General features: G+C 56.0%; 1 protein-coding gene across 3 annotated transcripts; it reads left to right on the forward strand.

Moving 5' to 3' along the window:
• Positions 1 to 4,910: 4,910 nt before the first annotated feature.
• KIAA0232 (KIAA0232 ortholog) lies at positions 4,911 to 49,379 on the forward strand. 3 transcript variants are annotated; one of them, XM_090267102.1, is made up of 8 exons: positions 4,911 to 5,387; positions 19,595 to 19,732; positions 28,142 to 28,208; positions 29,211 to 29,292; positions 31,311 to 34,575; positions 40,429 to 40,537; positions 45,306 to 45,403; positions 47,024 to 49,379. In XM_090267102.1, the coding sequence occupies exons 1-8, from the start codon at positions 5,160 to 5,162 to the stop codon at positions 47,201 to 47,203; spliced, it is 4,167 nt and encodes a 1,388-aa protein (XP_090123228.1). In that variant the 5' UTR covers positions 4,911 to 5,159; the 3' UTR covers positions 47,204 to 49,379. The 3 variants fall into 3 exon arrangements, with proteins under 3 accessions (XP_090123228.1, XP_090123229.1, XP_090123231.1); XM_090267103.1 differs by lacking the exon at positions 19,595 to 19,732; XM_090267105.1 differs by lacking the exon at positions 45,306 to 45,403 and having other exon boundaries at positions 47,024 to 47,112.
• The last annotated feature ends 9,818 nt before the right edge of the window (positions 49,380 to 59,197 follow it).

Raw genomic sequence — 59,197 nt, forward strand, 5'->3', positions numbered from 1 at the left:
ATAATCTGTCATAAACGGCGCAAGGCCCCGGGTGGCACGGGGTTTCCTGGGCAGTGTCTGGGGGAGCGGGGCTTGAGGCCGTTTCGGGCAGCCCCCCGCCTTCACTCCAGGCTCGCAGCCGTGTTGGGCCCCGGGGCTGGGCTTGACCCCCAGCGGCTTAGAGTGGCCCAGTCTTTGGGGGCGTTTCCACTCACCGCCAGGGCTACTTTTACTCCCGGAGTCCTTAAAAAGGCTCGGAACTGGGCCCCGGGGGCGGGCACAACCGGGGTCCCAGGGGCGCCCCGCGCCCAGCCTGCCCGCAGAGGCGCACACGCGCAGGGCCGCCAGCAGAGGGCGCGCGTCGCCTTGGAGCCGCTCCCCGCACGTGGCCCCCGAGCCCCGTGCAGCGTCACGGGTGGAATCGGTAGCGAGAACTAAAATGCGGCCTGCCATGCGCCGGGACCGGGACTGGGCTACTGCGGGTGAAGGCAGTTTTAGAGTGTTTTTAAAAAGGATAGCAAGGAAATCAGTCATTTTTTCTAAAGCCAGTGTATTTTACGTATTTTTTTCCCCACATAATCATATTAGTGAAGGAACCTGCAAGATTAAGCAAATGTGAAACATTTGGGTGGGTAGTTTATACTGATACCTTCCATGGGGGTGATGTCTTGTGAAATGCAAAGGCCACCAAACACGGAGATCATTTCTCATCTGCGCGTTGCAGCGGCCGTGTGAGTGGCTGGGAGAGCGAGCCGTGGGGGGTGGGGGGTGGGCAGTGGTTACTGTCTCATTGTCCCGGTGAGAAAACGAAGGCCCCAGGCAGGGACGGGCACAAAACCCCGCTGTTAAGCAGCAGCGGTGGGGCCGACCACAAAACCTAGGCGCTGTGCCTGTTAGACAGGTGCACCTTCCACGCCCCCACCCGCCCTTCGCGAAGGAAAGAAGGCGCAAGTGATAGGTACACTTCCATGGGCGTTCAGTTAGCGAGCTGCAGATTTATAGAGACACGCACGTATCTGCAGCTTTGATAAAACCATTTACAATTGGAAGTAAAAAATTCAAAGAAATTCTAAAATAGATGTATTATTTATTGTGAGACTTAGAAGTTACCACTTATACAGCCCAGTCTTCAGGATGAGTTAGGTTAACTTTGCGTGAGAGAAAGATGCCCAGGATGAGTTAAAAGTTCTTTTCTCTCAGTGTAAATAAAACCTTTGGAGAAGGGAGTGTTGAAAAAATGAAACAAAACAAAAACCTTAGGGTGTATACCGTGGTGCTTTTCCTTTAATACTGTTTTTAGACAATGTAAGTAAACTAAAATGAAATCTAACTTCGTCCTGAGCACATTTCATATCGAGAATGAGTATAAAGAGGAATGGACAGAGTTTGAAATTTGGGCATTTTTCATCTGCGTCCTTGAACTTGGCCAGGTAGATGTTAAATGGGGTTTTCCTATGCTTGTCGGGTCCCCCGCCCCACCCTGTTTTAGCCACGTGGTGCATTGCACCTGAAATAAGTTTTAATTAAACAGCCATAAGCCAGCACCCCCTGGAGTCGCTTCCTTTCAGTTTAGAACTGGAAATGAAGAGCCGCTCGTTTGTCTAGTGTTTACCCGCCTGCCAAAGGCTCGCTGCTGACAGAGGAAGCTTCGTTATGACCCAGTTTTCTTTTTTCTGTAAGATTTTATTTTATTATTTTGTTTAGAGAGAGGGGAAGGGAGGGAGAAAGAGAGGGAGGGAAACATCGATGGGTTGGTTGCCTCTCACACGCCCCTACCTGGGGACCCGGCCTGCAACCCAGGCCTGTGCCCTGCCTGGGAATCGAACCCTCGACACTTCTGTTTGTGGAAGGATGCCCAACCCACTGAGCCACACCGGTCAGGCCCCGATTTTCTATCCCTGGGTCATCTGCTGACGGTTCGAGGTTCAAAGTAAGGAGGATGGGCACTCTAGCTCCGAGTGGCTGTGCGGCTCCTGTCTCAGACTCTGCTGTTAGTGTGCACTCAGAGTGCGTGGGAGTCTGAGACCTCCCCACGGACCAGTCCCGACTCCCTTTTCCCTGGTCGCCTGCAGTCTGTGCTAGGTAGAGAGTAAAGACAAATCGTAGCCCCTAGCGACTGCGGGGATAGGGCCAGTCATTTAACAATAGTATGGAATTAGCCGTTGACGTTCTAGGAGGAGCTCTGTTTGGGGTAACAATGCAAGGGAACGTTTTAACCAGCTTTGTGACGAGGTCACGGGAGTCCGTGTGCTCTGTTTCATTTTGCTCTTTTATGCCAATTTTTCTCACCTACTTCTTAAACCCTTCCTAACGAAACATGGAATTCAACGTGCATAAATGACTCATGGACATGGACGACGGGGAGGGATACAATTGTGGGAGAAGGGGTGGGCTGGGGGCGGGGAGCAATGGGGGAAAAATGGGACAACTGTAATTGAAAAACCAAAAAATAAAAAAATAAAAAAAAAGAAAAAAGAAACATGGAATTCCGCAAGGACAACAGAGAGAGTCCTGAGGTGGATACCATGCTCTGACGTGCCCAGAATAAAAACCTAAAGCATCACTTCTACTGTCAGTCTTTATGGTGAGCTCAGTCTGTCATGGTGGGAATTTTTAAGGCATTTGTGCATGTAAGTAATGAAAAAAGCCTTCCACTAAGCTGTTTTACAGTAAAATTAGTATTTTAGGGGTCCCATGGCAAAGACAATTATATTAGAGTACGTATCCCTGAACTCCCAGGGTCCGATGTATATTGTTGGATTCAATTTCCTAAATTTTGTTTAGGAATTGTACATGTGTGTTTGTGAGGAGGATCAGTCTGTGGTCTCCTTGAAATATCTTTGTCAGGTTCTGATGTTGGGGTAATGCTGGTCTCATAACAAGATTTGGGAAGTATTCTCTGGAATTTTTTAGAAGAGTTTGTATGGAATTGGCGTTATGTTTTCCTTAAATACAGCATTTGGTAGGGTGCAACTTTAAAGCCGTTTGCGCCGGGAGATTCTTTGTAGGAAAGTTTTAAACTGTGACTTGCGTTCCTTTCCGTAGGTACAGGGCTGCTCGCTGCGTTTCTTTCTGAGGGAACTTGGTAACGTGCGTTTCCAAGGGGTCTGTCGTTTAGTCTCAGCTGGTTAAGCCCCTAGGGCCACATTTCCCCTTCTGTGCCTGCAGGAGCTGTCGGGGGTCTGCGCTCCCCCGGCCCGGGGGGCCAGTTTCCCCTCCTTCCTGTGCAGTGTGTTGTCCCAAGGCTGCATGGTGTCCTTGTGTCTCTGTCTTCTGTCCTCGGTTTCACAGGCAGGAGGGCGGCGCTGCTGCACCAGAAGGCGCCATTGGTGGGGCCCTTGCCAATCGTGACCTTCGTATCCAGTCGGGGTCTGTTGTCATCAATTTCCTTTTCTCTTCAGTTCCGCTCCCTGGGTCTCTGCTCCCCTGCGCGCAGGCCCGTTTCTGGTCGAACGCCACACGCTGTTAGTGTTACCGTCGCGGGTGCTGGGTTTGCTCGGCAGGCCCCGGGCAGAGCAGGGCGCTCTTCTCCGCGCCCGAGCGTGGCCCTGCTGGGGCCTCGGCCCCGTGACCCATGGTGGCGTGGTTCCGAGGCTGGCTGGTGGGGGGCGGGCGCTGGCCCTGCGTGCGGAGGGCGACCCTGGCTGGCCCCGTGTGCCCCCTGTGCGGCGCTCCTCTCCGCCCCTTGGCCCGTGACCCCCGGCCGTCTTCAGCTGGGGCTTCAGGCCCCTCGCCGGCTTGGCTGGTCTTCCCTGAACGGGCGCCCGCGCGCCAGCTTGCTTCAGTGGTCTCTTCGGCGTCCTGAGATGCGTAAAGAGTTCGTGGTTTTAACTGTGAGAGTCGGCCGGAAAATTTCAGCAGATGAGAACGACAGGAAATCTTTAATTTTTCTACTTTTTACAATTCAGGAAAGAGAGCACGGTGGAGACAATTTTAGAAAGTAGCAAAATATGCATTAGTGATAAAGTGATCTGGTAACGGCCCTATTGTGGCTTTAAACTTAAAAAAATAAATTTGATGTATGTAAAAATTACTTTGTAGTTATAGATGAAATGCAAGAAACTGAGTCTGAAACCTTCGAGGAAGAGTCTGTCTCTCTGATTTGATGCTTTTACTGTGGCTTTCATTATCTGCTCCATCATGCGAACGCTGAGCTGATGAGCTTTCCCTGTCCCTTTGTTTTCATTTTCTAGTGACGTTACTTAGTCAGAACTCTAACATGAAGGATATCACAATCTACAAAGGCCATTGTTTGGTTAGTTTGACAGATTGGAAGTGTTAATGTGGGGGAAACCCTAGCAGACAGGCCTCTGTCACACGTCGTCAGAAAGCCAGCCGAGGTCCGTAAGGAGGGGAGTGACAGCGGCCGTGAGGGCACAGCTGGCTGGCGCGGCTCTAAGGCGGGCCCGCCCCTCGCTGTGACTTCTGTGGAGCAGGTGGGAGCAAGCCCAGCCCTTGCAGCCACCAGAGCCAGTGGGGGTGACGGTAAAGCTAAACCGAAAGGGCGGTTGTCTTTATTACCCGTATTTCAGGAGGTTGCCCTTCAGCTGCTTGTTTTCTGATACACTTACAGGTGACTGGTGACTTGTTCCCAAGTAGATCCTTTCCGCTTTGCAGACGACAGGATTTTACTAGTTCCATCTCTTGAGATAGCAAAATAAACTTGAGTATAAGGGAGCACAAGCGCAAGAATATCAATTTCTGAATTTTTCCTTCTTTGAAAAAATAGGAAACTTTTTAAAGGTCAGAATGTCACTTAGCTTAAAATGTCAAAGATTACAGCCAAACACACACACCAAAAAGCGGTGTTCTGAGGTACCAAAGGCATTCTAATAAAGAGAAACAGCTCATCGGGATATTTTCCCACAGCGTCAGTGGCTTACTTTATATCTGCATGTACCACATACCTCTGTCCCTCTCGTGTTTGCAGGTTCTGCCGGAGACTGACGTCTGGCCTCATGTGAAGTTAAGGTAGAGAGTGGCCCCTGCGTGTGTGCCGCTGCCGGGATGCTGAAGAGGGAAGCGCCACGCTAGACGGCTGACGGCCAGCAGACGCCAGCGCTCGTCCTCGATGTCAAGCCTCTCTCCCACTCGCTGGAGTGACAGCCCCCTCCAGACGCCGGCAGAACACCCGCTCCAGAACATGCTTCGCGCGCTAAGGATGCCGGCCACCTAAGTTCATGCGCCCCCTCTGTGCGGCTGTGGATGGTTTACCATCTGAAGGCCCCTCCAGCTCTGACCCAGGCCCTGCCTCTGTCTCGGAAATGTCTCTGCTTCACGCGCTGGGCCCAGTGCAGACCTGGCTGGGACAGGAGCTGGAGAAATGTGGCATCGATGCCATGATTTATACCCGCTACGTCCTCAGCCTGCTGCTGCATGACAGCTATGACTACGACCTGCAGGAACAGGTGCGTGCCTCCTCGCCGTGTCCCGTGAGAAGTCACGATTGTCTCTGCCCGCTCGCACTGGTCTTCAGAGAGCGCGCTCGCCCTCTGGACCGGGCCGCAGAGGGCCGTGGCCCCAGACCGTCACCCGCCGGTGCCCGGTGACGAGCCGTGTCACAGAGCACGCAGCTGAGCCCCTCACTTCCACTTCCTCAGTGTTGGCTGCGTGCTGGCGCAGACTGGCTTGTCACAGGCAGGTGGCGGTCTGAGGGTGGCTTCTGCTCTTTAGGACCATCCCGTCTTACGACCAGACATTTTGATCATTGTGCCAGTTATGCTTTTGAACACTTAAAGTTTAGTATTTCATTTTATCAGAAAGAATGGCGTTCAGCTGCTTATTAATCGAAGTGTGTGTTCCAGATCAGCAGACCTAAAGGTTTGGTAAAACATAACTTTCCCATAAGTCCCTGTGCAGCGCCTGGTAAACCGGCCGTTACGTCTTATTTGCCTTACGCACTGAGTTTAAGGCGAGAAAGCAGCCAGACCCAGGCTCCTGAATGGAAACCTCAGCGTCCGCGTCCCTCTCCGAGAGGGGCTCCTGGAAGTAAGGTCGGCCAGAAGGGAAGTGGGGTCTTCCCCGGCAGACAGACGGGCCCTGGGTGACTTCTGTGTACACGTGTCACGTAAAAGGGAGTGCGCTGTGGGCAGTTGTTGTTGTTAAAGTGCCGTTACTAGCACTGAAAGCAGAGACAAAGCTTCAGAAGGTGGCCTTGCCCCTCCAAAGCGCAAGGGAGCCTCAGAGCCCTTACAGGCACGGCAGGTTCCGCCGGGGCACCTGACCGCGCCACAAGCGTGTTTTCTCACGGCCGAGGGCCTCCTCTGCAGCGGAGCACACGCGTCGCCCTGCAGCCAGGCTGCTCGCTGCCTCAGTGGGTGAGGATTAGGTCCAGTGAGACTTTCGGGGGGTTGACTTATAACCTAGTAATTAGAAATATGATATATTGGTCAGTATCACGTGTAATTTCCTTACTGAGGCTCTATTATTTTCCATTGTCTTTCCAGTAGATGTAAAATATACTTCTTTAGGGGCAAGTAAAAGTTAAGTCTATAAACACAGGAGAATTTTTATTTCCAGAAATGAGGAAGCTGTTTCTTGTAACTCAGAAATCATGTACTCTTCGAATTGTATAGTGACGGTATCAGCCTGAGATACTTAATCAACACCAGTGAGTGTGTTAGCACAGAGCGCGTCCATGCGAGGCGTTACAGGGCGTGGAGAAGCGCACAGACAGCCTCGTACTCAGGTGACAGTTGAGCGGTCTCACGGGAGACGTGCTGGTGAACCCCCAGGTGTCTGAGTCAGAAGCTGGGGCAGCTCTCGGTGCCCAGCTGTGTTTGGCCCTCCCTCCAGAGTTCTGGTCCATCTTTAGGGAACAGGACAGACCAAGATTTGTGAAGCAAGAGCATGTCTCCAGTTCCAAGGAGAATCCACGGGAAAATAAAAAGCCTTCAAAACACTCTTCACCTTAGCCCAGGCAGGAGTGCCAAGTCCCATGCTGATGGGGAAGGTCAAATGAAAAGCATCCTTGTTTTAATGAGGTGACCTAAGGGTCAGTTAGCACCTCCATTAGTGTTTTTAAAATTATATTTTATTGATTATGTTATTACAGTTGTCCTGAATCTTCCCCCATTGCTCCCCTCTGCCCAGCACCCCCACTTCCTCGGGCAGTCCCCACACCATTCATTGTTCCTGTCCATGGTCATGTGTGTAGGTTGTTTGGCTGCTCCATTTCCTGTGTTGTACTTTCCAGCCCCCTGGCTGTTCTGTCCCTGCCTGTTTGTACTTCCGAGTCCCTCACCTCCTCACCCATCCTCCGCACCTCGTCCCATCTGGCAACGGTCCAAACGCTCTCCTCATCCGAGATTCTGTCTGTTCTTGTTGGCTTAGTTTGTTTTTTAGATTCAACTGTTGATAGATATGTATTTTTTTCCCTTTTATTGTTCATAGTTTTGATCTTCTTTTTCTTGTTTTTTAAGTGTATTTTATTGATTACACTATTACAGTTGTCCAAGGACTTTTTTCCCTTTGCCACCCTCCTCTAGGTACCCCCCTCCCCTCCAGCAATCCCACCCCCTTAGTTCACGTCCATGGGTCGTGCATGCAAGTTCTTTGGCTTCACCCTTTCCTATATTATTCTTAACATCCCCCTGTTTGTTTTGTACCAACCAATTTTGCTCCTTAGTCCCTGCACCATTTCCCCATTTCTCCCCCCTCCCCTCCCAGCTGATAACCCTCCAAATGACCCCCATACCTATGATTCTGTTCCTGTTCTGGTTTGCTTAGTTGGATTTTGTTTTTATTTTTTAGATTCAGCGTTGATAGTTGTGAGTTTGTTGTCATTTTACTGTTCGTTGTTGTGATCTTCTTTTTCTTAAATGTGTCCCTTTGACATTTCATATAATAATGGCTTGGTGATGATGAACTCCTTTAGCTTCACCTTGTCTGGGAAGCACTTTATCTGCCCTTCCATCTGAATGATAGCTCTGCTGGGTAGAGTGATCTTGGTTATAGGTCCTTGCTTTTCATCACCTTGAATACTGCTTGTCAGTCCCTTCTTGCCTGCAAAGTTTCTTTTGAGAAATGAGCTGACAGTCTTATAGGCACCCCTTTGTAGGGAACTCTCTGCTTTTCTCTTGCTGCTTTTAGGATTCTCTTTATCTTTCACCTTTGGCATTTTAGTTATGCTGTGTCTTGGTGTGGTCCTCTTTAGGTCTAGCTTGTTTGGGACTCTCTGTGCTTCCTGGACGTGTATGTCTATTTCCTTCACCAATTTAGAGAAGTTTTCTTGCACTGATTTTTCAAGTAGGTCTCCACTTTCTTGCTCTTTTCTCTTCTCCTTCTGGCACCCCTATGATGTGAATGTTGGACATCTTGAAGTTGTCCCAGAGGCTGCTAATACTATCCTGGATTTTTTGGATTATTTTTTTCTCCTTGCTGTTCTGATTGGTTGTTTTTTTCTTATGTTCCAAATCATTGACTTGATTCTGGGCTTCATCCACTCTCCTGTTGCTTCCCTGTAAATTGTTCTTTATTTCAGTTAGTTTATGCTTCGTTTCTGACCGGATCTTTTTTATGCTGCTGAGGTAGGTGCTCACTGAGTTCCCTGAGCGTCCGTATAACCAGTGTTTTGAACTCCGAGTCTGATCGTTTGCTCGTCTCCGTTTTGTTTAGCCCTTTGTCTGGAGTTTTGATCTGTCCTTTCATTTGGGCCAGGTTTCTTTGTCTCCATGCTTTGGCAGCCTCCCTGTGTGTGTTCCTGTGTATTGGGTAGAGCAGCTTTGACTCTGCTTCTTGGTTGTGTGGCCTGATGTAGTGGGTGTCCTTAGGGCCCAGTGGCACAGCCTCCCTTATTGCCCAAGCTGGGTGCTCATGTGGGCTGAGTACACCCACCTTGTGTAGTTGGGCCTAGGTTGCTGTTGGAAGGTCAGTGGGAGGGATTTACCCAGGCCAATCAGCTGCAGGGACTGGCTGTGACCATTGACCCCTGACCTCTGCCCTCCGTGGAGGATCAGTTGTGCGGGGACAGGGTGCTGGTGCTCCAGCGTGGTCTGTAGCCGTCCACTGGGTGTGCTGGCCCTGGGATTTACTGAGGGGTGCAGGCCAAGGTCAGCCCCCACCCGTAATTTGCCTGGGGCACCCTGCCTGAGCTGTAAACCCATCTGAGAAGGCTGCTGCTTGTGCTGGGTGTGGAGATTCCCAGGTGAAGCCAAGCTGTGAATCTAGGCTGGCTGCTGCCAGTGCGGGGCCTGGGGCTCAGAGGCCAGCTGTTGCCTGTTTGAGAGGATTTAGGACGTTGTGCAGCCTGAGCCATGGCCAGCCATCCTTGTGGAAAAGCAGCCTGGGTGGGCCCGTGAGTTGGGTGGGGTGGAATCTCTGGGGATCTCCAAGGCGGGTCAAACAATGTGAGCCAGGTTGATGGAGTCTCAGAGACGGCACCAGTCTGCCGGCTCTCTGGGGGGAGACAGTGGCCTGTGCTTGCCTCGATGCCACTTCAGTTCCTCCCTGTGTCCCGCTGGGGCCTTTCAAGCTGCTGCCCCAGTGCTGGAGCTCAGAGGGAGGGAGTCTGAGCAGGTGAGTCCGCGTGCGGGCTCTTTAAGGGGAACTGCTCGGGGCTCCAGCAGTTTCTTCCACCGACTCAGTCCCCGCTGGTTTTTCAGCCAGAACTTGTGGGGACGTATCTTCCTGGCACTGGAACGCTGGGCTGGGGGGCCTGGTGTGGGGCTGGGACTCCTCACTCCCGAGAGATCCCTCCTGAATCTTTGTCCACCTCACGTGGGAGTGGGACCAGCCTGTTCCACGTCTGCCCCTCCTACCTGGGTGGCTGTGGTTCCTTTAATTCCGTAGTTGCCAGACTTCCATTAAACTCGATTTCTGCTGGTTCTGAGTGATGGCTCTGTATTCTAGTTGTAATTTTGATGTGGCTGTGAGAAGAGGCGGGCCGTGTCTGCCTGCGCCGCCGTCTTGACCGGAAGGGTGATGATCTTGTGTTCTCGCTGATGAGTGATTAAGAGTTCTTCGTATCCTTTGGTTTGCAGACTTTTCTCCCGGCCGTAGCTTGGCTCTTACCCGCTTGTGCATGGAGCAGTTGGTACTTTAGTGAAGTTAAGCTTATTCCGTTTTTTTCTTGATGGGTCACCCACCGGTCACTCTGTGGGGGGGGGGTATTCGTTTGCTCACCTGTTTTGCCTGTCTTACCCTCGGCCTTCCCCGGAGCCCCGGGTTTAGGACAGAAGGCTTGCAGTTTCCGTTCTCTCTCCTGCTCTGTTTTTCCTGCAGCTGCACCCCGGCCTGCCCTTCCGAGAGGCCCCTGCATGTGCCCCCTGACCCCCAGTCCTCTGCACTGTGGGAGAGCCCACGAGGCACAAAGCGCACCGCCTCGGCCATCTGTAAGTGGTGCTGAATCCTTTTCTAAGTGTGGTGTGGCCGCCACCATCCCCAGCCCCGGAACCCTTCCTTCCTGTGAGATGGAAACTCTGCTCTTCCCAGGCCCCCAGCGCCACCGTGAGCCCTTCTGTCTTTCTGCTCGGGGCGGCCCTTGCGTACGTCTGTCAGGGGCGTTGTGTAGGGTTTGCTTTCTGTGGCTGGTTTGTTTCACTGAGCGCGATGCCCTCAGGGTTCATCTGTGTTGTAAATGTGCCAGAGTTTCCTTTCTCTTTAAGGCGGAATAATATTCCATCATATGGGTGCCTCACATTTTGTCCGTCCGTCCGTCCAAGGACACTTGCGTTTCTGCTGCGTGTCAGATGTTGTGGACATGGTGCACAGATGTCTCTGAGCCCGTTTCTAGTTTGGGGGGCAGATACTAGAGTAGGGTTGCTAGGGCGCACGGTAGTTCTGCCCGGAGGTTCCGAGGGCCGACCAGCAGCAGCAGCGCTTCACGCTTTCGCCGCCCATGCGCAGGCCCCGCGCCCTCCGTCCCCTGCCGGCGCTCGGCGTTCCTGCTGTGTTCAGTGTCCCTTCTCGTTGGTGTGAGGTGGGGTTTCTCCGCAGTTCTGCCTTTTCCCTGATGATCAGCGGTGTTGGGCATCTTTTCATGCGTTTATTGGCCTTTGTGTGTCTTCTTTGGAAAAATGTCTGTTTAAATCCTTTGCCCTCTCTGAGGCTGGTGGTTTCTGTTCTTCTGCTGTTGCTGAGTTTGGGGCGTTCTCTCCACATTCCGGACACTGACCCCTTATCAGGGGTGGTGTGCAGCTCTTTTCTCCCACTTCGTGGCTGCCTTTTTGCTATTTATAGTGGCTTCTAATGCCTACAATTGCTACGTTTTTATGAAGCCCCGTTTGGCTCCTTTTCCTTTTGTTGCGTGGGCCTCTGGGGTCACGTTCAGAAGACCGTTGCTAAGTCCCATGTCATGAAGCTTTGCCCTGTGTCTCTTCCAAGAGTTCTGTAATTTGAGCTCTTCCACATAAACACTTGATTCGCTTTGAGTTAATTTGTGTGTGTGGTGCAAAGCAGAGGTCCAGCCTTGTTCTTCTGTGTGTGGGTGCTCGTTTCCCCGGCACTGTTTCTTGCAAAGACTGCCCTTTCCCCACTGACCGGTGCCGTTGTCAGAAATCACCTGACCACGCGTGCGAGGGTCTGTTCCGGGCTTGCTGTTCTTCCGCGGGGCTGCGTGTCTGTCTCTGCGCCGTCGCCACACTGTTTTGATGACTACTTTGTTGTAGTTTCTTCTACGTCCCCTAATTGTATCTTTTAGCTCAGAGTCCCTCATTCTGGGACTGTGGCTGGATTAGTACATTTCCTGTCCTTGTCCACCCGTAAGTGAGGTCCCGGCACTGATGGCGACGTGAGGCTGGGCACTCGTGGGCGTCGGCTCCCTGTGCCCCTCATTTCAGACTCCCATCCCCATCAGCGTAGCGTTTCCCTGCCGGGAAGAGCCAGCATCTGCAGCGCTTTCCTTTCACAGGTACAGCCCCCAGGCCTGACCCGCCCTGCACCCCTCAGGCATCGCACTCACGGCTGGACAGCCCTGTTTCAGCAGCCACGCCCGGACGTCATCTATGTTAACTTTACACGTAAGGAACATGAGAACAAGTCCCAAGTAGGAGGTAGTGCTTCCTAATGATGGGCCGCGCAAGTTCATGTCCACAGACTCCCCAAGATACTATAATAAAATGGGGGGGTTTTGCAAAATCTTTTCATGAAATAGAAACGTTTTGAGTAAATACTATACTTAATGCACATTTTTGCCTTTTTACTCACCACACGAACGCCCATGACATATGCCAGACATGTGGTGGGTGCCAGGGACAGACACGGCTGCGGATGGTCCCCGAGAGACAGCTGTCTGTGCGGAGCACGGGGCCCTGTGCGTGGCGGCCGTGGCAGTGGGGGTAACAGGATCACACTCGAGCCACCTTGCAGGACGAGGAGCAAGAGTGCGTGCAGGGGCGCAGACACAGGAGGGGCCCGGATGTGGGGGCCAGCAGGGTCCGGGCGCTGGGCAGCGGGGGCAGGGCCGGCTGGGGCACGCTGCCAGGAGCCGAGCGCCGTGCTGGGGGCACGGGTCTCAGTGCCGGCGCCGTGGGAGGCCAGCGGTGCAGAGGGCGCGTGGTGCTGGGTGCAGCGGTCCCAGCGAGCAAGCTGTCGCTGTTGGCAGAGGGCCTGGGCGGGAAAATGGACGTAGTTAACCTGATAACCTGAAATGATGCTTGGTTAACAGCAGCCACGCGTGTTTTTAGAGGCAGATGGCAGTTCTGTGGAGCAGTGAGAGGTAGATTTGTTCCTGAGGCCCCCTCCTCGAGTCCTAGCTGTATCTTTCATGGACAGGCAGCCACAGCTGCCTAAGTTGCGGGGGGTCTCCTGTAAGTGAGGTTCCGAAGGAGGCGGGCCCGCCGCAGCCTGGCTCTCCGAAGCTCGCAGTGAGCCGTTGGGCGTGCGCGGCCCGCCCGCCTCCCTCTGCGGCTCCGCGTTGCAGCCGGCCGCCCGGGGTAGAGGGCAAACGGCGGGGAGCCCGACACACGTTTTCTCACACTCCGTCCGGAGGATGTGTTCCCTGCATTCCCGGCTAACAGCTCCCTTTCCCCCCTCATTTTTGGTGGGTCACGTGCCTCTGTCTGAGCCGGTCTTGGGTCAGAGGGATGAAACACTGATCTGTGTGAAGCCGGCAGGGCCCAAAGGTGGCACGGTGTTAGTCCCGTTCCGGCACATCGTGCTTTTTCAGGGCACTTAGCAGGAAGGCGTGGGAGGCAGGGGCGGGGGCCGAGCTGCGCACAGCGGACGTCACCGATGCCGCTGCAGTTCAGAATGTCGTGTTCTTTTTCTTCCTCCAGTTCCCAGTCTCCTTTTTGATGGAAGACAGCAGGGGAAAGCGAATAAAAACTGTTGCCTTATGTTACCTGACAGCTGTGTCGGAAGAGCCTGGCAGGTCCTCGTGCTGCGGAGCCCGCAGCCACGTCCTCTCTCGGTGCTGCCAGCTGGGCTCTGCCTTCAGGATTCTGACACTGAAACGTCAGGCTTGATTCTGCTGCGTTTCCTGAGTGACCGTTTGGCACATGTCTGACGTTTTATGTTCATGTCTACGTGGCTTTTAACCAGTACAGCATAGGAGACTGAAAACAGTAAAGTAGAAATACCTTGAACCTTGAAAAAAAAAATGTCCTTTTAAGAGCTGATTACTAGTTCAGTTAACCCTGGCTGGTTTGGCTCAGTGGATTGAGCGTCGGCCTGCGAGCTAAGTGTCGCTGGTTCGATCTTCCAGTCAGGGCACATCAGAGAAGGAAAACTCTGACTCCAAAAAACCTCCGCTGCCTTGCGGCATACCTCTTCAGGGGAAAGGCTAAGGGAGTAAACCCCGACAGAAAATCCGGAGCCGGAGTCCCTAAGGCGGTTTGACGTTGTAGTCAACACCGGCAACTCCTGCGGCGCACCTGAAGCCAAGCTGTATTGACTCCGTCTTTCCCTTGGATCCTTCAGCTGCGAAGAGAGGGGGGGTCTGCTGCATGGGCAACAGCAGACCCTCCATATCACCCTGCCCAGGCTCTGTAGCTTCAGCTTCACTGGAGAGGACACTCCAGCGTCATCGCAAGATGTCGATTCAACACGGGAGGAGACAGATACCGTGTCACTCCCGAGTCGGACTGCACAACCGTTCTCGGCGGTGCAGATAGACTCTTAAGAAGCTACACCATCGTCTCTCGAGACGGACGGCTGCCGACGACTAGTTCAGTGCTGTTGGTTAATAAGTCATAATATAGTCTCATAGGACATGAAGCCAGAAAAATAGAATAAAGGAGTTCTCACCTGTCATACGTGGAAAGAGCAGAAGGCAGAGACGTGTATGTATTTTTCATGTAGCTTTTGCTGTGGACTTGATGTTTCTTAAGTCAATTCAAAGTTATACGGTAAAGTAGCACTTACACAAAATTTATGACGTAGTGAAGTCATTCTCACAGCTGACATTGCTCGAGTCTCAGACAGTGTCTAGTGATATTACACGTTTTTATTCTGTCAGAAGTTAAACCAAGAGGCCGAGTCCGCATCCGCACAGATGTGCAGCAGGTGAGTTGCGCAGGCGTGAGCTGCACGTTCCATCTCCTGTCCTCCCCTCGGCCTGGCGCGGAGGCCCGTCTGTGTCCCCAGCGCTAGATGGCTTTTCAGGGGAGACGCTTCCACCTAACTTCCGCTGGGGAGTGATGCGTCTGTGATGTAATGGCGTACTAGAGGGCAGATGTCAGTACGAGGCTCCAGCAGAACTTTATAAATGCTTTTTAAGAATTAGTATGTTCAGTTCAACTCATGCCTGAGGGTTAATATCAGTATTTGGCAGTATCTTTATTCGAAGACATTTTCAAAGATGAAATACAATACATAAAATCTTATTATAAATCAGCATTCGGAGGGCAGCTAGGTAAGAAAAAGCATAAAAGACATCCAGATTGGGAAGGAAGGACTAAAAATACATCTGTTGACATAGGACCTGGTCCTATACAGAGAAAATCCTGAGAAATGAAATGAAGAAATTTCCATTTACAATGTCAGAAAGAACGTTAAAATACTTCGGAATAAATTTAACAAAAGAAGTTTAAGCCTTGTACACTAAAAATATAAAATGTCACTGAAAGTAATCAAGGAAGACCCAAAAGGTGGAGAGACATCCCATGTTCACGACCAGAAGATTTAATTACGACACCAGTTCTCTCCCAGCCGATCTACAGGTTCAGCACGACCCGTCACAATTTCAGCTGCCTTTGCTGCAGAAGTTGGCGGGCTGACCCTAAAATTCATATGGAAATCTAAGGGATCCAGAATAGCAAAAAAATCTTGAAAAAGAACAAAACTGGGGTACTCACATTTCCCAACTTCAAAACTTACTACAAAGCTCCAGCGCTCAGACATTCTGGTACGGAGAGTCTAGAAATAAACCTTTATATTTGTGGTGAGTTGAGTTCCAACAAGACCATTCACTGGGGAAAGGACAGTCTTTGCAACGCAAGGTGCTGGGACAGCGGAGAAGCCATCGTGCGGACAGCGGCGTTGGCCCGCTGCTTCCTGCTGCGGGCAGGTACCAGCTCAGGTGGTTGCAGACCTCAGTGTGGGACCCAAATGGTACAGCTGAGAAGACACGGGCACGGAGCCTCGCGGTTGGGGTCAGGCAGTGGTTTCTCAGGTATGGCCCAAAGCACAAGCAGGCAAAGAAGCCATCAATAAATTAGACTTGATCACAGTGGCAGACGTCTGTGCTTCAAAGGACGTCATCAGGAAAGTGAAAAGACAACCCACAGAACTGGAGAAAATGTTTGCAAAGCACATAGCTGATGCAACATGTATTCAGGATAAATAATTTTAAATGGGCAAAAGATTTGACTAGACAGGTTTCCAAAGGGCCGATAAGGCCGTGGAAAGATGCTCGACATCATCAGTCATTAGGGGAGTCGAAACCACAGCGAAGCAGCACCTCACACCCACGCGGATGCCTGGGATGAGAACACGGGCAGCAGCAGGTGGCGGTGAGAACATGGGGAGAGTGGAGCCTTCATACCTTGCAGGTGGAATTGTGAGATGGTACAGCTGCTTTGAAAAATAGCCTGGCAGTTCCTCCAAAGGTTAAACGTAGTTACCATGCAACCCAGCACTGCCACCGGGTGTGTGACAAGAGAATTGAAAAAATGTTCATACAAAAACTCGTGTGGAGATGTTTATAGCAGCGTTATCCGTAATAGCCACAAGGAGGAAACAACCCAGTGTCCATCAGGGTGATGGATGAACAAAATGAGGTGCGTCTGTGCAGCGGAATCCTATTCAGTCATGAAAGGAAGCGGAGTGCTCATACATACAACACGGACGAGCCTGCAAAACCTCACGCTGAGCGAAAGAAGCCAGACACGGAAGACAGCTGTTGTACACGAGTGTGAAACGCCCACAGTAGGCTGACCCGCAGACACAGCCTGCGAGCAGTCACCAGGGACTTGGGAGAGGACTGGGCGGTCACTGCTGGTGGCACAGGGTTTCCTTCCGGGGTGATGAGAGTGTTTGAAAATTAGATCGTGGTGACTGTCGCGTAACCCTGTAAGTTATTCTAAAACCACTGAGTGGTACGCTTTAAAAGAGCAGATTTTATCGTATGTGAATTATGTCAATAAAGCTATTATTTTGAAAAATGAGCATTAACGATGAACATTTGTAATTGATTTTGATGATAGAGAACCCAACTTTGAGTCCTGATTAAGCAAATGTTATCTCAGCCCCCTCAGAATTTCTCTTTTCGCATCAGTAGACCTGTGTTACAGAAAATTTTACGGAACTCTATTTTGAATTCCATCAGTAAATCATTGTGAAATTTTATTTATCCGGTCAAAGCACCTCCATTATACCCCTGATGTGTCCCCTTGATGTCCTATTTTCCCTTATGGAAAAGGTTTGCTGTTACTCGCTTCAGCTCACTGGTTCTGCCTGCTGTCCCCTCTCTCCAGCCCAGACATCTGTTCTCTCGGTCAGACTGTGCCTCAGTGACCCTTCCTTCTGAAGGAAGCCTTTACTTAGCAGCCAGGCCAAGGCCAAGGGATGCCCTCGCGTGTCTCCTGAGTGCTTCCTACAGCCTTTGTGACAGCAGCAGACCCGCCGCAGCCGTCGCTCCCGGGCCTTCATCCCGCACTGGGCTGGGGGCGTCCGGCCGGCAGGCGCTGCCTCGCGCTCCCTCTTGGAAGCCCTGGTGCTCCCGACAAGATGCTGGGGGGAATGCTGGGTGGGCCCATGAGTCCATGTGTAAACAAGGCATGCCAGACGGGGGACAGAGCGCCGATGCCAGTCTCCTGTGCTGGTGACGGCCTCCAGGGACGCTGCTCGTTCCTTGTCTTGACTCAGAAGTTTCCCATTAAAAACAAACAAGCCCTGGCTGGTGGCTCTGTGGGTTAGAGCATCATCCTGCTCACCGACAGGTTGCAGGTTTGTTCTCCCGGCAGGGCACGTGCCTGTGTTGTGGGTTCGAGCCCCAGTTGGGGCACCTGTGGGAAGCAGCTGATCCATGTTGCTCGCTCCGATCAGTGTTCCTCTCTCTCTCCCTCTCCCTCTCTCTCGGGGCCCCTTCCTCTCTCTCTCAAATCAATAAACATATCCTTGGTGAGGACTGAAAAACAAAAAAACAAAAACTTTTGACTGTTAAAGGAGTGTGACCTAATTACAAGAAGAATCAGAGCGCCTTACTCCTACTCACCACGAAACCTTCTCAGTAGGCTCTTGCAGTTTCCTTGGGCCTTCAGATGCCCAGGAGGGGGTGTGTGTGTGCGTGTGCGCGCTGACCAAACGTGAGATTATGCTCTTGTGTAACATACTTTGCTGATACATGTTGTCGATAGCTTTCCATGTCGATAACTATGTTTATAATCTCTTTAATGGTTATATCTTATCACCCGGATGGAATCGTGACTTATTTAACCAAGTCCTCTGTATCTGACATTTAGGTTGTTCCCTCATGTTTGCTATCACTGTAGCTAAATTTGTGCACACCCGAGTGGTTATTTACTTAGGATAAACTCCCAGAAGTAGAATTATTGGATTGAAAGTACGTGGACGTGTTTAAGATGTTCGCTATGTATTGTCAGACTGCCCTCCTGAAGGACTGACTGTCTGTCCCGTGCATTTGGAAGTCCTTTGTATGTAACAAAGCTTGATGGGGGCTGGGAGTGTCACCCCTTCGGAGCTGTGAGTCAGTAGAGAAGCATGTTCGTTCCGTTCGGTGCGGTGAGAGCCGGCCTCAGCAGCTCAGGCAGGAGGGGCCCTGTTCTCAGTAATTGCGCAGCTAACTTTTCTACCTCGTTTCGTACGCTGTGAACAGGAGGGGAAATGGCGACATTTTCCTCTGCCTCCAGGAGCTGTGACTCCACGCTGTGCTCTGTCTTCTGGTCCGTGGAGGGCAGGCCCTGTCTCCAGAAGGGATCATTGATAAGGAGTGTCAAGTTTCAGGTGCCGTCCAGCCGAACACGTTAGAGAGGTGGAAATATACTGATAGTTCTTACTTGGCCATCGGACACATTTTCCCTTGGAAACTGGAATTGACACCACTCAGCCAGAAAATATGTTTTTCAGGTTCACTAGGTCTGCAAACATCCTGAGAAATTAAGTAAGAAGTATGCTAATTATGGTGAGCGTAGGGGGAGGCTGGGCCCTCCTTGCACTCTTATCTGGTGGCATAAAACGCAATTTCTGTATATTGGAGTAGAGTAAGAATTGCGTTAGGTGATACATGATTTGATCTGAAAAGTCTTTTGCAGTAGTTACTATTGTGCTTTTTCCCTTCTTTATCTCATCTCATTCGTCCATATCTGTTTCCTGAGGGCCCACTGGAGGCCAGGTACCCTTCAAAGTAATGCTCTTAGTTTTGCCATTGTCTGTCTAATCATTTCCCCCCTTGTTCACTGGTCTTAATCATAGTTTACAAAATAAAGGCTTTTTAAATAACAAAAGAAACTAGCAAAGTGATTGAAAATACTAAATTTAAAAAGTCCCGAGCTAGGGAAGTAGCAAAATAAATCTCACATCTTGGATTATTATGTAGCCAAAGAACTGGTAGTAACATGCGGCTAATGTTCACAATATAATGAGTGAAATCAATACAGAATGTATACAAATAGTGTGAATGCAGCTGTGTGTTTTAAAATAGAAGAGAAAGACCACGTTGTCCTAGGTTTCATTGGGTGGCACTGTTATGGATGACTTGCATGTTTTCTTTCTACTTTTCAAATTTTCTTCAGATTTTTATAATGGATATATAAAATCAAGGGGAAAATAAACTTTAAATACTTACACAAAATATTTTTTTATATATATTTTTTAGACTGCAAGATATAGAGATGGAGGTTTAATCATTGAATTGTTAAATCCTGGGAAGCATGGAAGAGAGGACACTTAATTGTGTATATAGTTTTGGACTCATACTGAAATTTAATACTTGAGTTTACATACAAATGTCTGAGTTGTTTATTAGCATTTGCTATAAATATAGGTGGGCCAGACTTATTAAGACAATAAATAATCCGTAACCTCAGTAATAGGGTCCAAACGAATGGATTATCCTGAAGTACTCCGACGGACCGTGTCCTGCGCCCTCTTAATGTGTTAATGCATACCGTTTATGCACTGATGGTCGGTAGGGGCATGTGTGTGTAAGTGTGTGGAAAACAGCAGTGTTTGAAACTTGTCATTTGTGCTCGTCATGGACACTTCTCCGCTCTTGTAGGAGAATGACATCTTCCTGGGCTGGGAGAAAGGAGCGTGTAAGAAGTGGGGGAAGGGCAGGAGGAAGTGCTCGGACCTGACCCTCGAGGAAATGAAAAAGCAGGCCGCCGTGCAGTGTCTCCGCTCGGCTTCTGATGAGGTGAGTTCACGCTTTAGTTCTGGCACCTGAGAGCAGGAGGGGGGAGGGGGCTTTAAAAAGTTTACAAATGCAACACTTTGACCAAAAAAACTTAGAAAATGTAATCGTTATCTTACTCCTTTAACATAAACGTTATCACATATGGTATTTTATACATATATGTATATAGTTTTAGATAATGTATTATTGTATATATTGTATAGTTTTAGTGTATTTTATATGTATCATTGTAATTAAAATATATGCAAAATTTTATATCCTTTTTTCTATTTAATATATATTTTATCTTATTGTATATCATCTTTATTCTTTTTAGAGGCTAAGTTATATTTCACCAAATAACGTTCCAACAGCAATACAATATACTCCTTATTACTGGATACTTAGCGTGCTCTGGATGCTCTGTTATGCAGTCCAGGGTACTCCCGCGTGTGGCTTTTTCCGTGGTCCACACAGTTTCTTTTGGATACATTCTAAGAAGTGGGGTAGCAGTTCTAACATTTAAGAACACTATATTTGCTTCTGATAATTTTTGTTTGTATATTAGAAAATATCACAGGATTATTCTATCTCTGACATTACGTATAAAAGATTTCTCATGTCCTTCAGCATCCTGAAATAACAGAATAGTTTTAGAATATAATCATTTATTTAAATTAGTACTATGAATTATTTTGTTACTCACTATAAAATGTAATCTCTGAGATCATAACTAATATTTAGAAAATTAATTTTGCTTTTACCATTCAACTTGAGGTAGTGTTGTCGAAGCGCCTTTCTAAGGCCAAGTTAGACAGAGAGGACTCACACAGGGTATCTGCAGAGGCGGGTCAGGGTCGGTGGAGGCCCCGGGTGCAGAAGAAAATATTGGGCCCCTTAAAAAAAAGAGAGAGACAGGGAAAATAAAAATACCTGTTAACCATATTTTTAAATAAATAAAAAATATTATGTACTATTAGTTTATTTATTAATGATTCATAAACTGAAAATCCAGGCGCTGATGTAACAGGAATTAATTTTATCTTATATAATTTCAACAATAGGAATTAATTTTATTTTAATATGATTTCAGCTTACCTGAATATTTATTGATACGCACAGAAAACTGTCTTTAAAACCGCAATGAAACAAGCACACACCCGCAGACTAATCTGCATCCCTTTGCGTTTGCGGACACCGTGGGTCTGTGCTGCGGGAGAACCTTTGTGTGCGTGGAGGAGCAAATGCGGTGCTGTCGCTCCGACAGGTGGGGCCCGGGCAGCGTAGCGCGTGTCTAGTGTGCAGCGTGGTGGTGGAATAATGGAAATAAGCGAATACAAACACACTATCAGGCTTTACCGCCGCCTGTAAACTTGTACGTAATTAAAACTGCACGTATGAAACCAAACTTGGTGTCAGTAGAAAACAGTGTCAGGTTGGGGTTTTGTGGGGCCCTTCAGAAGTCAGGGCCCAGGGCACGCGCCCCGTGTCCCCACTGTTATATCCGCCTCTGGGTATCCAGAGAGGTTCCCCACCTCCAGAAACTTGGTCCTGGGCTACGGTAGCTGATGGTCTGGCGCTGGGATTGCCAGCTTCGGGACACGTGATAACCTAGGTGCCCTGCCGGCCACCACGTGGCACACGGAGCATTACAGCACATCCAGGACCTGCCAGCCGTGCGCACTCCTCCCGCCCAGACCTGCCGGGGAGCGCGCACGGCCAGGGTCTGTGTGCGCCCCGCGCCGGGCCGCACGCCCAGAATTGCAGCTGTTCGCTTTGACTGCTCCTTGGGGGCCGGGACCGAGGCCCGCACCCTTTCATCCCCTAGCGCACCCTTTCATCCCCTAGCGCCTGACAGCGTGAGCACCGATCACACAGAAGTCACTGAACGTCTCTTCAGTGCAACTAAACGCTCGGGTTTTAAAGAGCCCCCTCCCCCTCTCCCCACTATCCTTTCCCCCTCCCCTCTGATTTGAGAACTTCTGATTTCTTGAAGCTGCTGCCTCATAGACTGGGATAGGGATTTGGAAGTTACCGCTCACGTGGCTGTTTGGTCAGGCGCCGTTTTATTACAAAGACTAGGAACACACTTCCCGTGGTTTAAGGAAAGGGGGACTGTACATAGAGGGTATGGGGACAGCTCCCTGAAGCCGAGGGCAGGAAGCGCGCCGGCCTCTGGGGCGGCCTGGGCCGGAGCCGGGGGCACCACAGCCAGTGTCTCGGGTGGCCCGCAGGCCCCCCGCCCCCCCGCACCTCTCTGCGTCTGCGTCTCTGCCTCGAGCCTGCCTTCCTCAGCCTCAGCATGCGTGGTGGAAAAGGGCCACGGCAGCCCCAGCCCGGCCGGACGTGGGAGGCTGGCGCCCACCCCCGGTCTCTGCCGCTAGGAAAGCCCGGCCGTGGGGCCTGCGCAGGAGCCTGCCCTGGCGTGAGGAGCTGTGGGCAGGGGGACAGCGTTGCCTGGGGTCCCGCACTAGGTGGCCGTGGCCGGGCTGCGAGGGCCGAGCGCTCCTCGGAGGAGCACGCGGTGCGCCAGGCAGCCACAGGCGTTTTCTGCGTGGCCCTCAAGGCTGTGGATTGGTCGAGGAATCTAGAGCATTTAAAGGAATCCAGAGCGCAGGTGGCCTTTCAGAGTGAGAGGTTAGTTCAGGTAAATTCTTGGAGCGAATCCCAAGAGGCTGCTGAGTCACGGCTGGGAGGAAAATAGGAGGAGGAGTGTCCACCTGGGAAGGGGTCTTGTTTCTGCTTCGGACCGAGTTGCTGAGGAAAGGGCTCGAGCCTTTGCCTCCTGGCAAAGCTGAGGGGAAGCAAGGCTGGCCGCCACGCACTGAGAAAGAGGGGGTGTCGGCCCCGATGGCCAGACCCGCTGCTCTGCGGGGCAGGTATCTGTCCCCCGTGATGCGCCGGGAGGACTGGGCGGCCGCTGGGGACATCACGCGGCCAGGAGAGCAGCTGGTGAGGGGCTTTGAGTGTCCACGTGGCTGCGGGGAAGAAAGCTTTCCTTGGGCTGCCTGTCAAGGTGGGATTTTTGTTTTCAAATCCACTGAAGCATATTTGTCCTAGATTATTATTTCCTTCTCATTTTATATTAAAAAAACGTTGCATTGTTATTTCCTAGTAGTGATGGTTTTTTAAGTCAGCCAAGGAGGTCAGTTTGCCAGGTAGGTACTGGGAGCTTGGGGAGAGCTTGGGGAGAGAAGGGGGGCGTAGGGAGCCCTCCAGCCCTGCCCCAGAGCTTCCTGCCATGTGTGCACGGACGCACACGCCCCACAAGCCGGCTCCCTGGCACTCGGGGACCCGGTGGAAAAGGGCCTCTTTGATTATGGCCCAGAACAACAAAAGGCAACCATGGTCAGGCTCTGTGTGTCCCTGGCTTTTCTCTCTAGAATCTGTTTGGTGGCTTCAGTGAAAAGGAAGGAGCAAAGAGGCCCCACACAGGAGATTCGAATGCAGAAGTTTTATCTGTGTTGGACCACAGAGAATGTGTGCGTTTGGGTATGTTGTTCATTCCTAGTATTGAAGATTGTAACGTGCGTGGCTCTGGGCCTCGCTTTCCCAACGAGTCTGGGTGCTGACTCTTTACCGTCACTATCAACTGATCAAAATCAAAAGCCACTAATAGGGCTACAGTCTGATTGATTAAAATGCCAATGACCTAACTACAGGATGCCGGTGGGCGGGCAGAGGTGATACCACGCGAGACACCTGAGGTGAGGCCTGTTCTCAGAACCTCCGTGTGCGCGCGCACGAGGTGTCCCCAGCCCCCCGGCTCCCCGCCGTGCCGTGGTTTCAGTAGAACGGCGTCCTTGCGGTGGCGCCCGCCTCCGCATTACCCTGGCACTGAGCTGTACCCCACCAACAGCGCAGCTCCTGACCCCCTCTGCTCGGCGTTTCTTCTGAGGGGCGGCGCCCAAGGAGAACGGGGACTCAGGTGTGAAGATTTAATTTCAGGTACGTTGAGTAAAATCTGCCAGCCCCTGTGCAGCTCTGTGAGCAGTTGAAGTCCCCTCCTCCAGAGGACCGTGGCCTTGCTGGGCCCGCCTTCGCTCGCTCCCGCTGTTCACCAAGGCGCGGGGACTCGGGGGCAGCGCAGGCCTCCCCTGGAGGGGTCCTTTTCCTTAAGCCTGTTTCTGTTCCCAGTGGACACGGTGCGTGTGCAGTGCTGTTACATGTGTCCAGACCTCTTTCTCTCCCTTTGAAAATCATAGAACAGAATGTTAATCGTGCCAACTGGTTTTTGAATCCTCAGGTTTACTTGGTTCTGTTTTCTCTCTCTCCGGAGATGGAGCTTTTTGTATTGTTTATCTTTGTTTGGTTTTTAATAATTAGTTATGTTTCTGTGTTGTTTCTGTGGTGTCACGTACACCTGAATCAGAACTGGGGCTTCACTTCCACCCTGGGAGCGGTCGGAGGGTCAGAAGCTGAGCGAGGCCCCGTCTGGGGGGGCGAGTAGCCAGAGTGCACGGGGACCCGCTGCCGCGACGCTGGCGTGGAGTGGGGCGGCGGCGGGGTCTGGGCCCTGGGGCAGTGCGGCCGTGCGACAGGGGCTCCTGTCCTCACGCGCGCTGAGCCCGCCGGCAGAGCCGTGTGCTGAGCACGCCATCTCGCGCGTGCGTTGTCTCTGCGCGGCGCAGGGCTGCCCACAAAGGCCGTGGAAAGCATTGCATGGCGGTGGGCATCCAAGGCTGATTGTGACCGCGTGTGTTCATGGCTCCTCTGCGCCCTGGTGTTTGAGTTCAGCTCATTCTGGATAATGATAGAGCCTCAGAACAACAGAAGCCTCACTCATGGAGTGCCTGACGGGCATGGGGCCTGTGTGGCGCTGCGTGCCCACTGCTCCCTCTGCAGGCCAGGCCCTGAGCAGCAGTGGTGGCCGCCGCGGACCAGGCTCGGCGCCCGAACCCCGGGCCCTGTCCCCTTTGTCGAGATGCAGCTGGGCCCTGCAGGGGGACCTCTGGCTTTTCCTCTGAGAAGCGGGCAGGGTGGAGGGTTTGGAGCAGCGGGGCCTGCGTCTCGGGGGGCGGGGGCGTGGGACCCTGCTGGCAGCTGCATGGGGCTTACCCGGCTGGGGTGCTGGGGGTGCAGCGCAGGGGCGGCCGGACCACAGGGTGACAGATGCTGTTACAGTGGGCTGCTGAGCACCCGTGGGAGTCCGCCTGTGTTTCCAGGATGGAGCTGGCAGGATCGAGGGGGGAGAGAAAAGGGAGGAGTCAGGGAAGACGGCCCAGGGGTTTGGCCGGCGCCGCTGAGAGAATGGCGCTTCCATTGCCCGAGGAAAAGGCAGCGAGGGGAGGAGCCTGATTGGTGGGCGGGTGGGGGTGAGTCCCATCTGAGCGGGAGAGGCTGTGGGGGAGCTGAGTGGAGGCTTTGAAAAGGCAGTGGGGTGTGCATGTCCGGGGCTCACGGGGCGGGCTTGTTCGGGGGAGGAGGTTAGAAGACCATTTGCTGGTGCGTCTGTCCTGCCCAGAACTGGCACGCTCACCGGTCCCCGGGTCCAAGTAGGAAATTCAGTGAGTGAGGTGGCCGGGGAGGCGAGGCCCGTGGTCAGCTGCGCGGCACAGGCCCATCTCGGATCTGAGACAGCAGGCGACACACACACCCTGCTGCCCGGGGAGCCTGTGGCCGGCCGGGAATTCAGACCCAGGCCTGTGGGACTCCAGACCTCAGCACATTCCCCTCGGCCATTCCCCCTGAGAAGGCAGAGGTCCTCAAATGTGGCTGCCTTGGCGGCAGGGACCTTGACTCTCTGTGGCCTGCCTGCCTGACGGCGACAGTGAGTGCGTGCGTGGCAAACCCATGGGGACGCTGCCTTTGCAAGGCTGCTTCCTGAGCGCGCCCTGGACCTTGCCGCTCACCACGTGCGCCTCCCGTTTTCAGATTGGAGTGCTGTAACTGGAGGTTCAGGGGGCTTTTATGGGGTACAGAGGCTCTTAGCATTCGTTTGATACTGGTAGGTTAGTGGGTATTGCCCTTTTGATAGTTAGAAAAAGCAATTCTGGCCCTGGCTGGTGTCACGCAGAGGACTGAGCGCCAGCCTGCAAGGGTCGCCGGTTTGATTCCTGGTCAGGGCCCAGGCCTGGGTTGCGGGCCGGGTCCCCGGTTGGGGCGCGCGTGAGGCAACCGCACAGTGATGTTCCTCTCGCTCTTTCTCCCTCCTTCCCCTCTCTCTAAAAATAAGTAAATAAAGTCTTTAAAAAAGAAAAAGCGATTCTTGAGTTACATGGTAGAATGTTTGCGTTTTCCCCCACCTATAGCCTGTTCTCACTAAACCGTGGGTATAATTTATTTTATTTGTTAAGATACTATAGGCTCTCAGTATTCTTGAATGCACTGTGGATATGGTAACTATTAAAATGTGACTATTAAGGTTATCTCATAGTTTATATTATAATTGAGAAAGCAAATAAAGTTTTTCCTTAGCAGCTCCAGGCTGAACAAGCGGGAGTAGCTGCCAGGGGGTGAGCGGTGCGGTGGCTGCTTCTGGCAGCCCTTCCTGCTTCTCACCTCGTTGTCAGGAGAGCCCAAAGGTTTAATGACTGAAAACGCATGTGTGTAAATAACGCACAGAACACGCGTGGGGCGCTGCGGTGGTCGAGGAAAGGAGACAGGCCTGGTGGGTGGAGCTTGCTTCATGCACAGAGTTACCAAGGGCATTGTTTCTTTGCCATTTGTATGTGAGATCAAATATATACCTACACACACTTCAAAGTTGTATGACCACCCAGGACGACTGAAATGTACAGGTGTGTGGAGGTGATTTCCAAGGCAAGGCACAGGACAGAGCGCCCGGTCCCTGGGTGCTGGGCGGGCTGCGGGAAGAGCGGGACGCGCTCCCTGAGGCTCGCTGCTCCGCGCTGGGCCTGGCGCCCGCCTCAGAGGCACGGTGACACAGGCTTGTACGGGACAGCGGGCAGCAGCGCGCGCGTCAGCTGACACTGGTGTTAGGTTCACGATCCGGAGGAAGTGGGATAAAACGGCCACCCTCACCCCACCTGAGCGTCATGGTAAGCAGAGTCTCTGTGATGGGATTGTGCAGTCGGAGCGGTGGTCACGACTAACAGCTGCCTTGGTTTTTACGCGTGCTTTACAGGAAAGGGCAGTCCTCTCCTGGCCCGGCTCCCTGTCTCCCAGTGTCCGCTCTCCCGAGGAGAAGCTCTGATTCGATGCGGATACAGTGTAACTGTCACCGTCGCCAGTTAACCCTTTTCACTGTGATGTGTTTCTCGCGGTGCGGCCAGGGCGAGGGCCGCTCACTCGTTCAGGGTGTCTGCAGTGCCGGTGCTGAGTCATTTTGGGTTTAGTGAGTGGGGCGAAGGTCTATTTTTAGCCCCTCCAGGCCCAGCAGAGAGAAGGCTGCGCAGAGTCATGTGCACCTGTTCAAGGGGTGCCCACCTAAGGAGACTCGTCCCCTTTTAAGTATTGCAAGGCCTCCGAGGAAGTGCGGGGTTGCCCGGAAAATACAGCCCCCTTTTTTTGTACGGTGTGGAAGATTCTTTCCTCTTGTGACAAGTGGAGAACGTGGAAGGGTTAGAATTCTGCGTAAGTGACAGACGGCCGGTGGCTGTCTACAGCACTCCTCTTCCTTCAAAGGTGGCTCTGGCCCTCGCTCTCCCCGCCCAGGGGCTCCCCTGCGCCCCTCTGCGGCTGCCCCCTTTCTGCACGGGGCCAGGGCACCCTGTCCGTGACCAGGAGGGGATGGCGCCCCCTGTTTGCTGCCCCTTGTCGCAGTCGGGGGCTTGCTTTAAGCAAGAGTGGTCACCTGGTCTCTAGACTGGGGGCTCCTTGGCAACTCAGAGGCACTTCCTGTGGTTTTTTCTGTTTTTTTTTTGAACAAGGTTAATATCTTCTTTTTTTTTAAAGCTTTATTTTATTTTAGTTTAGAGAGGGGGAGGGAGAGAAACATCGATGTGGGAGAGAGACATGGATCGGTTGCCTAGCACACGCCCCCAGCTGGGGACCTGGCCGCACCCCAGGCATGTGACTGGGAATCGAACCTGCGACCTTCGGTTCACAGGCTGGTGCTCAGTCCACTGAGCCGCAGCGGCCAGGGCTGGTTTTTCTTTATGTTGAGTTTGGTACAACATGTTGCTGACGTGGGTGGTGAACAGATGGTGACGTTAGTCATACGATGGGCACTGCGGTGCTTAGGCTCCCCCACCGGAAAGTGCTGTACCCCTGGGGACGGCAGAAGCGTTTTCTTGGTAAGTGCCATTGAATGTACTTAGTTACAGCGACTGAGTATGTCTACTAAAGTGGAACTACAGACGTGTAATTTTCAAACTCTTGTGTTCACTTAAATATCAGTAGTGGATTTCTTTAGGAACATGGAAAATTGATTTATTCATAAAACCTTGACATTAGAGCAAAAGGATACAAACACCTGAGCTTTATATACCTGGCGGTGGAGTAATGTGCGTTTCTGTCCCCCCGCAGAGCTCTGGAATCGAGACTTTGGTGGAGGAGCTCTGCTCCCGGCTGAAAGACCTGCAGAGTAAGCAAGGTGAGGACTGGCTCGCGTGGGCTCTCGCCGGGCGTGGGAGGGAGGCAGGCAGGCAGGGTGCGGAGCTGAGCAGGCAGGGAAAGGAGCGGGCGCCAAGTCTTTGTGGTCAGGGGGCGTCTCGGGCCGGCCCTCCGCAGTCACCTGTGGACAGGCCCCCGCTGTCACGGTGCATCAATCCACAGTCCCCTCGCAGCGGGGGGCCAGCTCACTGCCTGCCTTCTGACGGAAGCTCTTCCCCATCCCTGTGGCCCTGGTGCCGTCTGCCTGTGACACCCGGCCCCTCAGGCCCGAGGGCGCCGCTGCCGTGGCGGGAAGGCAGGCTTGGCAGCCCGGCAAGGCCGCTTAGGCTTGTGAACCTTCGTAGCTTCTCCCCCCAACTTGTCTGCCCGCCCTTGGAGTGCGAGCCGCGTCCTGGGACGAGGGTCTCTGTTCCCCTCGTCCTCGTCCCGCTCATTTCGCTGCTCACCAGGCCCCGCGCCTGCCCGCTGAGGGTGCGCTTGTTCGCTTGTTTTTGGTCGGTATCATGAGCTGAGCTAAGGGTATAGCCCTTTGATTCTGGTTTAGTTAAACAGCCCTCGGTCACCTGGATGTGAAGCACCAGAGTGCGAATTGTGATGGAGAATTTTCTTTGCGGGTTAGGATAGTGTTAGTCAAGGTGGGTCAGTATAAAAGGCCCTGAGTGCAGAATTCTGTGGGAAAATACGTTTGGCATCTAAGCAGCTGCTGTGTCCTCCGGCGGAGCTGCTAAGTGCACGGGAATTTCAGCCTCTCGGTGAGGCGCCTCCGGGGCCTGGGCTCAGGGGGGCGGGCGGGGGGGACACCTCCCAGCCGGAGCGCTCGTGGGCTCACCGAGAATTCCCGCCGGCTCGCTGAAGACGCAGAAAAAGACAGACTGCCATAGGGTTCTTTTGAAGCCACAGAAGCTTGTAAAATTCCTATTGAAGTTACTTGAGAAACTTTTGAAAACATGACAGATCTTTCTGAATTTTTGTTTCATAACAGAAGAGAAGATCCACAAAAAGTTAGAGGGGTCTCCATCTCCAGAGGCAGAATTATCCCCTACAGCAAAGGATCAAGTGGAAATGTATGTAAGATTGTATTCAGTTATAAAAACGTGCGTTTGTTTAAATCAGACTAATAATTGCTGCATGATTTACAGTTCTTGTTCATTGTCTTATATGTAGTTTCATGTTTTATAATTGAGGAAACGTTTATTGAGCAGTTACTTGTGTACTTGCCACAGAATTCAAAGGTGAAAAGATGGTTCTGTCCTTAACGTACATATTGCATCAATATTTGTATGATGATTGCATGAAACAAGCAAGATTATTATGTATAATCCATTTACGTCTGATGGCCTTTGCAGTTCACGCGTGTCCTCTGAGGCAGCTGAGAGAAATTGTGCTTATCCTGGTTCACATGCAGGAAACCAAGTTCCCGCTGCTGATTCCCAAGGGAACAGGGGCCAGGCGTTGACCTGGTCAAACTGGTTTGCTAAAGATGCGCTTAGTTCTTGCTTTATAAGTGGTTAGTATTAAGAATCAGCTGCATTATACGCAGACCTCTTTATTATACATTTTATTTGAATCTTCTGGGCTCCTCAAACTTAAGGAAAAAGCAGCATTTGGTTGGTTGGTGGCACCTCGCCGTCCCACGTGGTAGCTGTAAGCTGTGTGTGGCTGCAGAGCCCTGGAAACGTGGCTCCTTCCAAATGAGGTGTACTGAGTGTAAATGCCCCACCACAGCTCCAAGATGTGGTATGAAAAAGAATGTCAGCTGCTTCATTAATACTTTTTAATATCAATTATGTGTTGAAATGATGTTATGGTTCTATTTGGTTAAGTAAAATATATTATTGACATTAATTTCACCTGTTTCTTGTTATACTTTTAAGGTGACTCCTAGCACATTAAAAATGACATAGGAGACACACAATCTGTTTGTGTTGGACAGCTCTGGTGCAGACCGAAAGGGAGAGCCTTTAAAGGCATGGCCTTGTCCCTTCACGTGTGGCCTTGACTGTGGCATTCAGCGCGGCAGTCCCCTTGGTAGCCAGCCTGACTCTAGATGCCTCCTTTGGCAGTCGGTCTTGCTGTGACGTCTCCACCAGTTCCCTGGCAGGTGGAAAGCTCACCCCCTTGTTTTCAGGCCTTCTAGAACCAGCCTCCCGGACCCTCCTGCTGCGCATGGCCAGGGGGCCCGGGGCTCCCGGGGCTTCAGTTCTGTCAGCACAGCCCCACGCCCCCACTCAGGGCCCCCTGCTCGCTCAGCTTGCTGCGCTTCTGCACTGCGCGGCCCGCCACAGCCCCTCCCTGATTGTGCTGGCCTCACTGGCGTCCTCGTTTCTGAACGCCCGAGTACCGTAATCTCGGCCAGTGTTCTGCGGGGCTGCTTGGTGCCTCCAAGAGACAGCCGCAGGGGCGACAGCGCCCCGGGAAGGTGCTGCTGGGACTCACCTTGCATGGTGGTGCCTTTACTCTTCCCAGCTCCCTGACGTAGACGCTGTTATTCCCCCCATCGTGGACGTCAGGAGTCTGCGCCACAGAGTGGCTAAGTCACATGCCCAGGTCCCCGGCCCGAAGGTGGCAGTCGGGACTCGGATTCAGGAAGCGTGGTTCTGCGTTCATGCTTTCGCTGCCTTGCTCTGCAGCTTCTCGCCTCCGGTGCTCCCAGAGCTTGTGTGGGGGGGGGGTGGGGGGGTCACAGGGCCCCTGCTCCGCAGTGGAGAAGAGCGGGGCTGAGACCTGAACTCATGAGTTAGTCACCAGCACAGCAGGTGACAGAGCTGGGAAGGAAAGTCAGATGTCTTATCAGAAGATTCCATTTTCCCCACTACGTTGTGTTTTTTACTTATGGCTTAATGGAAATCCAGACTTTGAAAATAACTGTGATTTTACACATTTTCTTACTGTTATAATGCTTCTCTCAGTGCTTGGCACATGGCCTAATGTAAAGGCCGTTTTATTGTGCTACTGATTACTTAGAAGTTAATGATTCGTTGGCTGTTAAAATGAAGCAGCCCCTTTGCCAGTTGGAAGTGCTGTTCTACTCTGTCCGACACATCTAAGTGCCCACTTTTGCACTCTCGACCCCGTGCTGCAGGTACTACGAAGCGTTTCCGCCGCTCTCTGAGAAGCCGGTCTGCCTGCAGGAGATCATGACGGTGTGGAACAAGTCCAAGGTCTGCTCCCACTCCAGCTCCTCCTCCTCGTCCACAGCCCCGCCGGCCGGCACGGACACGCCGTCCCCCGGGGCCTGCCACAGCGAAGGCGAAGCCGGCAAGGACCGGAGCGATGACGCGGCCGCCACTGCGCGCGACGAGACCCCGAGCCGAAGTGAACACGAGAGGGAGGGCAGCCTCCGTGGGGGCCCGATGGGAGAACAGCCTGCGCCGTCCCGAAAGCAGACCCGACACAAGCCCGAAGGGAAGCTGCGGCCCCGCTCGTGGTCCTCCGGCTCCAGTGAGGCAGGCTCCAGTTCAAGCGGCAACCAGGGCGAGCTCCGAGCGCCCGCGAAGTGTGTGAGGGTGCGGCACAGGGCGCGGGAGGCCCGCAGCCGAAGGGGGCGGAGCGGGCAGAGCCGGCTCCCGCTGAAGCCGGGCGGCAGCGGCAGCAGCAGCGGCGGCGGCGGGTCCGGCCGGCAGCCGTGCCGGCGCGCCCGGAGGCCGCTGAAGGAGGCGGGCCGCAGGGACGCGGACGGCGCCGCGGGCAGAGACCTGCGCCCGGACGGCGGCCACGAGCGGGAGTACAAGGAGGAGCCGCTGTGGTACACCGAGCCGATCGCGGAGTACTTCGTGCCCCTGAGCAGGAGGAGTAAGCTGGAGACCACGTACCGGCACAGGCAGGACGCGCCCGAGCCGGCAGCAGAGGCGGCGGGGGAGCTGGCCGACTCCGTGCGCGGGCTCCGTGTCGGCAGCAGCGGCGCGCGCAGGACATACCTCGCAGCGGGCACTTTCGTCGACGGCCGTTTTGTAGAAGTGCCTGCGGTCGTGAACGAGGAGCTGGACCTCGCGGGGGCCTCCTTCTGTTCTCTCCCGGAGGACGACAAGTTCTTGGATGATATTCATCTCTCAGAGTTAACCCACTTCTATGAAGTGGATATTGACCAATCCATGTTGGATCCTGGTGCCTCAGAAACCATGCAAGGGGAAAGTCGGATTCTGAATATGATTCGACAGAAAAGCAAAGAGAAACGCGATTTCGAGGCCGAGTGTTGCGTAGTGTTAGACGGAACGGAGCTGCAAGGGGAACGTGCAATATGGGCCGAGCCCAGCGGTGCTGCGGGTGCGGACGGCCCGCTCCTGCAAGGCCTCGGCGGCCTGGCGCGGTTCTGGGAGCGCTGCTCGTCCAGCTCTGGCGACGCCGACGGGGAGAGCTTCGGGGGGGACTCCCCCATTCGACTGTCCCCCCTCTTAGACAGCATGGCCCTCAGTCCGCATCTGCTTGCTGGCGATCAAGAGCTCTTTTCAGATGTCAATGAAGGGTCTGGTGTAAACTCTTGTTTTTCAGTGTTTGAAGTGCAGTGCAGTAATTCTGTTTTACCCTTTTCTTTTGAAACACTCAACTTGGGAAATGAAAACACAGACTCTAGTTCGACTGTGCTGGGGAAGACACAGTCCAGGTTGCTAATATGGACCAGAAATAGTGCCTTTGAAGAGAATGAACACTGTTCTAATCTTTCAACGAGAACCTGTAGCCCGTGGTCCCATTCGGAAGAAACACGTTCAGACAATGAGACGCTAAGTATTCAGTTTGAAGAATCCACGCAGTTTAGTGCAGAAGATATGAATTACGTAGTTCCTAGAGTCTCGTCAAATTACGTAGATGAAGAACTTCTAGACTTTTTGCAAGATGAAACTTGCCAGCAAAACAGTAGAACTTTAGGAGAGATTCCTACGCTAGTTTTCAAAAAAAAATCTAAACTAGAGTCTGTCTGTGGTATTCAACTAGAAGAGAAAACCGAAAACAAAACCTTTGACTCTCCCCCCGGGTGTCGCGAGGGCAGCCCCCGCGGCAGCGGCTACAGCGCAGGGGTCATCAAGGACATCTGGACAAAGGTGGCGGACAGGACTTGCGCAGCCGTGGTGGACGCAGGAAGGGTGGCCGACGAGCTGTTTCCCACCGACGTCGATAACTACTGCTGCTGTCTGGATGCTGAGGCCGAAGCGGAGGCCCTCGAGGCGCCCGGCAAGGCCGTGCAGAGGTCGGAGTACCACCTGTGGGAGGGCCAGAACGAGGGCCTGGAGAAGAGGGCCTTTGTTTCCGGGGAGCTCTCCAAGGTGGACGGCGGCGACTACACCACGCCCTCGAAGCCCTGGGCCGGCGCCCGGGAGAAGGAGAGCGCGTTCATCCTGGGCGGCGTCTACGGGGAGCTGAAAGCCTTCAGCCGTGGCGGCGGGGAGTGGGCCGTGGTGCCCCCCGGCCCCGCGCAGGGGAGTCTGTTGCAGTGTGCCGGCTGTGACGTCGTGACCATAGCAGGCACCGACGTCTTCACCAGCCCGGGGAACAGTTTCGCTCCTGGTCACAGGCAGCTGTGGAAGCCCTTGGTGTCGTTTGAACAGAGTGACCAGCCGAAGAGTGGGGAGAGCGGGTTAAATAAGGGGTTTTCTTTTGTCTTCCATGAAGACTTACTAGGAGCTTGTGGTAACTTTCCAGTGGAAGATCCCGGACTTGAATATTCATTCTCTTCCTTCGACTTAAACAATCCGTTCTCGCAAGTTCTTCACGTAGAATGTTCATTTGAACCCGAAGGGATTGCGTCTTTCAGCCCTAGTTTTAAACCGAAGTCAATCCTCTGCTCTGACTCGGACGGTGACGTTTTCCGCCCCAGGATACGTGGCGCTGACAGAGCACAGTACAGGGCCATCCGCATCTCTCCCCGGACTCACTTCCGCCCCATTTCTGCATCTGAGCTCTCCCCGGGAGGGGGGAGCGAGTCAGAATTCGAGTCGGAGAAAGACGAGGGGAGCGCTCCCATCCCTGCTCAGGCGGATGCATTCGAAGACCCACAAGCAGATCTCAAACCACTGGAAGAAGATGCGGAGAAAGAAGGCCATTACTACGGAAAATCAGAGCTAGAGTCTGGGAAGTTCCTCCCCAGGTTAAAAAAGTCTGGGATGGAAAAGAGTGCTCAGACATCCCTGGATTCCCAGGAGGACTCGGCTGGGGTTCCGCCAGGAGGAGACCAGAGTCGGTGTCTGGAATGTAGCGCGAGTGCCCCTCTGGACATCAACCTGGGAAGCTCCGAAGCACATTGCAAAGTAATGGCGCAGTGTGAGGAGGAAGTGAGGAGCCTGTGCAGTTGCAAAGCCGGGTGTCAGTTTCCTGCTTACGGAGAGAATCCCGTGTCTGCCGGCCGCCGGGATGAGGTATGTGCTGTGGGGGTCGCTGTTTGGCCAGCGGGCGTGCTGAGACTTTAGTCCCAGCACATCATGGCAGACAAGGGGAGACGGGGTGAAATCATTGGGAAATGAGCTTAACTGTCTTCAAATGTACCGTTCTTATGATTTTGCCTAAGGACTTAAAATGGACTTGCTAATTTATACACTTGAACCAGATGGCAGACATTTTCTGCAGAGAAGAGACATTTTTAAATAAATCACAGGGTATAAGACTCTCGGGGGTTGTCTTAGTACGCCTGTGTTAAGCTTAGAGCAAAACGTGAAACGCAGGCATTGCAGCTTTCACGGCTGATGAATCGGAAGGCGGCTGTTCCCCTTCAAAGCCCCTGGCTCTTCAGAAGTAGCCGCGGGCCCTTCTAACCGCCTCTGAAACATTGACACCAAAGTTACCTCTGCGGAGCGTTCTCCAAAATACATTGTAGCACATGTAACATTAACCCGCACCCCAAGTGCAGCAGAACAGCTTCTGCAGAACCTGTGCAGACGTACCTGGGCCTGTACAAAGTACCCGTTCCTGCAGCTGTATGTTACTTCTGGTGAAGAGGAGGAGTTTTGTTGACGGGGGTCATTGTACCCTTTGGCTCGTCCTAAGAGGTGGTTTGAGGTTAAATTGATTGTATAAGAAATAACAAAACAATCACCTGTTTCACAAAGAAAGCCTAGTGATCTGCCCTCTTTTAGCCGTAATTTGGTGTAGAGCGTGATTCCTAGGAGCAGCGTGTTAAGCAGACAGCTGGAAATGGTTACGCGTCCTGACGCCCGTGGCGGACGAGTGCTGCCCTTCCGCGCGTCTGTCCTCCTGCACGCACCCACCCGCCTCCGGGCGTCTGAGCCCTGCCTGTGCCCTGAGACCCTTCAGGCCCCGCCGCCTCCCCTGACCAGGTCCCTCTTCCTCGCCCCTCCCCACCCCACCCCGCCGCCCAGAGCCGGTTTCTCCCTCCTCTCGGTGACTTCTGCATTTCACGCCCCTTCCATTGCTTCTTTCAGGGGTCCTTCGTGGCCCTTCCCGTGAGAGCGTGAGCTCCTATGGGCCCGGGCGTGGCCCTGGGTACGCGGGACCCTGGCAGGAGACGATGCTCTCGTTAGCTTGCCTGAAGGTCCTGAGAGAGACGGGTTGGAATTGCTTTGAAACACTGAATTCTTAATGCGCTGAGAACAAAACACCATGTTGCAAGCCTTTGTCTATCTGCTTACGGCCGCGCTGTTCCTCCTCAAACATTCCTCTGCGCGTTTGTATCTCGCCTGGCCCCAGATTGAGGAGGAAGAAAAGCAGGGAAGAAGTGCGAACCCCCATCACGTCCCCGCCGTGCCGCCGTCCAGTGTGCTGGTGCGTTTGTGCTGTCAGAGCCCCGGGCGGTCCGGGAGGTTGCCGCTGCCAGGCGTGTCCTCCGAGGACGCGCGGGGTCGCCTGGGGGCCTGGGCGCGCTTGGTGCTGCGCCCCTCGTCCCTAGTCAGCATCGCCGCCATTGGGAGCTGGGCCAGAGCTCACTTTATAGGTTCGTGAGGGGTGGAGAGGCGGGCAGAGCGGCCTGAAGGGCCAGCCTAGGGTCCAGTGGGGACCGGAGTCTGTGCCTCCCCCCTCTCCCTGCCTGGCCAGCCTGGGGGTGCTTGCAAGGCCTCCCCCTTCCCGGGTAAGGGCAGTCGGGAGCCCCGCTTTCAAGGATGTGAGTTGCCCGCCTACGTCAGGGCAAGTGGGCTGAAAATGCAGGCTTTCTAATGGCACCGGGGCCCAGGAGGAGGAATCGGGATTCTCTGCGGAAGTTCAGGCAGCAAACGTCTGTCGGGACCTCTCACATGCCTGTCGCTAAATTGGGTGCCCTGGAGGCACGAGGCACTGTCATCGCCTTCAGGGACCCAGTGTGGGCGGAAGACCAGGTTTCACGGGCGTTCATTCAGGTGGTTCCCGTCAGAGCTCCCAGCAGAAAGCGCCTCCCCAGCCACGGCCGCACGTGTGGGTTCTGGTGTCTCCTGCACGTGTAAGCAAAGATATGCTCCCATCTATTTCATCCTGTTTTTTCTTTTTACTGAGACGGCACTTCATTATCCTCACCCTTCCTTTTTTATTTTCTGCACACCATTCCATTGTACGGATGCATGGATGCATCCTGGTTTATCTTGCGGGTAATTTTAGGCAACACGGTAGGTGGTGTGATACAGGTGCCATGGGGACCTGGGGAGAGTCCTCCGAGCCTGTGAGGGTCAGCGGGCCTTGTAGACATACCTGCAGGTTCCGGGGCAGAAAGGAGGCGGGCGCACAAGGCAGAAGGGCCAGCAGAAGCGAAGCCCAGAGACTGGAAGCTGACTCCTCGCGTGTGCAGACAGCTGTCGGCAGCAGTTAGGGCCCCGAGGCCTGGCAGGGTGCCTCAGGGGTGCGTTCGTGCGCGCTTCACCGCGCAAGGGTTCTGGCACTTACTTGGTGGCCGACGGAGCGCCACGTGCTTTGAAGCTCAGGGCAGGAGCAGAGGCTTGGTCCTGCCTGCAGGGATTTGCAGTTCAGGAGGGGGGACCATGTTGCCGGGCAGACAGCGCACCAGGGGCGTCAGAAGGCTCTGAGGGTGCAGGGAGTGAGGCCGTTCCGGGGCTGTGGCACCCACACCCCCGGGCCGGGCACTGCGCCCGCTGCTGCATCGCCCTCGTCCTGCTGAGCGCCCACGGAGGCCTTGCACGGCAGACCCGCTGCTGTGGCTGCCGAGGACGTTAAGCTCAGAGGACGGAGCACCTGCCCAGACCCCAGTCTCGGGGACGGAGCCCGAGTTCTCGCCCTACTTCTCACCGCCTGTCAGTCAGGGGGAACCAGGCAGCCGCGCAGCGTCTCTGTGGGCCTGCGGCTCTCCGGGTCTCTTCCTGCACGTCTCCTTCCTTTCCTTCCAAAGCACAGGGCTCGTGGAAGCCGTTCTCTTCCTTTGTGACCCAAATAACTGGGAACTGGCTGCGGGAGAGTCAGTCCCAGAGCACTGCCCGCAGAGGGCCCCCAGCAGCCCTCTCTGCGCCAGGACAAGGACATGCGGCGAGAAGTGCATGCGGGGAGGCTTTACACGACATCCGTCTTCTAAGGAAGTGCGGGGCGCTGGGTGAGGACAGAGGCCGGGTGGGCTGCGCTGGCGCGGGCTGCCGGCTGCTGGCTGCGGGGAGGGCTTCGGCTGGGCTCTCGGTGTCCCGGCGGCCTCCTTGTGAGGGAGGCAGCAGGGGAGAGAGCCGGCCGGGGAGCTGTCTGGGGGGGCAGAGTGGTGCGCAGGCAGAGGTTGCCCGTTCTGTCCTGTGCTCCATCTTCTCATTCTCAACTGAAGCAGAAGCTGAATGAATGCATGAAATAGACGTGTAAGGAAAGCGTGGTCTTTTTTTTTTTTTTTTTAGATTTATTTACTTTAGAGAGGAGAAGGGCGGGAGAAGGAGAGGGAGAGAAACATCAGTGTGTGGCTGCCTCTCACTTGCGACCCCCAACTGGGGACCTGGCCCACAACCCAGGCCTGTGCCCTGACTGGGAATCGAACTGGCGACCCTTTGGTTCGCAGGCCCGTGTGCAATCCACTGGCCACACCAGCCAGGGCAGCATGGTCGTCTTTACTGTGCAAACTAATAGTTGGAAATAGCTTAGTGGAAAGACGTCATAGAGTGACGCAGATTCACTCACACGGCAAGGGTAGCATAGTCAACATTGTGCTGAACTTGACAGTGTCGGATGGGCACTAGACTCACTGTGCTGATCGCTTCCCGAGGTTTATAAATGTTGAACTGTGTTGTAGATCTGAGACAAAATTAATCCTGTATTTTAACAAAAAACCAGGAGACAAAACAGCATAAAAAATAACGCATATATATTGCACATGTGTTTAGTGTAGCATGAAACAGAAGAGAAAGTCCTTGCCATTGGAACTGATATTCACAGGGAGGGCGCAGAAAAAGTGCTTAAAACTATGGCAGAAACGGAGCAGTGGTCCGAGCGTGGCTTCAGCGGCAGAGGGAGAAGACGCTGCGCCCACTCATCAGGAGCTTGAGGCCAGGGGGGGCCTTTTCTTCAGGCCCCCAGGCCTGGAGTGTTTACGCTGTGCCTGGGCCTCGAGCCGCAAAGCTAAGTAAGGTGTGGTCCCGGCCCCCTGAAACCTTACCGTCTGGGTGCACCCTTCCCAAGCCTCTTCTTCGTGGGTGCTGACGCAGCCCTCACTGGGGCCCTGTCCCGTCCTCCCCCGTCGCCACAGCCGCGACAAAGGACTCCAAGGCCAGCTGTGGCACTGCCCTCACATGGCCCGCGGTGACACTGTCTCCTCAGACAGGAACTCTTCCTTCCGATTCACCTCCTCTTTAGTGCCTTGGGGGAGGTGGAGTGGGAGTCAGACATCCTGATGGGGGCCTGCCGTGCCCCTCCCGACAGCACTGAGTGGCCTCACAGAGGGGGACGCCTTGGAGAGAGGGGGAGGCCTTTCTGGAGAGGTCTTATGCCGGCGCCGTGCGTTCCAGAGCAGGCGCAGTCAGTCGCCGTGAATTACCTGCAGGCCTTGCGCGTTGCTGGCTCGTCTGCACCGAGGCCACAGCCTTGACTGCGGCGCTGGCCCTGGCTTCTGTTTCCCCAGTCACAGCACTGATTTTCGTGGCAGCACGAGCTGCCGGGGAGACGCGGACAGCTAACCGGCCACTCTGGCGGACAGAGCATTTTCTCATCTGGGAGAAAAGTTACATGTTAAGTGAAAATGAAGCTTTGAAGTTCGTTTCCCCTTTAGTTAAGTAATGAAACACACAACTGCTGAGTCATGTTTTAGACCCATAAAATAAGAGAGTAACGAAATCCCATTAGAGAATTGATGGTTATCAGTTGCTGAAGCAGTGCCATTTTTAAACTTGAACACTAAGGAAGTGTCTTCTAAAGGGATACAGACGTGTGCGGCGTCCACAGGCCTACGCGTGGAGAGACCTCCGTCGCAGGCGCTCGGGGCCCTGGGCCCGGGGAGGGCGGGGCATGGACGCAGCGGCCCCAGCCCCCAGCAGGACGGGGTGCACGTGGTAGCCGCCGCTGGCCACGGGCCTTCCAGTCACGACTCACGGGGGCCCTCCTCCATCACTGACAGCTGCCCTCTGTTGACCACCGGCCACGTGACACCCAGGCCTCCTTGCCCGGCGGGTGGGCGGGAACTGGCCAGGGCTTGAGAGCTGCGCCGGTAAAGGATGGAGCCTGGCCCAGACGCGGGTCCCCCTCCTGGGACTGCGCGACACTCCGCCACGGCCGTGTGGATGCAGCAGCGTGGGTCTCCTGCCCTCAGGGGTCCTTCCCTCCCCTCAGTGTGATGGCCAGGGCCTGGTTTGAATCTGAATTCCTCTCAGCGTTACTTATTACTGGGTTTGAACCTCACCTTCCCTGGTTCTCAGTGACGCAGACCGTTCCGTTAGGAACACATTTGACCTGATAACTGCCAGTAAAACTTACTTCTGTCCCCTTTTTTCTTCCTTGACTTCCGCGAGCCTGGGTGTGTGGAAAAGAGGGTCCGCCCTGGTTTCTCCAGAGCACCTCGTATCTCTCTGCGCTCCCCAAATCTAGAAACTGGCCTTTTGTGGAGGGTATTTCCTGTTATGTGTTTTTGCTTTGTAAGAGTTCTGTTGTGTGGTTTTTTAAAAAAGATTTTCATTCTACTGCCAATGTAAGTGCTTCTTAAGAAAAAGTCCCTTTATGTGCTCTGAATACTTTGGCTTTTTAAATTCACCTTGTCTAGAACAGTAAAAACAACTAATCAATTTAAAGCTCCTGGGTTTGTTGTCCATAGTTAATGCCTGAGTTTTTCCTTTATCCTGAAAGTTTGTAAACTTTTTCTGTATTTGGTTTAATCTGAACAGGTTCCCGCATTGAACACTGATGTGCAAGGCATGAATAGAAACCAAGAAAAACAGGCCTGGTGGGAAAAAGCCTTGTACTCCCCTCTTTTTCCTGCATCCGAGTGTGAAGGTAAGGAGACCTGTATTGGGCTTTCATTCAGATTTCTAATTCATTAAGAGCCATAAATTCCCTTTTCTTTATCCTCACCTGAAGACATACTCACTGACTTTAGAGAGAGGGGAAGGGAGCAGGAGAGAGAGGGAGAGAAAAGTCCATCAGTTGCCTCCAAATGGGGACTAAACCTACGACCTAGGCAGGTGCCCTGTCTGGGAATCGAACCCGTGAGCTGTCGGTTTACAGGACAGCATTGCAGCCGAGCCACACCGGCCATGGCAAGAGCAGGAAGGTCTTCTGCTATGAATACCAGTCCAAAAGAAAATCTCACCGCGGGGTTCGGTGTGGTTAGCATGTGTTAGGCATTGGGGACGGAGGTGAAGGAAAGCCGGGCGGAAGCCTCAGGAAGGCCCTGGGGGGAGCTGGGGAAAGGCTGCGCTGAGCCCAGAGGGGCTGCGGCAGGTCAGGAGACGAGGGGCCCCGGGGCCCGGCGGGCTCATGGCTGCGGTCAGAGAGGCTGCCAGGGTAGGAGCCTGTTGGGAGCGCGGGGGTCTGCTAAGGGTGGGTACAGTGGAACACGCAGGACGGAGAGGCCGCTTACAGCGTTTCAGGTTGGGGTCAGGTCCGGTCTGAAACAGTCGTAGCCGCAGGTAGGGGTGAACTTGGGGCACTGAAGGGCCCTGCGGGGTTGGTTGAAGGACTTTCTGCGAGGAGCGAACAGCAGGAGGGGCTTGGGAAAGCCCGGTAGAGAGGGTGATGGGGCGGGGGGGGTGGGTAGTGAAGGCGGTTGTCACCTGTGCGCCTCCCAGGTAGACATGCCCAGAAGCTATGAAGGGTCTCCATTACAATTGCGGGGGAAGCCGGAACTAAGGGCACCCTAAAACGGATCAGGGCAGGAGGCCGAGCCTGCCTGACCGCGGCGGTCTCCCGGGCCTCAGCCTCGGCATCCAGCCACTCCTGTCAGCCGTAAGGGCGTGTACATCCTTGGCTGGTATTCACGTGCTCACGTGCTGCGGCCCCCCAGCTACTGTGTAACTGACGGGGACACGGCGCCGGCCCTCGCTCACCCCGGAGCTGGGGCGCCCACACTGGCCTCCGCTGCCTGGGGGCTGGGGGGTGCCAGACAGTTCGCTTCTCTGTGTTCTGTGGGCACAGACCAGGCCCCCCAAACCCTGCCTTCCCCCTCCACGGAGGTTTGCTGGGTCAGAGGGGAGCGCAGAGCGGGGTCTCCGTTTTTAGCGCCTTTGTTTGTTTAACAGCATTTAGCAAAGGCCTGTTGCTACACCATTAGCCGGTGTCCAGGTTGCCCTGTATCGTTTACCAGGGGCCCGCGATGGTTTTTTGTTACACGACTCCATCAGCGGCCGTGCGCACTGTCTACCCTGGTCTTCAGGTGGGGAGGCAGGTTTCCAGATTTAGCGGTTTGCCCAGAACCCTGCGTTAGCCATTCGGCGTGGGCTCGGGGCAGGCTGTCTTCTTGGGGTTCAGAAGCTTTGCCGTCTGTGCGTGGTGCCCAGGGAGACACTGGGCGATGGGAGCATGGACCTGCCTGACGCACGCCTAGTGTGGCTCCCTGGGTGAGCGCTCAGTGACGGGCACAGTTAGCAGAAGCACAGGCAGGAGGGACTGGGTGCCCCGGAGCAGTGCAGCAAGGACCTCCAGGGAAGAGTCCAGTCCGGGTGGAGCGTACGGGGCGGCGGGGAGGGCCTCGAGGCTGAGGGTGATTTTCTGACACACGCAGTTCTCGCTGTGTTAGCGTGTCCAGGCTCTCTCGGCGGCCCTAGCCCGGGTTCCCACCGGTAGGGAGGAACCCAGGTCCGACTCGTGGTTCTAGGTCCTGGGTCTCCAAAGGGTCCCTTGGCAGGTGCTGTGAATGACTGCCGTACACAGTGGGAGGCGCACAGGGACACTCGTAGTGGGTAGGGTTTTCGAAGGACCTTGAACTCCCAAGTGCGAGTTGAATCCCTGCGGAGTTGCCTGTGGTGTTTTGAAGCACCCACATTCCTCCGAGGGGCGTGGGGGCCCGTCGCTCCAGGAGGTCGGCCAGGGAAACAGGTCGTCTGTCACCCCTCAGCTCGTCTCAGCTCCTGAAGTTCCTGACGTTGCTAATGATGAATAACAAGCACATGCGCCCCGAGTCCGGGGCTGACCCGGGAGCTCCCGGCAGCACAGCGAGGCCCGTCGGGCAGGCGGCCTGTGCAGGCACCCCGGGCAGCCGGGAGTGCGGCCCGCGTGCCCTCTGCCCCTGCGGCCTCGCTGTGCCCGCACGCCCGCGTCCGCTCAGCAGCTGCTCCGTGCGTGCCTCCCTGTGCCGGCCTCTGTCCTTGGCGCTGGGGATGCAGAGGCAGACACACCGAGGCCATGCCCTCCCGGTCAGCTGACAGGGAGCGGGGCCCGGAGGGAATGAGGACGCAGCCCTGTGGCAGCAGGAACCCCTTGCAAGGAGAGGCCCCAGGCAGAGGCCCTGGCTGTGCCCAGTGTGCCCGGCCCCCAGGGAGCAGGCGGGGCTGAAGTGAGGGGCGGGTCAGCAGGCGGCAGAAGCCCTCGCTCCTGGGCCCTGCGGGCCGTGCCCGTCTGGGGCGTTGACCTGCAGAGCTCAGGCATGTGTGCGTCCTGCTGGCCGCGAGGGGAGAGCCCTGCGGGGGAGCAGTGGGGAGAACAGTCAAGTGCTCAGGAGGCAGGACCGGGTCGGGAGGGAGGCCTGTTACCCACTGCTGGGCCTTGGGCAGTGGCCGGGTCTGCCTCCATGGCCAGTGCTGTCGGAGGCCAAAGCTACGTAAGCCTGCCCGGAGGCGGCCTGCGAAGGGTGGGGGCCCCGGCCCGGAGTCGTGGCCTAGAAGCGGCAGCTGTCGGCGTGAGGGCTGTGGCCACAGTGCCGGCGATGAGCCGTGTCCTGTGCGCCACAGCCCCCTTGGGTGCTGAGAGATTTCCTAACGCAGACAACGGAGGGGTCACGGGCAGCTCCTTCTGTAGGTGTGGCCTCATCGCGGGAAATTTCCTCCCCGCAGCCCTCCCCCAGTGTAAGCGCTGACCCGGTGGGTGGCCCGTGGGGGGCTGGGGCTTGGTCAGGCCGGCCAAGGAGAAGATGGCCGCCCAGAATGGGCGCACAGAGCCCCCTGCCTCCTCCAGCAGGCAGCCCCCAGATGCAGGGCTGTGGTGCGTGGCCCCGGTGGAAGCCGTCGCCGAGGGTGCCGGCACCGTGCTTGGGGCCACACACACATCGTCGCCCTTCCCTTGCCCGGAAACCTGTGAGGGCGCGTGGTGGCCTGTGTTAGAGGAGGGAACTGGGGCCCAGAGGGGCAGCCAGTTGCCCAGTTACGTCACAGGCGGTGTAACCAGGAACAGCTGACGTCTCTCTGTCCCTGAGCCTGGCTGTGCTCACGAACCTGGATGAGTAACCTGGGACAGCCGGAGCAGTCAGAGAGCACGGCAGGCTTGGGTGGGCGCGGAGCGGCCTGGGGGCCAGGCCCGGCAGGGCCCAGACGGCCTCCCTGTGGTGTGGGGCCGCCCCGCCGCCCCGATGGCCAAGCAGCCGTGGAGCGCTGGCCCCGGCCTCTCTGTTTTGCAAGGGGCAGCACAGGGTTCTGTTGAACACCCAGGAAACTTACAGTGGTGTCAGAAGCAGGGGCCACACCCAGGCCTGTCCCAGGCCCCTGCGCTCCTCTCTGCGTCTCTGCTCCAACCCCCCCTTTGCCAGCAAATTAGGCAAATAAGCCCCCAGGCTAGATGAAGACCAGTGGTTCTCAGCCCTGGCTGTGCATCAGAATTACATGGGGGGGGGGTCAACTATGATTATAAAATTAAAAAGTATATACATATATGTATATTAAATACTGGAGAGGGAAAGAAAGAATTACCTGGGAGCTTTTCAGAAAATGCTAATGCCTAGACTCTTCTCCAGGTCAGTTCAGTTAGAATCCCAGGTGGGGGCCCAGGCTGCCAGACTTCCCTTGGAGTTCCGGGGCTAATTTGAAGGCACCACGAGGTTGAGAGCCATTGGATACGTGATTTGGTTCCTTCTCATTTCAGCTTATGGTTCCCCGTTTGTCCTGCTCTGTGGGCCACTTACCAGTCAAACCACTGGCCTCACGCTCTTTCCTCAGCCACAGGTGAAAGGAACGTGTAGCTTAGTGGGGTGCCAAGTTGTGAAGAACCAGCTCGGACGCCCCCTGTCTTGGTTCCTCTCCGCACTTCCTCCACCTGACTCCTTTCGTTTACCGGTGACACAGGCGTTTGTGTGGTGCTCGCCTGTCCCCCTCCATACAAAGCACGCTCTTGAGGGCCCGGACCTTTGCCCCGTGGCCCTGGGCTGTCCCCCGTGGGTGTGAGTGCAGACACCCCTTGGAGGGGTGCAGGGTCGCGGCCAGACCACTGCAGGAAAGCAGGTCTCACAGAAGAGTGAGTCATCATCTTCTTGCTGGTGGCGGATCTTGCCTTCATTTTTTTTTAAAAGGAAACCTGTGAAGCGCAGTGAAGTGAGTTGCGGCCGTGTGCGTTTGTCGGACGGCCGCGTCCCTGGGTTACGGGAGTGCTGTATGTGGTCCTGCTGGCCCACTGTTCTCCGCAAACTCAAGCTGTTAGAGAATTTAAACTGGCCCGGTGTGTGCCTTGTTTCCCCCGCTGGCTGCTGGTGACTGACTACGGAACACCCCCCCCCCCGCCCCGCCCCAGGGCGGCAGAGCGAGCCCCGACCTCCAGCAGGAAATGAAACGAGTGCCTGTTTCATGACTGTGTCTTTAATGGACTTTCCCTCCCTTTTTCCTCTCCATTCACAATGATTAAGAATGTTATACAAATGCCAAGGGAGAGAACGGTATAGAAGAATGTCCAGATGCTAAAGAGATCCCCAGTAATGAAGAGCGTCTGTTAGATTTTAATAGGGTAAGTGGACTGTCCTGCTCCTCCTTATCCTTAACTTGCCAGTGGCCACCTCCCGCCCCGCCCCGCCACTCAAGCTGAAACCCGGGAGTCCTGGGAGCTGCCCCTCCCCCTCCCCCCTGACTCAGTCACTAAGCTTTGTGGCCCTTTGCTGCTTGGTCTGTGTTGCCTCCCAGCTCAGCCACTCGGGCTCTGTGAGTCCGTCCTTCCCTCCGTCCATCTGTCCTTCGCACTGACCGCTGCCAGAGGGAAGTTCTCCGTCCGATCCTGAGCCTGTCACTGCCCTTACGACCCTGGGGGGGGCACCCTCTTTACCTCTTGCACCCCAGCCCAGGGAGCTCTGTGTGTGGGATGCAGCCAGCACAGCACCTGACTGTGAGCCTGTCCCCTGCCCCCAGCCTGGGAGCCCTGGCGCAGGCGGGTGGGCGGGCGGACGAACCAAGGAAACTCCTTTTACTTCTCAGAGTGACCGCCCATGTCGGTCGGTGCTGTGAGAATGGGCTCCCGCAGGCCCTACGGCCCCCCAGCCCGCCCTCTGGCATGGCCCCCCCCCACCGCTGCCCTTCTCGCCCCCCCCACGCCTGTGTGCCCGCCTGACCGCCCCCGGCCGCGCCCCCTCCGGCCGCTGGGGGCTTTTCCTCCTGCTGCTCCTCCCATGTAGCAGGGCAGGGGGCCGCGCACGTCTCACTGTCGCTTGTCCGTCCCGTGGCCAGCGAGCGCCGCAGGTGGGGCCGGGTCTGCCCTGGGCAGAGCGTGCTGACCGCGTGGGGCAGGACCTCAGCCTCGGCCTGGGGACCGCACTGCTAGGCACAGGCCCTCTGCCCTCTGAGACGGAGGCCGCCGTGCCTGAGGGAGGCCCTGTGTGCCTGCCCTGTCCTCCAGTCTCAGGCCCCTGCACTGCCCCCCAGTGTGCTCCTGCCTCGGGGCTGCATCGGGAGAGGGGTGCCGCCTCCGGTGGCGGGCGGGGGGCTGGGCTGGTTACTGTGACTAGGGGTGTTGCTAGGCCTTGTGGGGGACATTGCTAATCTTTGGGGGATGGGGGAGGCATTCCTAGTTACTATGGGGGAAGGGTGTGTTGTTAATTTACTGTGATGGGTGGGGGAGCGTGCTAGATACTGTGACTGGGGCGGGGCTGCCACTTGTATTTGCTGTCCTGGGGGCAGAGATACCGACCACGTGGGGTGTGGGAGACAGTCCCGCATAGCGGAGTCGTCTCGGGAAAGCAGCAGATACCGATGGAGCCCAGTGCAGAAGCACAGCCCCCAGCGCCAGGCGCGCTCTGGCTGCGGCCCGGCTTGCTTCTCGGCCCCCGCTGAGGACGCCGCTCAGCGCCGCACTCCCTGGGCTCCCGCCTCAGGTGCCCCCCACTCTGGCACTGTGAGTTTTGTTGGCCAGTTTGGCGGTCTCCCCTCTTGCAGTGTGAGGGCATGGGGGGACACGGCCCCACGTGGCATCCCAGCACCTGCTCGGGTCCAGGAGGGGAGGCTGATCTGCTTTGAGACAGGGAAACTCTCCGTGGTTTTAACGCTCCACAGGAAAACATCCGTGATTTGTGTGTCGTCATGTAGCCCTTCCGGAAAAGGCTGGCTTTTGATGTGTTGCAACTTGTTCCTTCCATCTTAGGTGTCTTCTGTGTATGAAGCAAGGTGTACAGCAGAGAGAAGTTCCGGAGCCCCGGCAGAGGGCTCCCGCGGGAAGCTGCAGCCCGGCGCCGGCCCTGGCCCGGGGACCGCGGGCTGGGACGGTGCGGGCGAGTGGGCGGACCCCGGCGAAGAGGAGCTGTTTTCGCGAACTCATCTCTAACCCTGCAGAGTAGGACACAGAGGTTTTTAAAAACGAAACGCTGTTTTGTGAGGCCTGTTCATCTGAAACAACAACTTAGGTTCCTCCTCAGTTAACTGAGTCAGATCAGTAATTACCTTTCTCTTCTTGCTTACTTTAGAGCTGAGAACAGCTGTCCTGTTGAAGAGTTTTTCCGAGCTGTTATTCTTGGCTCTTCGAACTAGACTAGGTCGTGGTGTCCGGTGCAGAGCGGGTGTGCATGTCCGTGTCCCAGAAGGGCCGCTGCTCCTGCATCTCCCGCTGCTGCTGCCCCCGCGGGCCTCCCGCTGCCGGAGGCCCGAGCGCCGGCGCACGTAGGCTCTCTTCTCCGAGAACCGGGACAGGAACACGTCCCTGCACAGATCAGCGCCTTCCCGAAGGCGAGAGGGAGGCGTGGGTGGCTCGGCCGCGGTCCTCGTTCACTGTCTCATGCACATCAGGGGTGGCAGCCACCAGGGCGCGCTTTTAGAGACTTACCAAACGCTGTTTTCTCTCGTAGGATTCCCCCCTAAAGTATCGTGGCAGATACTGTGGTTTGTGACTTTATTGCTAACTGAAGAAGCCAGGGGCTTGGGGTCTGGGGTGGTTCGTGGGGCGCAGTGAGGGAAGAGGGCGCCCGGCCTGCTCCTGTGCCGTCACTGCGGGTGCGCCCAGAACACCGGCCCGGGCTCCCGGTGGCAGTCCCACGACGCTTGGGGAGGATCTGAGCTGCAAGTCCTTTCCTTGGAACCTGCATTGGACTGAAACCCCTCGGACTCAAAATCACAAACGTTTGACATGCAATAAAGGCCACCCCGTCACGCCAGAGAAACCCTGCCGGCTGCAGCTGGCCACCCTCATGGCCGCGACGTGGGGTCATTAGACCTCCTTTGTGTGTGAGAGAATGATCTGGGCAAGTCCTGTGTGTGGCGGGCTGGGGGCGGGCAGAGGACCCATTTCTCCCACCCTTGAGTGACCGCCTCCCGGGACGCGTGTCCCCTCCTGTGTGGGAGCCGGGGTCAGTGCGAGTCCTGGAGCTCACGTGACCACCGCCATGAGCTTCTCACGCTGCGCCCCAGGCAGGAGTGGGAGGAGCAGTGTTTGCACAACCTGAATGTTTTGAATTGCTTTCCTTTTTTAACCAACTCATTAAAAAAACACCTAAGGGGTGAAATCAGTTTCGCCCGTCTGTAACGGGAGGAACCGCAGAAAGGCTAATGGGGACAAGACAGTTTCGCCCGAGTTGGCGGGCAGTCGGCATGCGCTGGGCACCAGCTGGGAGCGGAACTGGCGGAGAGAGACGCCTTGTGTGACCTTTGGTTTTTGTTGCCTTTCCTTAGCTGGCGGCACAGAAAGCTCCCTCTCTGGCTGTGGGCGCGTCCCAGTTCCGTGCGTCCTCCCCAGGAGACCCGAGGGGCCGCTGGGCGTGAGCCCGCCGCACGCTGGGGCTTGTGCTCACACAGCACGCGTGCTGACTCTTCCAAGCGGCCCTGTGTGAGTGTGCGCGCGCGTGCGAGAGTTTGTGGCTGTTATTTATTTACAGATTTTATAAGGTTTTATGTATTTTCTTTCTTCCAGAGCTTCCTAAAACTTCATTAGCATCTGCACTGAAATACAATTTAACAGCAAAGGCAAAAAAGAATTGGATGTTGTAAATTCTTAAAATCACTACAATGACGATTGTCCTAGAAATCGTTGCTTATCTAGCAGAGACCAAATCAGTGTATTTCAGACACCACCTCAGCTCAGCTGACCCTGGACAGAGGGCTGCAGGTGGTGGCGGTGCAGGCCTCCTGCTGCACCGACGGAAGGGGGGCGCGCCTTCCGCGGGGAGGGGGTGGGCCCCACGGGGCTGAGGGGCTAACAGATTATGTATTTAATTCGTTTTCGTAGCTAAGTGGCTGAAGCTCAGAGGCTTTCGGCAACTGAGTTGCACGTGTGGTTTTTACTTGTGTGAATGGAAGATCACAAAGATAAAGCATTTTTCAAAAAGTTGGCAAAACGCTGAGACGCACTGTGGTATGAAGCGCGTTGCAGGTCCGTAGCACTGAAGCGTCCGTCTCCACTCCTGGGCTGAGGGTTCTTCCCGCGGTTGTATTGTTCTGATCTCACGTACACCGGAATAACTGATCTTTTGTTTTCTTGTGGAGTTAACACCAAAATAAAAGTTTAAAAAGCAGCTGGTTGTCTTTATTTCTCAGAGCACAGAACACCCCATCTTTGCTGTGCACACCCAAGGGAGAGGGCGTGGGCCCAGGTCACAGCCTTCCCAGGGAAGGCCCTCGGCTGGTGGGCACGCTGGGGGCGGGCAGGGGGACGCTTCTGGGCTGGGGGAGACATGGTGGGGCTGCTGGGAAATGAATGTCTCCTCCTTGCTCCCCGTTACTGCTACCTCAGTCTTCCTGCAAAGAACAGCGTTTTTGTCCCTAGGTGGTAGACAAAGCTGAAGTCCTTTTGTTCTGAAAAGAAAGATCTGTGTCTACTGTATATATTAACACGGTCATGTTGATCGTACAGAAGAAACCAGTGCATTTTTAAAGAAGAATAAAGGCAGACTCGTTTGTACTTTCATCACCCTGAGGGGGTAGCTCCTGCCATTTGTGCCACATGCTTCTTGACGGCCGAATGGGTGTGTGAATACACGCGCAGAGAGAGGCTCACGCACAGGGCTGGGCCTTCAGAGCCGGCTCTCACTCCGCTGGCCCCGACGCCGGCCACCCTGGACCTGCGCAGGCGCTCCCGTGTTCTGTCGGTCAGCGCTGCTTCGTCCGGTTCACAGCGGCATTTCACAGTCGCCCCGCGGGGGGATCCCAGCCCTCAGGGTGCCCACGGCTGCCGCTGGGCCGCGTGGGACGCTGGACGCCCTCCTCTCGCGTCCGGAAGCCACGCTGTTGCTGGCCTGGGGCTGGGCTGTTTCTCAGGTCAGCACTTGCTGCTCATCTGGGCAGAGACGGGGGCTCTATCAGAAGGGTGTCAACTGTATTCCATGCACTTTTTAATTTGGGGTTTCTGAAATGTGTAGGCATGTCTCCAATGCTTCCTCCCATAAAAACACTTTCCCACGCTTTTGTGGAACCCATGTGCCTTATGTAGTTAATCTTTGAAGCACGGGGCTTGGGTACAAGAAGTGAGGCTCAAGGACTCGGCCAGCCCCCACACTGTCTTTAGAAAGCCCTCGCCCACCCTGGCTGGGAGCGACAGCTGGGTGGGGCTCCCGCAGGGTGGCGCCCCAGCCGGCTGCCCGTCTTGTCGGCCGTGTGGCCCTGGGTGAGTGAGAGCGGGTCATGGGCTGGAAGCAGCGCCTTGTGCCTCCAGCTCTCTGAGCTGCTGATGCGCCTTCGTGGGTGGCTTTCCAGGGCCTGTTCTCCTGCCACGAAGGACACGCGTGGCTGCTGGCCCGGGGGTGAGGGGTGGACAGACTCTGCCTTCCTGGAGGCCCCTGAGGCAGGACCGGAGGCCGTTGCTGCTGCAGGGCGCGGACAGGGGGTTCCTTCCCTGTGGGTGTCCTCCCTGCTTGGCTGTGTGTCTCGTGGCCATACTGGTGTGGGCTAACCTTGGGCTGTGGTTTTGAGGTACCATCAGCACAATTGCTTCACAAGCAGCCCCACACCTGCAACAGCGGGGCGGGGTGCCCTGTGCACACCAACTGTCTGGGTACAGGGCTCTGGCCTGTTACAGTCCCCGGGGTTGCTGATGTCACAGCTAACAACCACAGGGTGTAAAGGCCTCTCTTTAGATGAAACATCTGACGTGCTTCAGGCCGCTGCTGTTAGGATGGGTGCTGCTGCGGCTGTCCCTGCAGACGCCGCCCCTGCAGGCTCCGGGCACACGGGCTCGGCTGGGACAGCACCTGGCAGGCCTGCGTCTGCACAGCTGTCCAGGAACGGAAAGGAGGGCCCCGCCCCGGCCTCTGGAAAGCAGCCCGCGGAGGGCCTCCCAGGCTGCACGCCCGGCCTTGCGTCACGGGGGCAGGCAGCGGGTAACACTTTGAGGGCCGTTGCCCCACTTGACCGAACTACAGTGACTGCCAGGGACAGACACCAGCACCTGACGTTTGGGTGGCGTCGGTGTGGCCTGTGCGGGTAGCGGCCCCAGCCAACACGGGCCCACTGTTGCCAGGTGCTGCGCAGCATTAACGAACAGCCCGTGAGGAGGGTACACGCCCCCCACCTCACAGAGGGGACAGCGGAGGCGCGGTGAGAGGGTCAGCACGTGGTGGTCTCCCACCCAGTGGCTCGTGGGGCCAGGACTTGAACTGGGTGCCGTAACCACAGAGCCCACTGGACAGGCCTCAAACTGCCATCTTGCCAGGAACCTAAAAGGCATGTGCAAGGGTGGTCGGCAGCTGCAGCGAGGCTGCCCTCCTCTGATCGTCGTGAGTCGCGTGTTGTAAGGGTGTCCCTTGCAGGAGTCTAGGCTGAGTCAGGGTGCCCGGGCCCCGTCCCGGCTCTGCCCCCACCCCCTCCCCCCGCGCTCTTGGGCCGGCCGTTGGCCTCCGGGCCTTGTGTCCTCGGGTGTAAACGGAGACCCGAACATCACCTACGGGGGCAGTAGTAGTACAGCCACCCAGACGCCCAGACATTAGGGTGCAAAGCCCGCGAGACATGCCCTCCTGGAAGACCTGCCTCCCTGCGGTCCCTGGACGGGAAAAGCACAAAGCCGGAAACGCAAAGGAGAAGTTGCCACACCCCAGGCCAGTAACTCAAGAAAATCACATCTGCAGGCCGCCCCTCACTTCCTTCCCTCCCTCCATGGGGGGCAGGGAAGGCCCCCGCCTCGGGTCAGGCCCAACCCACGGGGTGCTGACTGTGGTCACGGGGCCACCATGTGGCTGGCTCAGTCCTACTCCTTCACACTGCAGGGAGGTCACACCGTTCCCTCCTGGTGCTGGCCAGGATCCAAGAGCAGCGGCCTGCCACTTCCTGCCACAGCCCAGGGGATCACTCGGGGGTCCCAGGGCTGGGGGGGGCCTGTTTGGGAGGGTGGAGGAAGGCACACCCTCTGACCTGCTACCCCAACAGGCTCTGGCCTCCCCGAACTCCAACCTGCAGCCAGATGGGGGTGAGACCCCCCGCTCCCTTCCAGGCTGGAGGGCCACCCTAAGTGCTGGGCCTTGGCACCCCTGGGTGTGGGTTGGAAGCAGTGATGGGCCTGCCTAGAGCCCAGGCACCCTCCAACCTCCCCCATCAGCTGGGAGACGCTGACCTGGTCACTCTCTTCCTGACTGGACTGGGCCCGGCCAGTCGCTGAGGGGCAGGTAGAGCTCCCCTCTCCTCACCTGGCATGAGGACAAACTCCTCCCCGCTCCTTCCCCTCTGCGCACGCTGCCCTGTCCCCACGCACCCCACACCCTGGGGCAGGTCCCGGGGGCTGGGTCAGGCCCCCCGCAACAGGCGCTCAGGCTCTGAGCAGCTGCCGTGACCAGAATCCATCTGCCTGCCGCGTGCCACCACCTCGGGTCCTTCCCCACTGCAGAGGGGCTTGTGCAGGGATTTCCACCCATGGCGGCGGGCCCGTCACCCCCGAGGCCGGAGTGGCCGCCACCCCTCTGCCCCTTGCCCTCCACCTTCAGACCCTCGGGCAGAGGGAAGAGCCTCCAGAGGAAGCAGAACTGACTACAGAACGGGGGGCTCAGGTCCCTTGAGGGCCTGGGAGTGGGCTGCAGGCCCTGCCCCCCACGCCGATGACCCCCGGCCCCACTGAGCCCCCGAGAGAACCCCGAGCTAGGCGCTGTGACCCTGTGACCCCAGGCTCACTGAGGGCCTCTGCAGGTCCTGGCCCCCTTCTGGCTCGGTCAGCTCCTCCCCTCCGTCTGTCACAGACCTGGGCACCTGCGGCGTCTGCTCAGGCCCCAGTTCCTGCTGGTCACAATGTCAGACTGCAAGCCGGCGGTCGCCGGGCCGCCCAACCGAGTGGGCTCCAGCCCTGGCCGCCTACCGCGGGGCTGCGGCAGCCTGTGCACAGCCCTGGGACCTGCGCTGGGGCCCGGCCTCCGCTGGCTGCGGCCCGCGGGTGCAAACCCTGGCTCTTAGCTCAGCCCCGCGCTGTGCTGGTCTCGGCCCCATCCCTACTCTGGTGGCCTGTGCCTGGCTCGAGGCCCACCCTTGGGAGCCTGTATCTGCGTGCGTTCAGTCCTGTGGGCAGCCTCCACTCCCCCCCGTCAGGCCCCACCAGGGATGCGAGGTGGACCTGCCCTCTTCCACGTGGTCAGGTGGCCCTTCCCGACTTCTCAGGTCCCTGCCTCTCCTACCCTCCCAGACCCACCCCCACCTGCGCCTCCCCTTCCCAAGCTGGGCTCCTGGGTGACTTCCTCACGCAGACAGGTAGCCCCTCACCACCGCTTCTCCCGGCCTGGTGGCCTTGCACGTGGGGGTGGGGCGCGTTCTGTTACCCGGACAAGGCTGGTGAACAGCGGACCCTTGCGGCCCGCTGACCTTCCCCAAAACTTCACAGTGGGAATGGGGACAGGGCAGGGGCCTTGAGGGCTCAGGAGTTGGCATTAAACTGCTAATTAGGAGGAAAAGGGCCTTGGTTGCAAAGAGGGTTTGTAAACATTTATTCACTGATTCATTTCAGCAAGAACCTACTATGTGCTGGGTCCTAAACCTCATGCTGGTAAATAAATTTTATTTGCTGAAGTCAGGAAACCTCCCTCGGCCCTCGTTTTCTGGAAGGAAAGCTATCCCAATTCCTCCCCCATAACCTTCGGAGGCTCGCACCAGCCTGCCTGAGCTCCAGCCATGCTGACTTCTTTAGAATTTTGAAGGAAAGGTGTGAAGTCCCCTGCAAGCCCCGGCAGCCCTCTTCATTAGGAGGCTCTTCCTTATCCTGCCCCCAAATATTCCTGCCTGGCAGCCCCTTAGCCCCAGCCCACCCCGGGGCTGCGTGGCGTCTCTGGGCCAGGGGCGGAAGGGCACACAGTCAGCGATTTCACACACTGAGCAGCGCTGCGGCCCTCCTGCAGAATGGGAAGGGACACACGAGGGGCCTTCCCCAGCCCGTGACTCTGCAGACCAGCCCGGACAGCGTGGTTCCCCCTTGGCCGTGTGGGCCCCCTCACAGCTGCGGGTCACAGAAATGGGGCCTCCGTCTCCCTCCCAGAGCTGACCGCCTCCCAGCCTCCCGGCCCGACGAGGGGGCTGCGAGGGCAGCAGGTGAGTGGGACCGCACTGCCCGAGCACCTGCTGGGTGCCATTGTCGGGCCCGCAGTCTGACGGGGCAGACGGGTGGTCACTGATCAGCACCCCAGGAGGTGGTGTGCAGGGCCCTGGGGACCGGTCAGGCACCGGGAGAAAGTGGGCGGGGGCTCCCTGCAGCCTCCCGGCAGCTCCACACAACACCTGCCAGCCCCACAGTTCTTGGCCCATCTTTGGAGTTCAGAGGTGGTCCCTTTGTCCCCCCTGAGGAAGGAGGAAGACTGCTGTGGTCGCTCAGCAGGCACTTGCTACCGAGCCTCCTCCCGGACCAGCCTGCAGAGTGGGGGACCCTCAGTTCCAGTGCCGCCTCTCCTTGGCAGGTCTAGACCCCTGCCTCACGTCAGCTGTGGAGGGGCACTGGGGCTACGCGAGGGGGTGTACAGCCGGGAGTGACCCACCCCGCCAGGCATGGGCAGCGGGGGCGCCAGCGGCAGAGGGGACCGGCTTGTGATGGTGGAGCAGGCAGGCAGGAGGTCAGGCGAGGGGAGCAGGGCACGCGGAGGCCGCGGCAGTTCACCCAGGGTCAGCAGGTTTGGAAGAGCCAGTGGGCGGGGAGGGGAGCGGTGGGTTGCTGAGTCAGGCTGGAGCCAGATGGGTGGGGGGCACTGGTGGCCCCTGAAGCATCCTGGGGGTAGTCAGAGGGGGAAGCGAGGAGGCAGCGTGTGTGCCCCCTGTCTGCCGTCACCCCAGCCAGCCTCCTGGGGCTCGGGGCGGGCTCCCTCCTTGCTCCTCTTGGGCCCACTGCCCTCACCCCTCTGGGCGGGTCTTTGGGAGGCCTCTGCTACCCCAGTAGAACAAGAACAAGAGCCGACCCATCAGCTCCTCCCCGAGGGCGAGCTCGCCCTCCATGGACCAGGGTCAAGGCGAGCGCCTGGCGCGGCTGGCGTGGTTAGTGCCGTCTCCAGGTCTTTCCTTGGGTGGCTTTGAGACCTTCAAGGTCTCGCCTGGGTCTCGCCTGGGCATATCCGTGCCTAGAACAACGCCTGGCTCACGGAGGCTGGTGAGCTACCTCCCTGGGGGGGGTGCGGGTCTCCTGACAGGTGGGGATGCTGGTGGGAGGAGCAAGGTCAGCAGGCCTGGGGCTCTGGTGAGACCCCCTCAGGGCAGAGACCCAGCGTTGGGGAGACTGAGATCGGATCGGCTCCCTCGCTCGAGAGGGGGGGCAGCTGCTCTCGAGTGAGAAAGGCAAGAAGGAGCCCTGGGGGGGTGTTTTCCAGGGAGCTGGGGACACCCACCACCCCAGGGACGGAGGAGGAACGGGGGCTGGACGGAGGTATCGGACACGTAGGAAGCCCGTTTCTGCAGGCAGGAGGGGCTGGGGCCAGCCACTGCATGTGGCTGTCGCTGCTAGAAGGCCTGGGTTCAAATCCTGCCTGTGGACTTAGCAGCTTTGGGGCTTTGGTCAGGAAGGTTCCCCGATCTGACCCTCAGTGTCCTCCGCCCCAAGGGCAAGGACGTGGGGAGCACACACACACCTGCAGGGCTCCCAAAGGCTCTGCTGCGGGTCGCTCCTCTGCGGTGGGGCCCCGGGCCGCCTGCTGGGGGCCTGGGGACTGCACAGAGACCCTACCAAGCAGTAAGGTGCCTAGGCAGTGGCCCAGAGACCGCCGGGGCCCGGTGGCAGCCTGGGGGTCGGGACGTGGGGTAAGAGTTGGGGATGACGGGCCAGAGCACCTGGAGTGACGTGCAGAGCCTCCCCTGGAGGGAACTAGGGATCCAGGTGCAAAGGTGAGTGTGAGAGGGAGTTCTGAGAGCCTGGGGAGACCTCAGGCACAGTGACAGAGCCTCACCGAGGAGGGGGCAGTCCTCACAGCGGGTCGTCCGTCTGGTGCAGGAAGGAGCTGTGTGCCCCGCCCACCTCTGCCCTCTGCACCCACCTCCACGGCTCCCAGGTGACGCCTGTTACTGCAGCCTCTAAATCGGGCTTCGCTTTCTGAGGGCAGCAGCAGGCAACTAGGCGATGTCTTTTAAAAAAATAAAGCTATTTGGAAAATTCCGCTGCGGTGTGTTGTTGACAGGGAGCCCCACCCCCCAGTGCTTCCTGCTTCCGTCACACCTGGGGCCTGGAGGCCTCCAGCGCTGGGCTCCTGCTGACCGCCAGTGAGCCACAGGCCCGCGGGCCCTGCCCCCTGGTTTCACGGCAACCTTCTTCCTCCAGTCGATTACTTGGGATCCGCTGGGATGAGTGACCCTTGATTTTGGGTCAGACCCACGTGGATTCAAGCGTTCTTAGTAAAATGGGCAGCGATACAGCATCACGGGGTCTCGGGGGCAGTGAGGGAGGCTGTTACAAAGGTGAGCCACGTGGGCCGCAGTCCCAGGGCCCTGCGGTCGGCACTCCCTGAACAGCAAGGGTTTGCCCTGGATCGGTCTCCTGGCCTCTCGGGGCTGAAGTGTCCCCGTTCACACAGGGGGGATAGCACTGCCTTGCTGCTCCAGGGCTTTGCTGAGAAGGGCCAGGGGCTCAGAGCCCTCCTCCGGTGGCCCCTGGTCACTGTCCTTTCCCAAGTCTGTGGCTCACCCAGCACTGAGCATCTCAGCACATCTTCATTGCAAAGGAAGCGCACGTTCGTTCTGGGGAAATCCAAGTCTCGAAATCTGTAGGGCAGAAGATAATTATGTGGGCTCTGATATACCCTTCCGTGTTTTCTTCCTGTCTGTATTCCTGTGGATGATGCGAATTCCATATTATTATTATTCGGCTTGGTCAATAAGTTTATTAGTCTTTATCTGACAGATCTTCATAGAATATCGTGGTTTGGTTTATCAGCTCCCGGCAGCCCGTTCCCGAGCTCTCAGGGAGCTGCCCTGCCTTTCTCCCGGGCCAAGGCTGGGCCGGCCGTTCTGCTATTCCCCTTCTTCCTCGGGCTTTTGCCTGCAGAGCGGCGGGCTCCGGCACAGCGGCCCGAGCTCGCCCACGCGGTGGCCCTGTCCTGTAAGCCCCTCCAACTTCTCCCATCAGATAACGCGTGTCATGTGCAGCCTTCAGACCTGGGATGTGCGTCTGTGTCGAATTCCTTGCTCTCTGAACCGTAACCAGGGACTCGTTCGGTACCGGGAGGGGCAGACAAGCCTCCGTCCCCGGCTCCCTCAGGCCCCCGGCACTTTATTCCCAGCGGCCACCCTGGCAAGGCCTGCCTCCGAATAGCAGGTGAAGACCCCGGGGGACCAGTGATGCTCTCTCTCGAACAAGCCCAGCCTGCTGAGGAGCCTGGATTATCCGGTGTTTCCAGGCATAGTAACCGGTTTCACCCTCTCATCATCTGAGTTCCTCTTGGTACCTCTTGGAGTGGGCCTATTCTCGACGAGTTTAACCAGCCCCTCCTGCGGGAGAGACCCGCGTGGGCAGATTGCCCCAGACCTGCGGGCCCCGCACAGCTGGGGGAGGGGCACTGGTGCAGACTCCATATTCTTTGATTGTACCTTTATTTAAAGTTCAGTGTCACTCATGGTTTAAGCATTTCCTCTGTGCTAGATAATAAATTCTTCTAAAAAAACCCAAAGGGTCGCCGGTTCAATTCCCAGTCAGGGCACATGCCTGGGTTGTGGGCCAGGTCCCCCGTTGGGGGTGCCTGAGAGGCAGCCACGCATTGATGTTTCTCTCCCTCTCCTTCCTCCCTTCCCCTCTCTCTGAAAATAAATTTATTTTCAGAGAGAGGGGAAGGGAGGGAGAAACAGGGGGAGAGAAACATTGGTTAGCTGCCTCTTGTGGGCCCCCATCTGGGGACCTGGCCTGCAACCCAGGCTCGTGCCCTGACTGGGAACTGAACCCGTGATCTTTTGGTTCACAGGCCAGCATTCAATCCACTGAGCCACACCAGCCAGGGCTACATAATAAAATTTTAAAAGGTTTTTAAGATGGCTCCATTTAGTTCAACTTCCCTCATGGTGGGACTTACACACCATGTCCCTTTCACTGCTGTAAAGAACACTGGTGATGTCAGTGGGCTGGGATTTGGGGTGGCTTCACGACTGCTTTGGACCACAGGGGTTCTGAGGGCTATAGTTTTCTCTCCTGCTTCCTCCTCCGCTGGGGCCACGCCATCTCCGTCATGAATGGGCTACTTTTAGGAGCCCCGCCTCCTCGAATTCACTGGTTTTAACCTAGTACAGGTAGGGGACAGGTAACTATCCTTGTTCAAACTGAGTAAAATGCAAATCGGTGGCTCTGGTGTGAGTGCCTGAGTGCTGCTTCCGGCAAGAAAGCGGTGGCCACTCTGTGGTTTGGACCCTTCTGCGCGCCTGTGCCTCCGGCCCCCTCCCCCGCTGCCCCCAACGAGGCTTGTCCCCGGGGGCAGGGAGCGGGGCAGGGGGCGCAGAGCTGCCGCAGAGCGGTGTGAGTGTGCGGGGCCACCCGGCTGCCCTTGTCCGCTGTGTTTTCAATTTCGTTAGACTCAGTTGTGACGAGGACTCATCGAGGCCACTCCTGGATGCTGGTGACAAGTGGGAAGGTGGGAGTGTAAGCGCCGGGGGGTGGGGGGGCGCTCCAGGGAGGGGCTCTGGGACCGGGTCGCGGGGCAGCAGGGTGGCGAGAGGGTGATGAGAACGGCAGACGCAGGGACCAAAAACAAACCTGTGGGCCGCACACTTCTGGTTCCAGACCCAGGACAATGGGTCCTTGTCCCTGTGGGGTTTTAAAACCTTAAGACTCAGAATGAGGGCTGGGAGGGATTTGCGGAGTCGCAAGGAACCCTGTAAGAGCATTACATTGCGAATTAATTCGGGCCCGAATCAAGCCTGCACTTTTCTGTGTTTTCTTAAAATAAGCTGGGGAGGCCACGTCGGGGTTTGAAGGAGACCT

Source organism: Furipterus horrens, unplaced genomic scaffold, assembly GCF_987537825.1.
Source record: "Furipterus horrens unplaced genomic scaffold, mFurHor1.1.pri manual_scaffold_2, whole genome shotgun sequence".
Taxonomy (NCBI): domain Eukaryota; kingdom Metazoa; phylum Chordata; class Mammalia; order Chiroptera; family Furipteridae; genus Furipterus; species Furipterus horrens.

Excerpts from the sequence above, each read along its gene's own strand:
- KIAA0232 (XM_090267102.1), top strand. The coding sequence starts at position 5,160 with ATGCGCCCCCTCTGTGCGGCTGTGGATGGTTTACCATCTGAAGGCCCC. Across the intron at positions 29,293-31,310 it reads GCAAAGGATCAAGTGGAAAT|GTACTACGAAGCGTTTCCGC; the intron begins GTATGTAAGATT and ends CCCGTGCTGCAG. Across the intron at positions 34,576-40,428 it reads CTGCCGGCCGCCGGGATGAG|GTTCCCGCATTGAACACTGA; the intron begins GTATGTGCTGTG and ends TAATCTGAACAG.